The following is a 72,089-nucleotide window of genomic DNA, read 5'->3' as shown; positions in this document are numbered from 1 at the left end:
TTTATTTATTTATTTTTATCTTTTGGATTACTTTTTCGTATTTAAAGTTTTCAGACATGAAAGTCAGAAAATTTGGTTGCTTTATTATCTCACCAAAAATGCATAAAGAAAAAAAAAGCAAGCATTTAATTAAACGTTAAAAATCGAAAGAAAAGAACACGTCATATCACTTAAGTGTTACTTTTCTGATTGTTTAGAAATTTACTTCATGAGTATAGCTTCCGTCACTGATTTCAAAATGTGTGAAAGTTTACACAGAATTCCTCGGTAGTAGAATTTTTAACAGTTTTTTTTTTTTTTCGCAAAGGATTTAATTGTTTCCGCTTGGGTATTTTCCCTTCCGTCTCTCTCTCTCTCTCTGCTCTTTTTATTTATTTATTTTTTTTTTTTTTATTCGTTTCCAGTTTCGTTTCGTGTGTGCAGTTTACTCCACGTGTCATTGCGAAGCGGCGTAGTAAGCGTAGTGTGATTGTGACGTCACACACCCGCTCTCCTTGAATCGAGCGAGAAAGAATTCATTTCCGAAATTTCGTCATCCTTGCCTCGTGACTGAGTCAGAACTGTTTACTTTCTTTCACGTGGCGGTGCAATGAGTATGATGTTTCAATAGTCTCTGTGTCTTAATTCGCGCCGTTAACATTAGGATGCCGTTCGACAAATCGGATTTGAATGCGCGCAGGTGGTTAGCGCAGGTTTCAAAAGGGGAAGAAAAAAATCACAGAAATTTTCCGAAACAAATACTCAGGTGAAAACTATGCGGTCGCTAGACGAAATATCTTTTCGTGTTGTCAGAAACAGTTGTCGATAGTAATAGATATTTTTATCTCTACTAATAATAAAACGGATTGTATTTGTATGTGTGTGTTCACTTTCTATTAACCCCATTTAATAGCATACATAGGTATACTTCCGAAAGTGGGAATGTGCGCTTCATAGCAGGTTTTCTGTTTTGTAATTTCAATTAATTAAAAATTAGGAGAATTTCTACATTTTCCCGGGATAATTAGAAAATATTATTGTACAAAATTAATTTTTAAACCCTTTAAACATTTACGGTATCCAGTTAGGTTCGGGGCGGATTTTCAAAAAAAAAATTAATGTTTATATGATGATTTTTATTAATATAAAGATAAAATGATGAATAAAATTGAAATTATATATATATATATATATATATATATATATATATATATATATATATATATATATATATATATATATATATATATGCAGAGAGAGAGAGAGAGAGAGATTTTGAAGAAAAGGCATATTTTGATGTAAATTTTAGCATTTATTTACAAAAACTAGAAGTGTTCTAAAAAAAAATTTTTTTTACTGGTTTTCATTTTTTTTTTTTTTTTGTATTTGTTACACGTGTAACATATCTTAGAGTGTTACTAACAATTATCTAAGAATTATATTTAAAAATAAAATTTTTGTTTATAATATATGAAATTATCTTTGAAATTTTGGAATTTTTTTCAACAATATTTTTTTAAACAATCATAAATCCACTTCTTGAGCATTCAACATCATATCCATAGTTCATTACATTCTGCATGACCTAACGAGCATTAATTATAAATTCATTAAGATATTTTGATTATTTTTCGAAATATGACAATACTCGTGCAGTAGAATTGTGAAAAAACTCGTTCTTCAGAAAACGCGTTTAAACTTCTTAAATGCTTATAAATCAGCATCACTTAACAATAGTTTGCTATAACTTAGCTTCTAAGTGACATAGTGCCGAATTAAAGATATCGCTGGAAACAGAAACGAGCCTAGTTTTTGAAACTGCAAAAATAAATAAATAAAAATTCGGATTTTTATCCAAATTTATATTTTTAACCTAGTCGGATACCTTAAGCTAACTAATTTAATTGTTACTCAATTTTTTCCCACCAATTTTAGTAATTTTTTCAAAATAACTCTTTGCAACTAACTATGTTTAATAACTAACTAACTTCAACAATATATTTTAGAAAACTTAACTAACTTTCAACAATATATTTTAATGTGAACAACAATGAAATTATAACTATTTTTCACTGTTTCACCACACATTTTATAGTGTGTTTTTCAACCAAAATTAAAAGCAAAAAAGAAAATAAAACCTTCTTATTATTTACAGTTTACGTGAAAAAGAAGAAAAAAATTATCACTAAAATCAACAAGCAGTTTGAAACAAACTACTCTGACAATTATGTTTTTGATGACATACTGACGTCATGGGACTCGATTTCATTTTGGAAGATTCATATACACTGCACAGTAGAGATAATCGCAAAAAACTATAAAATTTCACTTTTTTAATACCTGTCACAATTTGTTACTTAAAAATAGTTTGTTGGAAGTATCAGAATATCAAATTATGAATCAGAGACTTAATTGAAATTAAACACAGCTGATACTCCTGACACACAAGTTTAATCCAGCGAAGAAGGCCAGCAAAAAATAATTTCAATGAAATCAATTCACGACCTTTTGCGAGTTTCCTCGGTTTAATTTTTAAATCCATTGTGCATCTAGCAACAACAACAACAAAAAAAAATGATGTGTCACAACATATCGGAAGTATGTACATTTAGATGAAAAATGACAAGATTTGTTTCGCTTCCCATGATACGGTGACGTCAGTGAATCGACAGTTTGGATAATAAAAAAGTGAAAATATTAAAACCGTACGTGTGTATTTGGAACATAAATCAAAAAGTATAAAAAAATGTTCTATCTGTCAGCTTATGAGAAATGAAAATTTCAGGAAGGTGTTAGGAGGGGTGCTTTTTCTGCATTTATTGTTGCAGAATATTCTTTTCTTAGAAATATGGCAATTTTGGCAGCTGTTTCCTTTTCTTTAATTTCATAATTTTAAATACAATACAACTTGTCTGGAATTTTTTTAAATCTTTTTTTTATTTTCTTATTTTGAAAAGTTACTTTTATCAAAGTAGTATATAATTGATTTAATATTAATAAACGATTTTATAGCGCAAACAACTATTTAATATAAACTTTATAATTACAATTACGAATAGGATTCGCCTAGAAAAATTATTTTTTCATAATTTTTCTACTTGGTTTTTAGTATTTTATTTGCATTGATGGGGCGACAACATTAAAAACAGCCAAATTACGTGAATATGAATAGGATTTACTGTGAAAGTTTAGTCTTCATATTCCACGTTTTGCTTTTTTTATAAATCTTTTTTTATTGAATTTTTTGCAGTTAAAAATTACTTTTTTAAATAATTCTGCTTTATGAAACATTTCAACATCGAGCCCCAGCGACCATTTATTATTGTAACAAATAATTTCATTATTCATAACATTACGAAAATACATAATAATTGTTATGTATGCAATCTTTTAATTCAGTTTTAATAATAATTTTTTTAAAAATGTACGGTATGTTTTATATTTAAAAAAATATAAACTTGTAGTTTTATGCTTGGAAAAATGATTATTTCTTGATCATTTTTCTACTTGTTTTTAACATTTCATTTGCATTGAAATGTAAAAGCATTAAAAGCGGCCATATTATATCAACATGTATAAAATTTACTATGAAAGTTTACATCTTATGTTCCACGTTTCACTTTTGCTATAAATCTGTCCTGAATTTTTTACAGTTAAAAAATTAATGAACTGTCTAAATATTAATAACTTTTTTAACGAAATATTTTAATATCGAGTCAGAGCGGCAATTTCTTATTATAACAAATATTTTCATTGTTTATTACATTACAAAAATAAATAATAAATTTTATGCACACAGATTTTTAATTCGCTTTTAACTATGAATTTTTTACAAAAAACGTGTAATACCTTTTAAATTAAAAAAAAACACAAAAACTTGTAAATCCCGTCGAATTGCTTTAAGATCTAAAAATCGCAAAAAGCTATTAGCAATTAAAAAACTTTGAAGACTTTAATTATTGTACAATGAACAACACTCAATAAGCAAAAAAGAATCTTCGATTAATATTTACAAAACGATTAACTACTCAAACTTCCTTAATAGTTGATGCAAAACACACTTCCTTCTATTATTTCCTCGTTCTCAGCTTGTGAGGAGACTTTTGAATGCCACGTACTACGTTGGGATTTAAAACTTGTCTCAGAATACAGTATAGAATTTCGATGAAATAATAATTGTATATATCATTCCATTTTTTTATTTCTTTCTCGAATATATATATGTGGCTTTATATAGAATATAAAACACAAGAAAAAGAATGATAAATAAAATAGTTTCATAAATTTCAGACAATTAATTTTTAAAAATGAATAAAATTTCAGATTGATTTACAATTCTATATCAACTGTATTGATGCAATTGTAATGACATTTTTTTTTTAAATGTTGACTTTCTTGTCTGAAATTTTTGCAAGTTTTAACTAAGATTTTGCTTGTTTCATCTGCCTTTGTATTATTTTTACAAATACATAAGTATATTTTAACAATATATGCGTATATGCGAATGTATTGTTACAGAATTTTCTTTTGGGGTTTACTATAAAAGTGCTTCAGCCCCTGAATGTATCAGGAAGAAGAAGTGAGAGAAAATTTCAAACCCTCCAAGACCATGACAACTCCTTTACCCTTCCCCTTCAAAAGACCTCTATATGCAATATTTCTGGCAGTGGTAAAGTTCCGACTAGGTCTGCTGCTGAAAACCGTTTTCATTAACTAAGTCTCCAAATGAATAAATTTATAAAAAATACTATTATTTTTTATTAAACTATAAAGTATAAATAATTATTTCTTTATAATATATTGGAATATTAATTATCATTAACTAGTTATGTGAGATACCACTTCCTGTAAAATAGTAAATTTTGAAATTATATTTGTTTGAAATTTATTAGTTTTAAAAGCATTCATAATAATTATTTTATTATTATTAGGGAAATCTTTGGTTACTTTTTTTCAAGAATTTTACTATTTTAATCACTTTTTCATGATAAATAGATTACAAAAGTGAAAAATTAAACATATATAATTTCAAAAAAGTTAATAAAATAAAAAGGATTCGCCTAAAATATATCATCAATACATTAAAATGTGTGGAAATAAAAAAACTTGGTTGATCATTTTTTAAAAGATGGACTGCATAATATGCACTGCCTAGCTTCAAAGAATTTTATGTAAAATCTGTTCGGTGAAAGTCCATCTGTCCGAATATAAGTTAACACGATAATTACAAAATTCGGTACACATATTTAGCATCTATAGTATAGACACATGTCACATTTTGAGCCAAATCCAACGAGAGATTATACGTCTGTCTGTCTGTACTTTCAGAAACATGTATGCACGATAACTCAGAACCGCAGTTCGTATCAAAATTTGATATGCGATCTTGTGACTACAAGTGTAGTTCTGGGCCAAATTTTTGTTTAAATCTGTTGAGAAAAATGAATCTAAAACATTAATTTGATTTTTGGATAATATTAACTCAACCTAGGGATTAATCGCCAAATTACTCGCCAAGGATTTCGATAGATTCAGAAAGAATGCTTAAATCAAGCCAAAGGTTAATATTTTGTAACTATTGCACACTAATGCCATGTAAATCGCTATCTGGCATGACATGTTTATTAGAGAGTAAGAGAGAAAATTTTGTTAAGACCAACACTCTGATTGAGATTCACAGATAAACATAATTTCAAAAATTATTTTTCGAACTTTAGGAGATATAGAATGTGAAGACTCTTTTAAAGTCTCGAGGCCGAATTTTTTGGTGATTATAATATTCTCTTTGTATTCTCCATGTACATGAAATTAAAATAACGAAAGTGGTTTCCTCCACATTTTCACGCATGTTTTTTAATAAAAATCTTATTTCCGACCCGCTGCATAAAATTGTGGACTGTGGATCTTTGGTACGCCCGCGAATGCCTTTACATGGCATTTGTAATCAACATTTGTGAAATATAGACCTTCGATCTGAATCTAGCATATCTATTGAACTTGTCACGCAAATATGTATTTTAACTGTCTTTTTTTTTTTTTTTTTGAATTCAAAATGTGACACGGAACTAGTTAAAATCAGTCACATGATCACATATCTAATTTCATTGATTTAAAGTCATTGTATTTGTGAGTTACTGCGTTTACATATATGCGAAAGTACTGTCAGACAGACGATCAACCTTTTGATAGATTTGGTACAAAATTTAATACAAATTGATATTTTGGATGCTTAACCTTTATAACAAAATAATTTCGATCTCTTTCTTTACATTTTGTAGTTATTGAGTTCAATTGTACTCGAAACACCTGACGGAACAGACTTCCTCTACATGTATTTCGCTCAAAGTTTGACAGAAATATAAAAATTTGGTCTTAAATCCATATACCAAATTTCATTGCTCTAGCTCAAAGCGTTTCTGAATTGACGCATTCTCCAACAAAAAAACCACAATGCCAAAAATATACTTTCCGAACTGATAGTATATAAACCGTCAAAATTCGCCAAATTCTCAATTATAATACTTTTTATATATTTCGCATACGAGAAATAAAAAAGGTGGCATCATAGCTCTGATATAGAGGGTATGCAATTAAATTTTTAAAGATACATGAATGCATGAATCGTATGACTATAACAGCACATCATTTGACAGAAGCTCGCATAGATACTTTTATTTTGTTTTTGTTCTTGGTATTTTTACTATTTTATTTGTCGAAACCTTGACCATAGTTTAATAAAACCTCTGGTTTAGACTGAAATATCAATGATTGATAATCAATTTCTTCGAATCTTCGATTGTGACGTGCGAAAGTATCAACAGAAAAACACAAATCAATAATCTTTTACTGCTGACATTTCCTGGAGTTAAAAAATCAGAAAAACATTTTCGATCGGCAGTACCTTATTTTTAAAAACAAGAAAAAAAATACATTATATATTTTCTTCTACGACAGTATCAGAAGACTCTAAATGATCTTCGACTTTCATCAGTAAAAACTGCTGTATTATTGAATTTTTTCCATGCCCATTATCGAATAACGAATCTTTTTCATGCTCTAAAGAAGTAAAAGCAGGTGATGAATCGTGCTTATTTTTTACTGCTTCAAATTACGAAAAATAAAGAAATCGTCGTCTTTAAAGTTTTAAGAAATTCAACAGTTCTTAGAAAAAGATGACTCTGAAACTAAAAAAAATGCAAATAAAGCAGAAGTCTTTCAGACCGATAAAATTGCATATATACATCAATTCTTGAAATATTTCCTTGACTGCGCGTGGAAAAAGTGTTATTGGGATTAAAACTGAGATTCAAAGATATGATAATTTTCAAAATGTTATTCAGATTTCGAAAACAAATTTAACAGCTGTTCTTGAAAGTTATTATACGCCGCGGATAAAATGCTTTTCATTAGAATTATCCTGATAGTAATAATTGCGCATTTGTATTGTTTTGTGGGTTATTCACATTGTTTAAAACTATTACAGCCTTTAATTTTTTTGTGATATAATTTTTTATCATAGTTTATCTGATTAATCGTACGCAGTTTTGATTCTTTTTATTAAAATAGCATCAGAATGTTCTTCATCAACATTGAATGCAAAGGAATAAATAAAAAAAAACTTTTTTACTATCTATAAATGCAATTTTATATAAATTTATTCATTTCTTTCGACACTGAAAGGAAACATTTTTTTTTGTCTAATTTCTACAAAAATATCCCGAATTAAAGTCTTTTTTATTATGTTTCCTTGAATTAGTAAGCAATAAAATCAATTACTACTCATTTGATAAATATGAAATGAGTCCTGCCAATTCAAATTTGCAATTTCTTACGCTCTTGCATTTTCTGTTACAATTGATTCCATAAGAACAATTCTTAACAATTTAAATCATAATTTCTTTTTTTATAACGCTATTCTAAATAACACCAAAATTTTACTCAAATCTTTTGGCGTTTCTATCAATTATTAACTTTATATAATTTATTCAAAAATCGTTTTCTATTATTTAAAATCACTCGTATGTATTAAAATTATAAGAGTATGTTTAATTTAAATTATATTGACGTTTATTTGAATCTTCGACGGGTTGAGTTTATTTTCATTTATTAAATTAAAGCAATGGAACAGAACAGCAATTAACATAAAAACAATAACATATTATCCGATAATATCATAAAGTTTTTCCAGCTTAAGCTAGGAAGAAAGTATACAAGAATAGTTCAAAAAGAATCTGGAAAACGAATTCGAAGGTGGGGATGTGGGGTTGCGTTTCATTTTAAGGATAAAGCCTTTCTCAAGGAACAAGATTCCAATAAAGAATTAACTTCGAGTTTCCAATCGTATATAGAGAAGTACAAAGCTTCATTAAAGACAGACGATACTTCCGGAATAACAGCTGTCGAAGGATTTCTAGTCATGGTAATGACATTCTAAACAAACTCCAACTAGTTTTAGTTATAATATCATGTCTACTAATTTGTTTGTTTATTTAATTTTTTTAAAAAAAGGCGGGGCTGTGATTTCTTTCATTCTTTACTTTCTCAGACTCGAATCATCATCGAATATCACACTGCAAGCATCAAAAAAAAAAAAAATCTTTTTAACGATGTTGATGTTGACAGAAACGAAGCTTCTTTCTACATGTGGGTTCCGCGTATCATTACAGAGCTTGAACTCGTTTCATTACATTACGATTAAGCGTAATGTCAACAATTACTTTACGTTTACTTTTTTCCCATCAATGAGAAAACAGCATTTTTTGATGATACTATCATTAAAGAAGTTTTTTTTTATACGTCATAAAAAGTAATCGAAAAAGGTTTAATAAAATAAAGAAGAAAAAAACATAGTCTAAATGTAAACTAAGGTTTGAAGAAACATTTATCGGTACTAGTGATGTATATTTCTGTGATTTCTCGTCATATCTGTTTGAAAAATAAAAATTTGTTTCTTTCTTCTAGAAAGGACTCGTAACAAACTTCGGTGATAAATAAACAAGAAAAGAATTATTCCTATAGTGCAGAACTTCATTTATCTTTAAGATGATTACCGAAAAGAAGAATGTAATATATATATTTAAAAAGTATTTCCTACAAAAAAGTATGTACGTCCCAGAATTGATGTTCTTATAATATCCAATGAAAATATGTCTCCTTATTAAATTGTTATGGTCTAATAACTAATAATAATAAAGTAATTAATAATAATAACTAACTAATAATAATAATAACTAATATAATAAAATTAACATTTTCTTAAATATAAGACATACGGAATTTTTGTTTTGTAAAGGAATGACAAAAGGATTTTTGGAATAACCTGACTAAAAAATGCATATACATTCGCCCATTAACGAATAAATTATTTGAAAAGAAATTAACAACTGATAATTAAGAATAAAAACATTTGATTATTTATTTGAGTTTTATCAAATTTCGTTTTTTATTTTCTCTTATACGTAGTATAGAGAAAGTAAATCATCGAGAAATTAGAACTTTAATATTTTGAAGAATCTCCATGTTTAGACCTCCTTGAGTTCAAAAATCACATTTTTTGGAAAATGTCCGTCTGTCTGTGGCAAAGATAACTCAAAAACACTGTGAGATAGATGGTTCAAATTTAGTATACTGTTTTTACACCAAATTTGCTGATTTCTATCAAATTTTGAGTAAAATCTGTTCAAAAGAAGTCCATCTGTCCGGCGTGTCGAATATAATTTAACACGATAATTATAAAATGAAGAGAGCTAGATAGATAAAATTCAGTGCTCAGATTTAATATCTATAGTGTAGGTAGGCATCTATCGAATTCTGAATCAAATCCAACTATGAATTGACTCTCTGTCGGTTTGTACTTTCAGAAACATGTAAACACGCTAATTCAAAAATGCAATGATTTAAATACATAAAATTGGGTATCGGATTTTATGACTACAAATGCAGTTTTATGTCTCATTTTTGTTTCAATCGATTGATAAAAACGTATCTAAATTCAACGATGCATCAACGAAATTCAGCCACATTTATGCAAAATGATCATGGAAAATTTCGACAAAAGAGTGCGAATGTGCCAGCAAAGCTGTGGAGGCCATTTGCCCCATATGTTATTCTATACAGTACCCTATCCTTCGTACTTTACGATTCAATAAAAATATAACAATTTAAAGAAAAAAAACTGTTTTTTTTTTTATTTAATTTAAATTTTGGGTTAACACGTTGTTCTATCGTGTAACATTCCATTTTTACTAACCCTAAACTATCAGCTGTCAAATGGTTTTTTTAATAGGGTGCAAAAATTTAACTGCTCAAATAGTGTCAAATTCAAATCTTGCGTTAATTTTGGGACACCTTTTATAAAATTTTAAAAAACAATTATTTCTGAAAATATTAAAAAATGATCCACATAAATTAAATTCGTCAGTTAACAGTTTTGTTCCTTAAATAAAAATACATCGAAAAAGATTCATTGAAATTTTCTTGCTATTTGAAGAGACATTAAGCTTGAATTAGTTGAACGTTCAAAAACGTAATTAATTAACTACACTATGAACACTCTAACTAATGGTTACAGTGCTCACTTTGAGTGTAATTATACTCAAATGTTCTTAAAACTTTCTTCCAGAACGGAAATTAACTTATTTCTTCCTTTCTTTTATTTTCTTCGAATTTTTGAAACTATGTGAAAAACCCTTTAAGCTGATTACGAATCTATATTAATAACAGCATTTTTCTCACTGAAAACGCCATTTAAATAATAGTATCAAGGATGTGAGAATTATTACTTTTTATTTCAAAAAAATCAGCTTTGCGTTGATTTAAAAGTGAGGTTTTCTTTCTGAAAAGATATTATTCCAATTTCCAACAATTGAAAATGGAACAAGCAATCATAAGAAGTAATTTGTTAGTAACTCAGTTCTGGGAAAATATGCAAATATAGATTGACATAAATATTAATAAGCTGTTGACTTTTTCTCATCTTATGCATTGTTCTCACGAAGCTTATGAAATAGTTTTAAATTAAAATTTTGTTTCTACAAAGTAGGACAGTGAAACACTTAAAAAAAATTAATATCTGTAAAACATAATAAAAATAACCGTTGATTCCAAGAAGCTTCTTCATAACAATTTATCTCTAATTCTCAACTGCCAAAATAAAAATATTGAGTTTATTTATTGTATGTGCTTTAACCTTGTATGGTTGAAAACTGAAAAAAAATATAGCAAATATTTGCTCGGAATAAATTAAGAAACTTTGTTTATTAGCTGTTTCGATGAATGGACTGAAAAATAAAATTTTCATTTTTGTTTAATAATTTTGCTGGTTAATAAATGCAATTAGTCATATTAATTTGTATCCGTTGACACTTTTCAGAAAACTTAAACCCCCCAGCTTCTTAAAAAGCGAATTAACATAAATATTTTTAATGTGTTATACATTATGACAAAAGATTCAGGTACCACATCCTGTTGCACAATATTATACAATACAGTGTCATATTACATTATATCATTTAATATTCAAAAGTATTATAAAATATTGTTTAATATTATAAATCATTGTACCATATATGTGTACTACTAGGGGGATGAGACAGATGCAGTAAATCAGTTTAAAGGCGCAAAAGAATTTTTTAAAAACGATAGGTAAAAAACTGGAGATAATGCTCTACTCTAGACATTCTTTTTTATTTCTTCAAAATGGCACTTATTGAATTCAGCTTCAGATAGTGGAAAATTTCAGATTAGACAGACTAAAATTTGGCGAAAATTCCGGCAACGGGAAGTCTGTCTATCTGTTCATCTGTATGAATGAAATGAACTAGATGAATGAAATTTAGCATCAAAATTTCAAATTTGCAATAATATTTATCCGTTTGCTAGTCGATTGTCTGTCTGGTTGTAGGTGTAGAAAGCACGATTACCAAAAATATCCAAGGACTAAGAGAAGGAATTCAAATTAAAAGAATATTATTCTAAAATCCATACTCAATTCTCTTTATTGTATTACAAAGTCAGAGGCAAATTTAGCCATATGGTGGCCCTAGACAATGTATCGCATGAAATTATATAAATTTATTTTCCAATTAAACACATTTTTGACTAATCAAAATGGTAAATAACTGCATGAATAGATACATTCAATTCTTTATTAATTTGTTTATTTTTAAGTATATCATGAAAAAAAATAAAAATAACTATAAAATTCTTGAAAAATTAACTATAATTATCAATTAATTTTTCCCTTGATACAAAACAATACTCTTTTTCTCATAATTTATCAAGTTATATTTGATTCATCTATTTGTATCCATTTTCGAGTTATTAAATTCTCAGATAGACAGACATTGTTTCAAAATTGTTCTTAGGGTCCAGGAAGGCTTTAAAATATTTAAATTCATAAATTTGAAATTCATTAGAATTTCTTGAGGATCATAAAATGTTTTCTGTCGAAGCTTCGTATACCAGAAATCATAGAAGTATATTTTGTATACAGCATGTAAATACTATAAACATTTACCTAAAAATTATAGCTAAATAAATTCAATAACTGTTTATAACGGAAATAATACGAAACAGAATCTGAAATAGAAATCCATTCATGCCAAATTCTGAATTTAAATTTTCTGGTACAAAACCATATTAACATTACATAATTTTTTTTCGAGAAATACTGATAAAAGCAGATATTTAAATCTAAATTATTCATCAACTAAGAGAAAATTTCTATATATCAGCAACAGAGAATGGCATCATCAACGGCAAACGTAAATAAAAGTAAGCAATTTAAAATGACCGTTGGTTCAGAACAATCTGTTGAATTAAAATCAAGTATAACCGAAATCCTTCTTGTTTACAAGAGTATTACGATGAAAATAAATACACGTAATGATATAGAATTTAATTCCAAATGAATTTCAAAAATGAACAATGTATGGCAAAGGAAAGATTACAGAACTCAGCTCTAAAAATCAAGGTATTGTTACCTTCGGACTTTTGAATAACTGCAAAAATGATTGAATCTCAAAATTGCCGATTTCTACGTCATATATTAAATAATTTTTGGGCGACGAAAGAATATTTGAATAAGAATTAAGAATACTTAAAACATAAGTGATGGTGGATTTACCATTGTATATGCTGGATAAAGACTTAAAAATAATGTCTAGTCATCAAGGTTAATTTTTCTTTTTGCAATTTTTTGCTAAATCTGGTAATTTTGAGAATTTTTACTGTAACCTTAAAAGGCATTTGTTACCGTTTCATGAAGCAATGCAAGATGACTAACTTTTGGTGAATTTCTTGGACGAATGTCGAAGTTTGGGTGTGCTTGGCGAGAAACCAGACACTAATCCAAAATTTTATCTGCATTGGAATTAATATTCGTATCAGATTACTATATAATCAAAAATTCAATGCAAACTAAGGTAAGAATTTTTATTTGCAAAACCATAATTTATGAAGTGGCTGAAATCAATTTTAAAATGTCCTTTCATAACGCCAGTGATACTAAGTCGTTAATGTCAAAAGTAGAATGCATTGTTTCCCTTATTTGGTAATATAACTGCTCAGCTGGATTGCTAGAGTTGCGACACATTGGCGACCATGTTAAGAGGTACTTTAAAATAGATTTCAATCACATTTTTTAAATTAATAATATGAATGAATTCTTCTAAAGATGTAATTTTAAACACAATTTGCAATAATTATTTCTGCTGTTCTCATGAGCATTTAAATCAAGTGAATTTGATCCAGTGAGGGATTTTAGGATGAGTGCGATGAGACTTGAAGATAAAATTGGAAGAATTTTTTTTTTCATTTGCTTTAGGCACTTAATTTCTTTTATTTACTTTCGGTTTTCACTTTTTTTTTGTTGCTATATTTTTAATTGTGTGCGTGAGTGTTTGTGTGTGTGTGCTTGCTTGCATGTGTGTGTGTAAGTATGCATGTGCGTGTGTGTGTGTGTGTGTGTGCGTCATACAAAAGATTAGATCAATATTTTCTGTTGTATAAAAATTGTCTTTGGCTTTGTTTTTAAGTCACTATGTGATGCTACAGATATTTGATATTTCATTGCATTTTTTATACATTAGGTAATTTAATTTTCTGTGAAACTCAAATACCATTTTACAAAATTAATATCATTTTTTAAGTTGTTTAAACATTTCGGAATGAATATTTATGCGTGCGAATTTAGGTACTAAAATTAATAATTAATAGTTGTTAATTAAATAATCAATAATTGTTATTTTAATCAAAGGCAAAGAAATTCAAAACTAATCGTTACTTTTCTGCAGCTGATTTTTATCGATTAATCAAATGATTCTCATAAATGAAGCTTTCGGAAAAGTAAAGAAAATAAAGATAAAAATTATCGTTTGAAGAATAACAGTTTCCCAAAAGTTCAGACAGAATAAATTGCAACAGCAAATTAAAATAGAATGATTTGTGAAATTGTTCCTAGAAAAAGAATAAAGAAATTCTGAGAAATTTATTTCGTGTCGTAAGAGATATGAATAACCAGTATCTGAAAACCAATTTTTTAACGAAAGCTAATAAATACGAACAAAATGAAGAACTAATTATTGGCATTTTTTATTATTTAAGAAGGCAACCAAAATTTCACTTGCAATCAACATGTAACAGACATAATAACATGGTGAATTATCAAGATTCCCCAACATTTTTTCAAGGTTTTCTATGAATCATTATCTTCAGGATAATTTAAATTCGCGATTTCCTTGATTTGCAAGGTCATTCATTCAAAGTTATTCAATTCAAAATCAAGTACATTTAAAATTAAAGAACATTATTCTTAAGAATTTTTTTCCAAGTATTCAAACTCACTTACTTATCAGTACAGATATAAAATTTTAACAGTAGGTTAACTACTTCATAAGTCATCAATTTTGGCAGGCTTTGAATTAGAATACTTATATTATTATTTTTTTATATTATATGTATTTTTTATCATTTTGTTTAAAATTTATTTTTAAATTAAATTTAATTTTATAAGCTTGCGATATTCAAACCAACTATTTCGAAGATGGTTCACGATGAATTTTTTTACTTTTTCGTATACATCGTATAGAGAAACTATAGTAATCGTCAAAAAATTCGTGACGATTTTGACGAATATCCACGTTTTAGACCACACTGAGTTCGAAAGAAACATTTTTGATCCGTCTGTCTGTCTGTGACAAAGAAAACTCAAAAACGCTTTAATTTAAATGAATGAATTTTGGCATACGATCTTTATACCAAATTCGAGTATTTCTGACAAATTTTGAGCAAAATTCGCTCAGAGGTAGTCTGTCTCTCTTGCTGTTGGAATATAATTAAACATGAATATCTACAAAACGAAGACAGCTTGATAGATAAAATTCGATACACAGAATTAAAATCTGTAGACTAGATAATTTTAAATTTTGAGTTAAATCCAACAAGGAATTGACCATCCGTCGGTCTGTACTTACTTTCGGAAACATATAAACGTGATAACTCAAAGATGCAATAACTTAAATATATCAAATTTGTAATTGGATTTTGTGACTATACTTGTAGTTTTGCGTCAAAATTTGATCTCAATCGACTGGGAAAAAATGCGTCCAAAAACTGAATTCGATTTTCGGATACTATTCACCGCAAGCCAGGGAATGATTGCCAAATAATTCGTCACGGATGACACGATAGATTCAACGAAAAGGATCTATTCACGCCAAAGGTTAATATTTAGTAACTATTGTATGCCAGTGCCATGCAAGGCTTTCTCTGGGATAACATCTTAAGAGTATGATAGATGTATGGGAAAAACGCGTCCAAAAACTGAATTCGATTTCCCGCTACTATTCACCGCAAGCCAGGGAATGATTGCCAAATAATTCGGCATGGATGACACGATAGATTCAACGAAAAGGATCTATTCACTCCAAAGGTTAATATTTAGTAACTATTGTACGCCAGTGCCATGCAAGGCTTTCTCTGGGATAACACTTTAAGAGTATGCGAGAAAGTTTTGGAGAGACCATTCCCACTGGTTTGTTATATCAATTTCTCAGAAATTTATTACTAAAAGTTACTTATCTAAATAAATTTTATTTCTATAAATTGAATTTAAATCAAGAAAGAATATTTGGGTTTGTAAGGTGCGGGAGCAAAATTTGTATTTCTAAAGGCTCCTAAAAAACGTTTTAAGTTCTTATATACAACAGTACTAGATTAGGTATAATATTTTAGGACAATAAGGTAGAGTTCCAAATCACTAATAAAACCTAAAATTTAATTTACATATAAAAAATTTATTATTTTCATAGATAAAGAAAGGGAGACATCAGATATAAAGAGAGTTGATTTTAATACATAGTGAACAAAAAAGAAAGAAATCTAAGAAGTAAAAAATTGATAGCGAAGACTTTAATATAGAATAGCAGACAAGTGCTTCAAGAACGATATTAAATAAAATTGCTGCTCTGATTGAATCCAATGATTCAATGGGGCCGACATTAACGTCCTTCGGATTAAGTTAAGAAAATAGGAGATGTCACAAATGTAATGGATATAATGGCTTCAATTCCGAGAGTGAGTGAATTGTGGTAAAATGAAATAAAACATACGCAGATGTACAGGAAAAGATGTTTAAGAATTCTACAGACGATAATTTAATACTTAAAATAGGAATAAAAAATTATCAATATAGAAATAAAACTATTCATTAGAGTAGGAAATATTTTCTAAAGATGAGGTAATCATAAAGATCTTTAACCAGTTTGTATGATTAATTTTTTTTTAATTAATTTATTCTTGCTGAAGAAAACAAGGAAAATAATCTATGTCATTTCTGGTATAGAATTGCCAGAAATACTTGATTAAAGTACACAAATAATTTGATTTGAACAGTTTGAATTATGTACGCAGAACTTAATTTTAATTAAATTATTTTCCAGCTCTTGTTCTAACTAATGCGTTTGCAAATCTTTCAGAATCCAAACAGAAGCACGGCATTTTGAGAAATAGCTGTTTTCACAAAATATTGCTAAAAAATTTTTAATAGTGTATTTTTTAAAAAATAATTATTGTATTAGAAATAATTTATTGTATAATAAATTCGAACTCATCTAATTTTGAATTAGCCAATTACAAACATATTTTGAAATGACAAATTCGAAATCTTTGAAATTACAGAAGAATTTCATAATTTTTGAAGTTGGTTTTTCAGTGCGTAATTGCGTCCAGTTAAATGCAGTAATTTCTATGTTTTTTTTAATTTCTATATTTTTTATAGAATTAAAATATCTCTCTAAAATGCACGTTAAAACTTTTCATAATAACAAATGGCGTTTTCGATTACTGCTAAAATTGTGCAGTCTATGCTATTATTTGAAAACTAAATTATATTTAAATGATTCATCTTGCCATTGATAGAATATGCACTAATTATATAATAATGTACAAAAAATTGTATATTCTATTTTTAAAAAATATAGCATTTTCTTTTGGAAATTCAATCAATGACTAGAAGCTTCACTCTTAACAGTTCATTGAGTCGTTTATATTCCTTTCTTGCTGACAAAGCCCCTAAAAAAGGAGTCAGAATGTGCAAATATAGCATTCATGATGATGACGCCATTTTTAAAATTTAAATCAGGAAAAATTTTTACTTCTTCATTTCTCTTGTGTATTCTTCTACGGAAATTGAAACAAATTTATTGCTTATTGCTAAGCTTCTTTTTAAAGAAAAGCTAATTCTTAATGACATAAATTATTTGTAAAATATTGATCTTTGGAATGAAAATTATAAATAACATTATGATTAACATCAATCAGCTTACATAAGAAGTGAAAGAATACCCTCCGAGAGAACAGCTAAAAATCATTCCGTAAAAATTTATCGTTCTAAAAATTCAGTAAACGCTTTATGATATGTTCCAGTTAAAAAATAATTTAATCAAATTCAGTAACATGAATGATAAGGCAAATACTGTCTATTATCTATGGATTCAGACATTTTTAGAAAGACATCTGATTTTGGATAAAAATGAGATGTAGGTTGCTTTTTGGGTGCAATTAGCACAAATTGTAGTTGTCAAAATAGATATATTCTACGTACTTTTTTAGTTAGTAAAGTTTATTTATTTTCAGATAACATAATTAATTTATTTTCATTGCAGGAATTCGAAAATGATACTAAAATTGAATTCGCATTGAGATATCTGGTATTGGAAAACAACATTAAACTTTCGCGTGAATGTTAGTCTACCAAATAGTTAATGCTATTAATGGTCTAGAAAAACGAATAGAAAAAACCTTATTAGTGAAGCATATTGTATACCTCCATAGTGTTATACTATATTCTGAATACCGCTTAGTATCATTAAGAATTGTACCGTAGTTGATAACTCAGGATACTGTGCGGCATTCAGAATATATAACAATATCGTTAAGATGTCATATCTCTTCTGTTTACAGAAGGAGATTTCAAATTACCGGAATTCTCTAATCTGAATTAAATTTGGCTTAAGAATCTGCCAAGAATCGTTCCTTATTAGCCCAAGATATTCTACGATATCTCCACGATGTTTTTCAATATTCTAAATTCTGGCCAATATCGTGAAGATATCGTAACAACGTTGTTAGGTATTTTGTGTGGATAGAGTTTGAAGACTCCAAATCTTTTGATTTTTATTTAGATAAATGTTCTTATATTGCAGAATATCTCAATTAACACGAAATGCTGAATGATATTTTGACGATGTTGTCTGACATTCTGATGGCTTACAATATAGTGAAGATTTCGTAAAGACATTATTGGACATAATGTGATTTGTGTCAATAGAGATATAATGATGAGAGTTAAAGAGAAGTCAAAGATTGCAATTTACAATTAAAACAGCTATTTTTAAGTTAAAAAAGAAATGTAATATCAATACTCTAAAAAAGGGATTACTGAAGACTAAACACCCGGATAACGTTTAACAAAAAACTGTACTCTGCAAATTTTATCTCGAAAAATAACTGTTAATAGTTTTGATAGAATCTTCCAGAAAACTTTGGTACTGCAAGTTACAAAAATAAATAAGTAAAATAATATAAAGAATAAAGAAATGAAAAAAGGTAGAAACCAAATTAAGGAAAATTACTGTTTTATATCTTATACATGACAATAAATATTGATTATTAATATATTTTTCATTTTCATTGTAAATGCATAAACTCCTCCCAAAAAGAAATTGATGGGAAAGCAATGAGTTACTTTTTATTATTTGGAAACTAAATTTCGAAAGTGAAAATTAAACGTTACTTTGAAGTTTTAATGTCAAAATGTAACAATCAAATTCTAACTGAAGGAAAAAGCAGCAACAATAAACGTTTTCAACAAATAAAAAAGTAAATAAAGAAATAAATTCAGACTATTAACTTATTTTCATTGATTGATTACATAACACAACTCAGAGGTATCCGACAGCGCCCATTTTTCAATTTCGAACGTTTCTATAATTCTAAATGAAAAATTGGTAAAGCTCAGATTAAGCAAAATAACTTTTAATGTTTTATTTTTTCTTTTAAAGCCGACGACTATGCTGCCGTGTTTAAATTTAGCTCCTACAATATCTAATTAGTTTTTGTTTCTATTTCTCCAGTTACGGATACACTCTAGTTCTCCAATAGACGCTTCTGTTATTTATTAATATTTGAACTTGACCTGTCTTGTATGAAAATAAAAGAGAAAAAAATGAGATCAGTTATATCAGTGAAGAAAATCTGTGCGTTGACATGAAATGTGAGAATATATATCGTAATACTTTTTCGAATTTGTTGAGTAATGCAAAGTCTGGAAATAAAATAAATGAATAAAAATAATAAATCCAAAGTACAGCTACAGATCTGCCTTCTGGAAATAACCGCAGCAGACGAAACCGAGCAGTTTGATTTCACTAGTGTGGCAACTCTCTTCACTCACAGACCAGCGGTGGGGCTGGGAGTCCGAAATGGTTCTTCTGTTTTATACTCTTTATGGATTTGCCATATTTTTCTTTGGTGGATGGTGTTTTGTGTGGCTTCTACACATTATTGCAATCCTAAACGGGTAAGTTTTAAAGTTCTACATTTTCTATTTAAAGAATTCATATTGCACCGAGAGGTGCAACCTCCCATGTTTATCTGGCAGTGAAGCACGCCGCCGGTCCACGGTTGATCGTACCGGTGTGAAAGAAGGGAGCGTTACTGGCTTAAATTGTTAATTACAGAAATAATTAAAGAATACAAATTTTCCCATACATTATGCTGGAGAACTTGTTCCGGAAAAAATTCAATTACAGTATGTATTGTGCATTGGAAAAATAATAAATTATCAACGAATGGAAATATGTGATCTAGCGGCGGGGGATCCGCTGTATCAGGTTTTGGCTACGGATGAGGCATTTAGGCTTAGCAAAGTGGGCGAGGCTCTGTCAAGCGCGCTTTGAGTGCATGTGTACTGAACTTAAAATACCGAAAACCTATTAAAGTGTAAATGAAAATAGTTAAAGGATGAGTGGAAAGGGTGCTAAAAATGTGAAAAGCGTAATGTAGTTGTGAAACTTGTCTTGCACATTGAGGCAGTGATTTGTTGATAAATTTAATCCGATCCGTCAGTTGGAGAGGGGTATGCAGATTGTTTACCTTCCGATGTTTTTCGTTTTCTGATTGATTGCGGGCCGTGCTGTAATTGAATTACATAAATCCTTACACCATATAAAATGCATTTTTTTAAAAAGTTATTTAAATATTACTATTAAACTTTTATGCATAATAATATTGAAAGTTTTTGTACCTAGATTTTTTTCATCGATTTTAATTTCCTAGTCACTGAAAAACTAGTGTTTACGATTCTAAGAATTTTTATTAATTAAACAATGAATATAAAATTAAATTTCAGTCAGACAGTAGAGATTTCGAAATAAGTTTTATTTAAATTCTAACTGTTTAGATTCGATCTCGCAATTCGTTTACGAAAGTGTTTATCATATTTAAATTTGGTTGAGTCTTAAGGACATTATTAGATAGCTTATTATTTATTTTTGCTGATTATTATTTAAAATATTATTAGTGGATATTTTATTATATTTTTCAATTATTTTCATAAAGACAAGCATTACATTAATAAAAATAAGCATTTTTTTTAACTACCAGTTTTTATTTTGTTTGTAATACTTATTTTATCTGATTGATGATTTAATATTTAGTGAATTATAAATTTTAGTTTATAGTTAATTTATAGCTTTTGTGTGATTACTTTATAAGAAATTTGAATAGTAACATAGTCCTTTTTTTTTTATCATTGTATTACCACTTTTTAAACAGTGATATATTGAATACTACTCTAGAATAGAATGATTATCTAGATTTTAAGTCTTCTGGTTAAAAAAAAAAGTCTACTGAAATTTTTTAGTGATGATAATTTGCCAAATGCATTTTATTTATATTTTTTCTAACTTTGAATTTTTAGTTTTTTTGTAAATATATGTCATCAGTATATAGCTTAAAATAATCAGGTCAAAATTTAAAAAAAGGAATGGATTTAAATGTTTTGTTGCTTTGAAATAGAAAATTCATAAATGTTAATATATCATTAAGATACAACATATGCTGTGTCAATAATATATATATATATATATAATGTTGGACACATGCGAGTCATTTTGTAAAAATTTGAATCGCATTTAATTGCATTCCAACAATATATAAATTCTTTGATTATAGACAACATTTGCTCATAGTGGAAAGTGAGCTCTTAATTTTTTTCATATTTCTTGGAATTTTGATCAGTTTATAATTTAAATAAGTTGATAATTGATTTTATTATATTATATTGAATTTTAGTAAGGCATGTAAAAAGTAAATAAAGCATCTTTCCATGTATTTGAAAACCTTTCGTTTTTGCATGTTATTAAGTATTGATATTCTGGTCACCTTTTCTATTTTCAAGTAATTCATTAGTTTTTGCTAGCCTATTGAAGAATCTGATTAGAACATTATATTGATTTTAATTTCTAATGTTATTAATTTATAATTTAATTCCTAAATAATATTGTTGAAAGTTTAATTCCCTTATTATAGAATTAGAATTTTCAGATTTTTATATTCAAATTTACTAACTAGGTAAACAGCGATTTTTGCTTTATTAGTAGATAATATATATTTTCATATATGTTATGTTGATTATATTTTAATAGTAAAGAGATAAATTTGGTAGTTTTCATTGTAGCAATTAACATATTGGCTATTTTCCTTTCTTATTCATAATAAACAATTTAAATTATATCTGAATGAGCTGGTACATTTAAAAGCATTACAGTTTTATTTTTTAAAAAATGTAAGCTCCATATGACTAATTTATTTCCACTTAAGATTTTACATATTTTCAATTAAAAAAGATATTTAGTAAAACATTATGCTTTTTATTAGAATATATAATTTATCATAGTACGTACGTATACTTAACTTTTTCCCAATTTTCCTTTAAGATGTTTTTTAACTAGTTTGAATTTGTGAAAGTGTGATTATTCCTATCCCTAAATAAAGAGCTGATATGGTTAAATTCCATTTTTTATTTAAATCATGGTCTTTCATTTTTATATTTAATTAAGTATACCATCAGTAATAAAATATGTCAATATTTCACTAATTATATTTTATGGTTGTAAAGAATAAATTTAAAGATACAAATTCACATGCTTGTTATATTTTTTAGAAACTTTTTCTTTTAGTTATTTTTCTATTAAGTTTTATTCTGAATGTTAGAGTAAAATGTGTTTTAATTATGTCAAAATAAAAATATTTTAAAATGTAAAAGAAATTTATAATTGCTATTCTTTCTTCCAAGTGCGATCCTTTTATCTTGGGAAATATTTAAGTATTCTTTGAAATACTGAAGTATTTATATTGCAATAAAAATTTATTTCCATATCAGAATAAGAAAACAAGTTAACATGTTAATTATTCATTATCATTAACTAAGGACTTTTGGCCATTAAAATATTTAAAAATATTCTGTAAACATTACAATTATTTTGCTTAAATTAAGTACACGAAAACATTTTTTTTTTAATACTTGGATTGTAGTACAACAAATGTGTGAAAAATTGTAAAAACATACTTATACTTGTTATTGTATTATAAAAATCTGTTCATAATAAACATTTTGCTAATATTCAAACTAGTTTCATTGCATTAATTTTCTATCCTTATATAATCAATACAAATATTAGAGTATATATTGCTACTTATCTGTCTAATGAAGGGTTAAAAAGTATTTGAAATGTTTTGTATTTTTCATTATAGTCTCCCCCCCCCCCCAATTTTATGATTTTTTGCTTCGATCATTGTAAATTATTTAACAATCCAGTGTTTCAAAAATTCAATGTTAATTCAATGGATTTTAAAATTAAAACAGGATTTTACTTCCATTTTTTTCATTCCTTGGTACTGCATATAAATTTTCTGTATTGAAATCTAAAGTAATTTATCTCACTATAACTAAAGAATTTTTTTAAGATTTAAAAAAAAAATTGCTTGAAATGCATACATTAATGCTAATTGCATGAAAATGTGCAGCAGAATTTGGGGGCTTTTGAAAAGCATTTTAGAAGCTATGGTTTAATTTTATTTCAATACTAACTTACTTTGGTATCCAGCTGGTTTGTCAGAGATATTAGTTATCTTCAATTTCAGTTAAATTGTATACATACATCTTCATGTCCATGATTCTTTCTAATTGTCGTATATTAAAGTTATATTAATAGTCTTGCATTATTTATTGTGTATATATATAGTATGGAACTATTTTATTAGAGTCAAATCAATAACATCACTGCTATTAAATAGATAATCATTGCCTAATTCATCTATTTTTATTTTTATTTTTTTTTTTTTTTCTTTTCCTGTACTGTCATTTCACTTTATTTTTCATACAAATCATCAAATATTAAACAAAATCTTTCGATGGCTTTCAACAATTGGAAAAAAAATTATGTGATCAAATATTTAATGAAACACTGAAATCACTTTGAATTTCTGAGTAACAATGTGTTTGAAATTGTTTTAAAAATTGCCAAATTTCAGAAAAAGATTTACATAATTAAGTTTTTATCATTAAAACAACAAGTTTCAAATGGTGTAAAAATAGTTTTTATGCAATAGTATTTTCAGAAATATGGGAAAAAAGTCAAGATTCAACTTACATTTCAATTAAAAATTTTTTAAAAAAAATTATTTGGTGATGCACATTCTGACCTTCCAAACTACATATGCTCAAAGTGTGGTAGCCTTAAATCAAATTGTCTGGCCTGAAAGTGTTAACGGATACTTTCATTTTTATTATTAGAGGAGATGACATGTATTGTAATAATTTATTTTAAAGGATTTTAAATCTTTTAATACTAAGAAAAATATATGTATTAGTGCTTTACAGAGCAGATTAATTGATCTATAGCTATTAAATTTGTTACATAATTTGAAGTGTGAAAATATTTTATCTCTAGCAATTTTTAAAAATTGATTTTAGTGATTTTTTCCTTTGCAGCTTCCTTTCTTTGGCATTTTTAACTGTGCTAATTTGTTATGCAGCTTCTTCCCCCTGAATTTTGACAATTTTTAAAATGTTTTTTTAAATAATTTTCAATGATGGATCGCATTGTTACAATTTAAGTAAAATTGTTTTCATTGTTAATTAATATTGCAGTGCTTTCTATATAATTTATGAAATTACATTCCTGTTAAATTTAGTATACTAATATCCAGACATTAATGTTTTGAATGGCTTTGTGAATGCATTAGTATTAACTTCATTAGAAAAATTTATGCGCATAATAAACATAAGAGAATTATAAGCATCCAGTTTTTTTGGGGAGACTTGATTGAAATCAAATAACATATTTTTGGCAAACTGGCCAGTCACCAACAGCATCTAATATGTTATAAAGAAAATGAAGACGGGACAGTTGAAGTAGATATTTTTTTCTAAATGAAGCTTTAAGTTTTTATATTAGCTGTATCTGTGATAATTAAGAATTAATTTTTTATTGCCATCATCTGGCTGTTCATTTTATTGCCTTATGCTATTCTTCTCGGGTACAATATATAAACTAATTGCTAATAAACTGAAATTCGCTGATAGTTGAAAAGAGATCATTAACCTTGTAATTATTTAAAAAGAAGGAAAAGCCTTTCTGTAGTCTGTAATTTAAGGATAAAAAAGAAAGTAAATAAATAACCTCTTGATATAATGGATGCTTGGATTTTTCATTTAATTCTTAAACTGGTTGAATTTTTTTAACCAGTAAATTTCAAAACTATTGTTCTTCAGAAGATAAGTATTTTCTTGAAGAACTTTCATACCATTGTGTGACACTTTATACAATATTTTCCTAAACCTTATTTATGAGCTCTTTGACCATTTTAGAACAGACACTTTGAATTGTTTGATATAAAAAATGAGTTCTGAAAAATTTTGTTTTATTATCACACAATGTGGTGGTAGAACATTCTGACAGTTGAATATCATTGATTCATAGTACTTGTATTTTTTAAGTTGTGTACTGTTGATTTTTTTTTTCCCTCTTTATGCATCCATTTTTGAGTGTGTGGCTAAAATTTTTCTTTTAAAATTCTGTTGTCAAAAATTAAATAGTTTTATTTTATATGCCTGTGTAAAGCAGCTGTATAATAAATTAAACTTCTGTTTACACTTACTTAATATCCATTGTTATTGTTTTCTGGTGTTATTTTTGAATCCAGATTTGAATCATTAATTACCTGTTAAAGACAGAATACGAGTCTAGTTGATTTAAGTGGGAAAATGTATTCTTTAACATCTTTTTGCCATAATTTAACTAATGAAATTCTCATCTTTTAATAAACAAAATTGCCACTTTTGATTAACTTTTTATTACCTCTTGTAAATTTTTTAAAAACATATTTTGTTATTTTCAGCATTGATATATAGTTTACATTATTCTGTATTCATAATCTCGATGTATTTGTTGCATAATGCTATTGATGGATTAAATGTCTGTTTTATTATTTCTTAAACATCTTTCCCTGGTTGAAATGGATTGCTTTTAGTAAATAAAAATATAGAATTTTTTTATGTTTAATCGGTTATGTTTTAACACTTTTATTTTTTGCATTGTTGTATATCTAATTTAGTTGATATTGAGAACTAAGAAAATAAATATTAGAATTCATATGAAATATTCATTCAATGATATACATCCACCATTATTATATTCTGAATGATTATATACATTTCTTCATTCATAGATGTATGAAAAGTATAATTAAAGTTTTTCTTATAAAACCCAAAGAATTAAAAAGGTTTATAATAATATATGCTTTTTAAATAATAGAATGTGTTTATATATAAACTGTCATGAAATATTTTTAGTAGTATTGTGAGCACATTTAATACACAAGTTATTGTGTTGTATGCGCTACACAAGTTATTGTATCTGCTCTAGAGTCCAGTTGATCATCCCCCCCCCCTACCTATTGTGTTATCTACAAGTTAAGTAAATTATAGATACATGACTAAGACTATATTTGTAGTATTTTATGAATAATCTTTTTTTTTTTCCAGTAAGCTAAAACTACATAAAAAACCCCAGTTACCTTCTCCAGAAGTTCCATTGCCAGGAGTCTCCATATTGAAGCCTTTAACTGGTGTGGACCAAAATCTATACAGCAATTTGGAATCTTTTTTTACAATGAATTATCCCAAGGTAAAATACATGCAACATTTTTTTTTAAATATAAAATTAAAGCAATTGAACTAAGCTATTTATTTGCAAAGGGTATAGTAATTGTTTATATGATTATTGAAGTTTGGTTAATCAGGCACTGGTTTTATAAGGCTTATTAAGCTTCTTTTTTCTGTAATTAATAAAAGTTATATGTAAATGATAGTGATATCTGAAAATATGTGGATTTCTGTTTCTAATGTCAGTTTTGGTATAATTTAAAAAACATCTTTACATATATCTTTAATGATGCTGTAATGCTAAATTTATATAAAATTAATATTCTGATTAATTTCATATTGGCACCAGCATTAAGATGTGCCTTTTTTTAATTGAGTGTTTTAGTAAAATTGTCTAAATTTATGTTTTGATATGAAATATCCCAATATTTCAGACTCTTGAAGGATTAGGGTTTTTGAAGATAATTCTGGTAATTGTGACTTTTTATGGCTCACAAGTTTCTTCAGCAAGCCATCTATAGATATATTGATAAGATTATTGCATTGTGTCTTATGGACCTGGCGATCTTGCCTGAAAACACCTAACCTGACACCAAGCAAAACTTAGGACTGTTATAAGAACACAATCATAATGCTAAAAAATTAACACATTAAAAGCTGGTAATGGATCAAACTGCTTAAACCTTTAATTAACTAGTGGTGCTAAATCTCCTGTATAAGCCAAAGGAAGCATTTTGTTTCAGAGCAACCATGCCAAATAAGTGTTTGAAACTTACTTTTAATTCTCTTAGCATGGGAAGCAAGTATTAGAGATTCAAATGTGTTTTAACTTTGATGTTTTTGCAATGATCAGTACTGTTTTGCCCTTTTTAATATAATAATAGTGATTAACTTGAACTACCTCTCCATAATTTATTAATTTATCATGGGTTTTTTTAATGCAAAGTATTATAAAAATCTAAGGGATAAATTTTTTTTAAAAAAAAAAATTCATCTGTTTAATTTGATGTTGCAGAGATATTTAAAACATCTTAAAAATCATCTTCAAGGTACAATTTTAAATTACTGTTTTCAAATAAGTTTTAAGTACTGCAACTGTCATCATGCTCTTGCTTCAAAATTTAAAAACAGTTTCTTATTTGGCTTTGAATTTCAGTATGACATCATTCGATTAATACTTTAATATGATAATTTAATATTTAATGCTATAATTTCTGCTGTATTTATAAAAATTTCATTTAATGTATTTATAATTTATATTTAGTGTTTTTTGGAAAATATATTACTGTTTTTTGAACTTCTATTCATACAGATTAAAATAAATATACATTGCATGATTTAAAACTTAATTTCCTTTTTATCCTTTCTAGTTTGAACTACTGTTTTGTATAGAAGACGAAAGTGATCCTTCCATCATGCTTGTGAAAAAATTAATCGAGAAGCATCCAGAAATTGATGCTAGTGTGTTTATAGGTAAGTACACACAAATCATATGATTTGCTTACATTTATTTTTACCGTGCTGCTCCCATTTCTAAAATTCTGAGTAAATTTCTAATCTAATCATGCTATATTTAACTTTTGTTTTTGAATTCAATTTTTTATGATTTGTCCTTATAATTAATTTTGCCGACTGCTTTGGTATTTTGATATAATCATTTTTGATGCACGAATATTTTTTTTGATAGCACCTTGTCCTGAGAAATTTCTTTAATTATATTGACTTAAAATCCTAATATGAAAAAAACTTCTACTTATGCATTGATTCTTATGGGAGGTCATAAAATTTCATATTTCATTCCAAATTGTTTTACATGGAAATCTTTTTAAATTGATATACTATACCTTTGTATTGTTGATATTTTTCTTGTTCTTCTTTTTATAAATTACTTTAAAAAAATGTATGTGATTTAAAAAAGAATCATGAAAATTAAATAGGAAATCCAGAACTTAGTTTAGAGTGATAGATTGGTGTTGAATCCATTTCTTCTATAGTTCTGCATCTTTTAGTCTTTAAATTACGTTCTTCAAGATAAATACCTTTCAGATGGTAACACATGGCTTCTTGGATTATTTTTTATAAAATTGTCATTAGATTTTCTAAACATTGAATCATAGTTTTTAAAATGATGGCTATTTTACTTATCAGATTTTGAAAATTTGAAACAAATTTTAATTTGTGGAACTATAAAATTATTGGTTTAGCATTTTTTTTTCTGTAATTTTTAACTATTTTAAAATACAAATACCCTTTTTGCTGATTTAGAAGAATTATCTGTCCATTAATTGAACTTCAGAAATTTCTTGTTCTAAATTGCTACATGCTGAGTACTCCATATTGCTTCTAGGTGATAGTTAAGTGGAGCTTGGATTAATAAGCATGAATTTCTTTGTCTACTTGAGAAATGTCATTACACCATCTGTAGAAAAATGTATTCGTTTTTACTTGGTAGCGAAAATTAAAATCCAATCACTTTTTAAGTTGAGATCCTCCCCTTGAGTTATAGGTTTATCTTCTTCTGGGATTTTAAATTTTAACCTTTCATATTTGTAGAAAAATTATGTCAACAAATGTGGTCGATCTTCAGCTCAACATCATTCATTTGTTGACAGATTATTAGGGAATTAAAATTAAATTTCTATTAAATTCTGATACAAAACAAATGAAATCTGAAGCAACAAGCTTTCACGTAATTTAGTTATATTTTACTAGGGAACATTTTATTGTTTGATTTGATGTTCATTTATCTTGACTAATGATTAATTTTCTCGCTTAAAAGGCTTCTTTTAAATTTGTATTCCTTTTTGCTTTTTTTCTTGACATCTGTTATTTTCTTTTATACAAATTTTTTCTGTGTTATAGGTGGCCGGCGCAGCTGGTCAGATACTTCAGGTAGTAATCATTATATTTTTAAAACATGCACAAGCCATCTTGGGTGAAATTGATATTTTTCATCCTTTCTCTTCTCAGTGAAGCACAAATTTATAGAGTAATTCAATTTGAAGCGAAGTGGCCAATTAATAAATTTGGAGTAACTATTTCATTAGGCACTTTTAAATATCAGATTTCTTACTGTCAGTAGACTTCTATAATGGTAAAAATTTAATCTTTCATGCCTTTCCCATTTTTTAGCTTTTAAACATTTGGTTATAATTTGATCAATCGGTAATTGATCGTCTGTGAATCGAAAATTGTTTTTTTTTTTTTAATCCTTTTTTCTCCATTTTTGTGAATTTTAAAAACAGACATGTAGAAATTAAAAATTTTATTGGGCAAATTAAAGTTTTAATATTTCCATCTCTAATAAAATTTAGTACAAAACAGATTTTGCATTCTTTTAAAAATTATGCATAGTTATAGATTAATATTCAAAGATTTATTTAAAGAACTTTCCAGAGATAATTAAAATATCTTGCTCTCTTTATTGCTATTCAATGTTCAAATTTTGAAACAATTTATATTTTCAAAACATTTGAACATGTAGAATATCTTTAAGGTTAAATAAGAATACATAAAGAAAAGGCATCTTCCGAATAATAAATCTTAACTAATCATTGTTAGTTATTGACATTCATTTATCAGCTGATATTTTCCATACACTTGTTTTGCCTAAATACTAAATTTATTTTATCATTTTGTTACTTAGATTTAAATACTTATTGCTTTTACATATATGTTCATATATGCATATGAAATTATATATGTAAAAAAGATCTTTTATCTTAATTGGAGTCGAAAGTATAGTTTCAAACAATGTTTATGTAAATGGTACACCAAAAGCTAAATTAGTTTTCTAATTATCTTATCAATTTAACAAGTAAATTTATTTATTAAAATCAAAATATAATGCTGGGTTTGATTTCCTAATTCTATTTTTATTGAAAGCTAGAACATTTTAATAAATATACGTTTAAATTAATTTCAACAAAAAAAAAAGAAAGAAATAAAAATGAAAGGAAGAAAAGTTTGTATTTAATTCCAAATGTCAGTCATCTTTTCGGAACAACCTAATATTGAATTAAAGTTTTAGAACTAATATGTGTTAAGCCTTTCAAAAATTTTGATTTCATTTTTTTTTTTTTTTTTTTTTTTTTAACTGGTTCACTTTTTTTTTTTAAACTAGTTCACCAGTTAATAGATCAGAATATTGCCATAGTATGTTAGTTAAGTTACCTAATATTTTGTCAAGTAAAAGAGAAATATATATATATATATAATATCCATGTTTCAATCAAGAGGGGGGTATGAATTTATTTTTCATATTTAAAAGGGTTTAATCTTTTTCTCATTTTTAATGACTTATGTGCCTGGAGTGTTGGTTACATTTCGTTTCAGTTTAATTGTCCTTGAAATATGTGCTTTATGGGATGCATTAAATTTATTTGTTGTACTTTTAATATTTATTACAAAATTTTTGATTATGGTTATTGAAAATATAAGTGATGGATCTCAATTAGCAAAAGAAAGAAAAAAAGAAAACTAAAAGAAATTTCCTTATAAATCTTTTTTATTTTGTATAGTAAAAATGAATTTACCAACTAATTTTTTTAATTTACCAAAAATAATTAATGAAATTATATCTACCTTGAACAGTACTCTAAAGTCAAAATTTAAATTATAAAGTTATACATAATTTAAAAAGGCATAAAAAATTTTAAGTGTATAGATCCATCCATTGTTTATATTGGTCAGCTAGATAAAATGTTGGAAACAGTAAAATGGAAGTACTGGGCATAGATTGTATTGGGTTTTCTTGTTCTTAATGTGAAATTATATATAGATTCTTAAGAGAATAATAAATTGATTTGAAAGATAAAATGGGGAAAAAATATATAATCAAATCACGTATGAAAATTCTGACGATTACAAATTATTTATTTACGAATAATACCTCTACCATATTGTTATAAGAAGTTATTGCTACTATTATAAGAAGTGAATAGTTGTTTGAATATAAATATATTTTAAATTTAATGTTTAAATAAATAACTTCTTGTTCTACATCTTCGACAACAAGAAAGTATGGGGGGGGGAAACAATGATCTTTAATTTTAATGCTGTACTCATATACAACAGAAAGTACTGTATTTGTGTGGGCTTATATTCAATGGATTTAACAGACTGGATGTAAAAGTGTCCTTAAAATCAAAAGGCTAGTAAAATACAAATTGTGTATAAAAAAAATATTTAAAATAATTTTTTATATTTGAAAATCTGTTTAATTTAAATAGAATATGTAATGTATTTATCCTTTATTAATAACGAAAAAAAAAAAAAAACTACCTTATGACTGTTTATTGGAAGGGTGAGAAATGTTAGTTCAATTCTGCCCATTCATTAAGCAGTTATCGGTATTGTTAATTATTCGTTATTATGCAACCGCTTAAAATTAAAGAGGAAGCAATACATTAATATTGAACCAATTGCATTTAAAAATTAATTTTAAGTAAAATACGAACATGACATATTTTCATGAATTTTATCATTCTTGCGATTATTTTTTATATAATAATTCTGCAATATTAATATTTCTAGCACATTTTTTAATAAATTTATTCATTTTATTTTTCAATTAATCATACTTTTTTACTCTTTGGTGTTTGTTTGCCACATTTCATTGTTTTATTAACTTCAGCTTTAAAAAAATAAATTAGAATTTTGTAAATCATATTTATAGGGAAAAGCGATTTATTGGCACATTCTGTCACAATATAAAGGGTGTATAGTTAAGTTGTTGGTGTTTGTTCTGATTGTAAGAATCTCTGATGAATGAATCTAATAAATTTTATTCTTTTTAGGAGGTGATAAAGTAGGCGTGAACCCAAAGATAAATAACATGAATCCAGGTTATGAAGCAGCCAAGTATGATCTTATTCTAGTCTCAGACAGTGGAATCAGAAGTAAGTTGTGTCTTTCAGTCTTTATGCAAGCTTTAAAAAGAAATGTTTTATCTTTCCTATTTGATACACAGTTTACATCTAATCCTAATATTGTCACTGATGACCTATAAGTGATTGTCATTGATATGAGATTTATAGAAATATCTGGATTTTTACAGTAGCAAACGTGTTTTCTTCCATATTAATTACTGAAACTGCAATCATTACTGAAAAGTTAACTTACAAAAAAGAAAAAGAAAAAGCTTTATACGATTATGTTTTAAGGAAATTTTATATGTATATATACCTATATTTAAATAAGTATTTATCTTTGATAGCTAATGAAGAAAATATATTGATTTCAATTACTTTTCTACGTAATGTTCTTGCCTTTTTTTTTTTTTTTTTTAACTTGCATGTTTAGTTTTTGTTTCATAATTTGCAGCACAAATTCATTACCTAGTTATCAGTCGCATTTTAATTATGTACCTAGAATTATCATTTACAAGGTTTAATGTAATTTTTTTGTTTTCCTTGTAATTCTAATCCAATTTAGTTTTTAAGCTTGATAAAAGGTGCATTTTTTAAAAATTATTTTTCTTCAGAATTCAAATTTTGCACTAATACTTAATATAAAATATACTTTTACCTAATTATAGAAAGATTTTTTAATTTCTATGTATTTCTTAATCAATTTATTTTTATGGGGATCCTGTTAATGGATTTATTTCTTATAGTGAAAGAAGATACTCTGCTAGAGATGGTCTGCGCCATGACAGAAAATGTAGCTCTTGTCCATCAGATGCCATTCACATGTGATAGAGGCAACTTTCCTTCTGTTATGGAGAAGGTAAAACTTTTGTTTGAATCTTATGGAAAAGTGGCATTTGAACTTAAATATGCTCTTTGTTATATTAGTGTAAAATAATGAGTTTGCCATTTAATTTAAAATTGATCAATGTTAAATTCAGTTATTGCTGATTATTTCATTTGTTTGTCATTCTCAAAGAAAATTGAGAAATATTTTGGCTTCCCCCCCCCCAATAATTTTTTTTTTAATATAATCAAATTTCTGAAATGTAACTTTTGATATTCCAATATAGATCTGTATTTATAATTATTTGTGCAATTATATAACAGAAAATGTGGGGAAAATGGTATTACATATACAGTTGAATGCTTTCAAATTAAGAAATTATTTGTTAAATTGTTCTCTGTTTCATTCAACCCATTTTATTGTTACTTTTCATTATTTATAATGTATCAATTTTGTAAACATTTATAGCAGATTTTTTATTTCTGGACAAAATATTGATCTCAGTGTTTATTTAACTTTCATACTTAATCTCTGTGAAATGCACAAATATTTTAGTTTGATTTTAATTTATCTGAAGAATAATTTTTATTCATATTGTCTATTAATTATTACTCATGTCTTGACTGGTTTTTACCCTGTGTCTTATTTTTCAGGTGTATTTTGGTACATCACATGCCAGAATCTACCTTGCTGCTGATTTGTTCAGAATAAATTGCCCAACAGGCATGTCAGCATTAATGAGAAAAAAGCTACTAGATGAAGTTGGTGGCATCAAAGCTTTTGGCCAGTATTTAGCAGAAGACTTCTTTTTTGCCAAATCCTTCACAGATAGGTAAGCTTTTTTTTTTTTTTTTTTGTATGTGTGTAAAAAAAATGAATGCAAATCTTGATTCTTTTAATGAAGAAATTTGTTTAGGTGATATCTATTTTCTATGTTTTGAGGTCTAAAAAATGTTCTGATTTTTGGGTAGCCATAAAAATTTTTGATTTGTCACACAGCAATATAACTGTTGGAAGTGGGTTTAGTATCAATAAGGATATGCTTGTTGGAACTCAGAGAAAAATTCTTTGATTGTTCTAAGGATTAGGATTGATCTATATGATGCCATAGAGATGTCTTAAATGTTTTACCTCAAGAGATTTGCTGCCATATGCGACATTAGTGCATGCAAGGTATTTTGGAGCTTTGGAAAAGCAGAAAAAGTTCAAGACAAAGAATGCAACAAATGTAAATTAAATTCTTGCACAAGACATTAAAAAAATGAAATTAATGACTGAAAAATCTATAAATAGATACTCAGAATACATGAATTGACAAAAAAAAGCTTGTAATGCTTTCTGTTAAGTCACCATTAAATGATTTCTATCATGATCAGAATAACATTATTTTGTTTCACCCAAGTCCTTGATTTTGCATACTTTTAAATTACAGAACATGAGATGAGGGATCACTACCCCCCCCCCCCCTTAACATGTGACTTTATCTTGAAAAATTCTAAACAGTAAAAAAAAAAAAGTTTTTTTAGTTTATACATAAATATAATTTAATATATTATTTCAAGTGATGTTGAATCGTTGCTTATTTCCCTTTGTTTTTCCCGTTGAAATGTATTACCTCAGGGTATAACAATTTCATTGTGAGAATTACAATAGAATATATAGTACTGTAATTAGGAAGCATGTAAATAGCACATAAGTGCTATTTACATGCTTCCTAATTACACTTCATATACATACAGCAAAAACATAAGGATTTTTTTTTCCAAATTCAAGTGGTAACCCTGTGTCATATGTACCATTAGTCAGATTTTGAAATTGATAAAAAAGCTTCTAACTCTATTTGAAATATTTTATATATATTTCATGATTGGGTGTTTATAAAGTGTCTATGTTTTAGGAAGCTAATAGAAAAAGATTTCTTTCCTTAATATCAGTACTAACAATTCTCCCCCGCCCCCCCATGTATACCCTTAAGTATGTTTCTGAAGATGAAATATTTTCACTAAGTGATTAAATGTTTTGTGTCCATCCAAATGAAAATATATAAACAAGGTATGAATAATTTTCTGTATGTCAGTTTAATTTCATTTTACTTGTGTTTTCAGGGGCTGGTCTATTCGAATCAGTTCTCAACCTGCCTGGCAAAATTCTGGCATTTGTGAAATAACAAATTTTAATAATCGTATATCAAGGTATGTTTTATTTCGAACAATCTTCAATAGAATGTATATGTAACGAAATATATTAGTGTGGGCGACATTTCTATTCTTTTTGCTTCTTATACTTTTGTTTTGCTGGTTCTAAACAATATTCGATTATTTATACAGATGACATTGGATATTTTAAACAAAGAGCTACTATATTATTAAATTGTTTCTTTTTAAATATCTTTTTACTGAAATTGTTTGATTTGTTTGTAAAGCTGCGTAGATTAATTTTCTATTTTCTTCTAATGCGAAACATTCTCATGGAATTTGCAAAATGTCATTTTAAATAATGTTGACAATAAATGACTTCATAACTTTTAAATGATGTTGAATAAATTACTTCTTGTATTTTGATTAATATTGTAATGAGAATGATGGAGGGATTTTTGCAAATGAAAAGATTATATGATTGGTAAAATTTAATATTCATGAAACTATAGAATATTAAAAAACAGAACACTTTTATTAAATTTTTTTATAGAAAGTTAAATTTTGGTGTGTATATATGTATAAAATTGGAGTATGGCATTCTTTTGCTTTTTAAAAAATGTTACACAAGGCCAACTGTTGTGATGAAATAGGAGTCTAACTTACTCAGGAAGATCATGTGATTTGCCAATGATCAATGTGATTTGCCAATGTCATCAACTGTTTATGTTATAGATAATTATTGTGTACAATAATTGGCTTTGTGCAAATGCTATTTCACTTTAAGATTTTTAAGAGCATACAAAAATAAAAATGAACTAAACACTTAAAAGCTAAGAAATGTCTAAACTACTTCATAAGAGTGTTGATTGGAAATGATGCAACTGGTTTTAGAATTCATTGACTTTCAAATAATCTTGATTATTAATTTACTATATCTGTTATTTTCAATTCCTTATATAAGTGCTTATATTGGAAAATCATGCCGAATTTGTTAATTGTCATTTGGCAACAAATACATGTTAAGATTTTTTGTATGCTTGAAAAGTTAAAAAATTTGTAACAATGCTATTTGGATAATATTAAAAGCAGATTTGATTAAAAATTGAGCAGCTTTGATTAAAAAAGGAAATCATCAAAAACGAGAAATTATTTCAAATGAGTCCTGAAGAATCTTTTGTATAAAGATCCAGTAGAAGGGAAGAAATAGATTATATGCTGTTTAATTTGCAGAATGAAGTTTCTGAACTACATGATATAAAATAATATTTTTATATGATAATATGTTATTCATCTAAGTTGATTGGTATGACTAAATTAATCCTTTTAATACTTATCTTCTTATGTGATTATTTCATCATTATTAATATGTTGATCAGTTTCGATGAAATACATCTTATAAAAGGGCTGAATCCAAAGAATATTTTTGAATCTCTACTAATAATGGGAAAATTTATATGTGTGAATGTTATACTGGAAGTGCTAATCGAGATCTACCAAGTATATGCCACAGATATAATTTGAAGAGTGAAAATATACTTTTCTGTGTGGGTTTTTCAAAAAATTTAATTAATCTTGCCAAAATTTTGGTATTTTTCATATTTTTTCCAAAAATATGATTTTTGTCCAAAAATGATTTTTATGTCTTTAATATTAAAGTAAATCTCTTTAAGGATAGTAAGGTGATGTCATTTGTTTTGATACTATTTGTTCATATGCGCAATGAATTGAACAGATAAAGGGTTATTAAAATGTCACAGCTTTGATTTTTTTTCCCCACAATTAGATGCTTAAAAAATGTTTTCTTGGAGAAATTGTTAAGTTTTGTATGTCAAATTACAAATACAATATTTCTGGTGATGCAGCTGGTTGTGAAAGCTGCTGATAGTAAAATAAATAAGCAACTGATATTGAATCTTAAATGTATTCTGAACCAGAGAAATGGAATAGTTTCTTGATCAAATTTAAAATTTAAAAATAGATTATTACAGACATTTTTTTTCTTTTTTTACATGCTACACTATAATTTTTAGAATTATAATATGAAATAAAAATATTCCAGCCAAAAGTTAGAAAAACATCATAAATATGTAAAATATTCATATTGCAAATAAAATTGAGGAAAGTTGTTTTATTACATAGGTGGGCAAAGCTGAGGTTTGCCATGGTACCCTACACTATTGTCTTGGAACCATTGTCTGAGTGCATGGTGCTAGGTGCATGTGCAGCCTGGGCACTCAATGTTTTATTCCAGTGGGATGTCTTTGTTGTGTACCTGGTCCACATTCTGGCGTGGCTTATACTGGACTGGATCCTGCTCAATGTCATACAAGTAAATATTTTTATGATATTCTAAGTTTATTTTTGTGTATGTGTTAAATTTGTATAGAAATTTATTTATTACTTATTCATTGACTTATTTTTTCCCTTTGTTTTTAACCTTAGACTTTATATTAATATTTATAGATTGTATGCTATCTGTAAATTACATAATGAAAAAATTATTCAGAGCATTCTAGAATGCAAACTGTTGGGCTTAGAGTTATCATATTTGACACATTGGGTAGTAGGTACCAACTAAGAAAAGATGTTTCAGTTTTTTAAATTAATCTAGAATCCATTGAAATGTTAGCATTTTCCCACTATAATCTTGGACTATATTGTACAAAATCTATTTTTACATTGTTTAAAGGATTTTTGGATAAATTTTACTTTGATTCTTTTTTTGAGACTTTGTTTATGTATGTTATTGTTTTGCAGTAATGTTAAATACGCTTTTATGTGTTTGGGTATGCATCCTTATTACATGAAAGAAGAGTTTGAAAAATAGTAAGCGATGAATCTAACCAAAAATATCTTGATATATTACTAAAAACTAGAAATAAATCATTTTATAATTTATCTTATTTTTGCTAACTGTGATTTAATAGGTCTTTTAACATATGAAAATAATATATCTCAGTATCTTGAAAGAAGGTAGACTCATTAAGGAAATTTCTTATGGACACCATTAATAACTAAAAATATTAAACTTTATAATTTAGTTTCTTAAGTGTTAAAAATTTACAGGATAAATATTCAAAAACCAAGAATTTTGGTTTGGGGCCCAAATATGATGAATGTTTATAATTTCCAATGGACCACCCGTTTTTCTTTCTTTCTCGGAATTAGGAGTAAAGCTTTCAGTGTTTGTGCAAAAACCAGTTTATAAAATTAAAGTATAACCATGCATCAGAAGTCTCATTTATGTTAAAATTTCTTTGAAAGCTCAGCTTTTTTTTTTTAATTAAATATATTGAAAATGAATTATTGCATTTCATTTAGTGTTACGTATTCTTAAACGTTTTTATATTGTTCCTTTTGAAATAAATAAGTTTGATGTCTTGAAGTTATTAACCCTTCCTTTGTAATTGCTGAGAAATTCAATTCAAGTGCTCATAGCTCCTAGTGGGTTGAAAAATACTTTGTACAAATAATAATAATGAAAATTAGTTTTTTCTGATTAGTTAAGTGAATTTCTTTTCTTATTTGCCTCAATTAAAAAAAAATTATATATTGTTACTAACAAAAATAAAATTTCTAAGAGATTGAAACAATATAAACCTTTCTCTTTATTTCGTAATAAATTTAGTTTACATTGGTTTTTCAAATGTTTTTGATATTTTAAGTCCATTAAATTGAAAATAATTAACTCCAAATTATACGAGTTAAAACCGAAGTAGGCAAGTTATTGAAAACAAAATAAGGCGACAGAAAGGAAATTGAAAGTTAATAGAATGTCTTTTGTACATTTGTGTTGAAACTCTATTTCTAGCATCTTAGTATTTTTTGCTCTTTTTCAGAATAATACACTGCCATTCAGCAAGATGGATTTTGTTGTTGCCTGGACATTTCGTGAAATGGGCGCCTTCTACCATTTCTGTCTGGCGCTCTTTGATCCCAAAATTCAGTGGAGGACACGGACATTCTATTTAAGGTGGGGAGGACTAGCTGAAGAGGTCAGTCCGCACGTCTGAGTGTGTTGCCATAGTGAATAGTACATATTATTAAAAAAAACAGACATCCATATAAAAGTGAGTGAGCCAGGTACCTGATGCTGCAACAAACTGGCCACCCAACTGTGTTACCTTCATGCTGCTGGTCAGTGAAAATCGTGGCTTGTGTGTATAGAACAGAACAATTCTTTTGTACAAAGTTCCTTCACAGGAGTCCACCGTATTGTGATTTATTTTTACCTCCCCCAAGGGATTGCTCATTGCTCAACTAAACGTTCCCCCCTCCCGGGTACTACAAGAATTGGGTGGTGGATATATCAGATTCGATGGAGCATATTTGATGTATCCATCCACCTTGTGGACAGTCGCCCGCCGCTGGCCCTAGAAATTTGTAATCAGCTGCTACAAAATAAATACGGAAATTGTGATCTGCATGTTTTCTTTTTAATTTGTTTCAAATATAATTCCTGCATTATTTTTTTTAATGATCTGTTGTGTTAAATGATAAACAGTTGATGCAGGCATGTCACTCTTTTTTGCACTAAAACAAATATCTGTGACTGTGCTGAAATGTTCAGCTATTTTTCTATTTAAAAAATGTCTTTTCTTAAAAATTTATCTTTTTCTATTGTAATTTATCAAAGGAAATTTTAGTGAATACCTTTCTGTTTTTGTTGATTAATTACCACCATTCCAGAAATAAATTGACGATCCTGCTGATCTTGTATCCCCAGAAATGTTATTGTTCGGCGAAATGAATGTTCCTTCTGAAATACTTAGATTTACAATAGATCCTGAGAAATAAGTTGATTGTAATTTAAATGTTCTCTAACTATTTTTTGTTAAAATAGTCGTATATATTTTGAATTAACATTTCTGTTAGTGATGTAATTTTATTAAGAATGCTAATTATTCCTTTTTAATTTTTACCATTTAACTAAATTCTTATTGTAGTGACAGATACCTGCATTGAAAACTTTTTAACTAGAATCATTATTTTTTTGTATATTATTTGTATAAAAAAAGACTGTAATTTCCTCCTCTCGTCTGATTTGGTTGATTAAAATATATCTTTAAAATGTAATTATTTTTAAAACATAATTAATCAGGGGCATTATCTACCTTATTTGGTTTGGGTAATTTGTTTAAAAGTTTCTTTTAATCATAATTTTAAAGTTGATTAGTCTAAATATTTATCAAAATTATGGCCAGTTTCAAATTCAGCCATATTTACACTTTTCGTTGAATCTAAAACTCAATTATCAGTCACTCACTTAGTAAATATCAGTCATGTTGCATTTTGTTATAAATCATGTTCATAACTAAATGAGGTATTAATATTTTGTGCTTTCATTATTTAAAAATGAGCAAATAAAGCCCTTTGAGTCATTTTATTTCTATAAATTTTTATGTACATATATAAAAACATATATTATAGATTCAAGTCTTTTTTTCCCCCCTTATCTCCATCTTTGCTGTAAGTATGTGTGTTTTATGCTATAATAATCTGAAGATTTTAAATATATTTTGAAATCTGTCAGATGATTAAAAATAAGTAGTTCTTATTGTACAAATTTTACTGTGTATAAATGAAAAAAAAAAAAAAAAATGACGAAGGAAATATAAACTGAAAAACTTGCTATGACCCCTGTCTGGAATATTTTTATGTCTAACTACTTAAACTTGTATATTTTTTTTTGTGTGTAGAATTTCAGTTGTAAATTGATCTCTGTAAAATTTTTTTGTGATGTTGCCAACAAATTTGTTGTACATCTACTCTAAATTTAAGATACATTATTATGTTAAAAAAAAAATCAATAAGTTTTGTCTGCAGCTCAAAATATTAAGTGGTGGAGTTTTAAAAATCATTTGCAGGATTCATTTTTTAAAAAAATACTGTTAGAGGGGGAAAGAAAATTTTTCACTGGGCTAAAGATTGATTTCCTCTAGTATAATTTTTTAATGATTAATAATATGGTTTAAAATTAGGATTCTTCTGAAACAATTAATAATAATAATAATTCTAATTTTTATATATTTCATACATATTAATCTTAATTCTCCCCCCATCCCCCCTAAAAAACCAAATCTTGTTCTTAATTTTAACTAATTTTACTTCTTTTTTAATTGAAATTGTTCTTCAAATAAACACTGATATCATGTCTCTTTTTTAAGAATTCCTATGATTGTTTTATTTAATTTTATTGTCTATTAAATACAAGCATGTATTTCTTAATTCGTATAATTTCATTCCAAGAGTACTTTACATTTCAAGTGGCGAGGCGATCTTTTGCTTTATCAAAATATTCTTATTTTAGTAAGTTATTTTGTACACGAGCCACGTATGTCCAATTTCATAATCCATCTTCTAATTTGTGAGCTTGTGGTGAAAATTAGTTTCTGAAAATATTTATCCTTTATTCTGTTGTCAAAATATTAAATTTTCGTCATTTATAGTGTTGACTAACATCTTTATCAGTATATTTTTTGGGCAGACTTATAGGCATGGAACCACTTCTGGAGATTAAACTAATAATGCATATTCTTCATGTTAAAAGGACAAAATTGCTGTTATTATCTGTGTCAAAATAGCCATTGAACAACAGGAACGGGTCAATTTTTATAAATAAGTTCTTTTGGATAATTTCCTATAAACAGCTTCTATATTGTTAAATAGAATTAGTACAAGAATCTTATCCATGTAAATGCAACGAAAATAATTAATAATTCTTATCAAAATTTGATCTCATTCCCCCCCCCCCCCAAGTACTTAGAAAATAATATCAGAAAATTCATCCACATTAGAGTAATTTTATCATGCTTTGTAATATTTTATATTTTAAAGTTATCTTTGCTTATTATTAAATTTAAATACATTACTTGAAAATTCTTAAATTATTATTTTTAATCATTCAATCTGAATGAAATCTTGCATATTTGATAAAATATTGCCAGTACTTAGTTTAATTTTGAATGATTTTCTTAAAGAATAAATCTATTTTTTCAAAGTCAGTATTTTATTTTTAAATCAATTATAATTCTTTATTATGGATTTTAAATGATAATGCATTTTAATTTATTTTGTTGATTCATTGTATTTCCTTGGAAAGAATTTTAAAACATTTTTTTATGTATGATTTTTTGAATGTATTCTTTTTAATGTATTCAGACAGAAGTTTTATGTTTGTATCAGATTTATAGATATATCCTTAATTTAATGTAAAATCTTTATTTTTTTATTTTCTGTATAGAAAACATTACAGATGATTTACATCTGTTTTGAAATTCATTGTTCCTGATTCCCTCCATTGTTTTTGAAGCTAAAGAAAGTTTCTGCTTAACAATTTTTTTATTCCTAATAATTAAAAATGGATATTCTAAGTGTAGAAGCGGAAAATATCCTCAATAAAAGGCCCAAATTACCTTGGGAAGATCAAATACTATTGTAAATGTCGAATTTTTCTTGAAAAGTAAATGAACTTAATTTTTAAAAATGTATTTTAGTTGGAGGAATTTTGAAATCCAATTTTTTATATGGTCTTAGATTTCAGGAAAACTGGTGTCTCTTTTAGAGATGCATGCTACGAAGACAGAATCTTCATTAACATAATATTTATAAATCTCATTGTTGCCTAATTATAGCTATTAGAATATTAATTTTAAAAAATGTTCTTTATTATTATTATTTATTTTTTTTAATGTCTAAATTTATTTCCTCCACCATTTTTAAAATGAGATTCTTGATTCGTGAAGTTTAGAAATTCATAGTTAAATAAGTGTTTTGTCTGTGATTTTTCTTCCTAAAAATATTTGATTTGTTTTATTTGTCCCCCCCCCACCTCTTCCTTCTCTCAGTTGTATGTGGTTTGGATTTGTTAGTAACATGTATAAATATGTGAAATCTAAACTTTATATTGAATTAAATGAGAGATTATTTATTTTTTTGTGTGTTTTTTCCATTTAAATGTGCAGACTTTCAGACAAAGGGCCTCAATTAGACATTCCATTTGGTTTTGATGCTTGGCAAAGTTTTGTTTGGTATATTTAGTTGTGTTAGCTTTATATTTCCTATCTTCTGCCAATTAAAAGATTTTAATTATGAATTGGAATCTGTCATTTTAGATTATGTAATCTTTTTTTATGCTGCTAACTTTAATATTATAGAATTTTTCCCTTTGTTTTGAATTATTTGATGTTTTGCAAAAAATGTTGATGTAATAATGAATGCTTTTTGTGTGTGTTTTGACTCGTAAAATTGGAGGTAGAGTAAATTATATATCCTTCTCTTCTAACACCAAATAAAAATATTGATTTAAAAACTAAACTTGTCATCTTGTTAATGGTTCTAGTCATTAAAAGCTTAGTGGTAATACTACCTACTTTTGTTTCCATTTGATTTGTTTAGATATCATGTACTAGTCTGTTAAAACAAAAAATATGAAATTTTTTTGAAAATTAGTCTACATTATCTACCATACTAAGAAAAACTGTGCAAAATATTAGTTATTTTTCAAAATTCCATCAAATTAGTTTTTTGCTATCAATTTTTGAATATGTATTAACAATTTTTGCTGCAGTATTTGCTCTTTTACTCTACCTCATTTTTACATGAAAAATACTCTAGTTGCCTGTTTTTTGTGCAAACATGCTAATCAATTCCATGTTATGTTCACTGTGTATATATCGGAGGCCTTTCTGTTATTCCTGATGTAATGTGTTTTTATTTGCCGCTAAAACTTTCTGGAGTTGTGATATTAAAAAACCAATGCCTATAGGTTGATTTGATAATATGCTTGTACAAAGTGTAGTAAGAACATTTTTATGAAGTGATTTCTCGGGAGATGAATGTGCTTGGTCGTGTGTTTTCAGGTAGATGCCGAGATCACCTTCCTGTAATAAAATGTATAAAAAAATTTTTTGTGTTTATTTCCCAGAGTTCCTATTTACTGTAATTATATTTTTTAATTTGTTGTTACTCAAACATCTAATTTTTTATTAGTTCCCTGGCTATATTTAATGACAGCTCAATTTGATAATACAATAGACCTTCTATTACCGAACTCATTCAAACTTATCTTGGATAATTGAAAACTCGACTAAGAGGTAATTCCAGATAATTGAATATATTTATGCAATGATATTTTAAAATTAATTTGAATTTTAATTAATTTCCTAATTTTTATCTTAGTTTAGCCCTGTTAATTTCATTCTAAAATGTTCTCTTATTTTCTGATCCAAATCCCACTTTTTATTTAATTGTTTTTAACACGCACTCTAGAAAACTGATTTAAACACTCTCATTCTCTAAACGAAAGTATAAAAATCCCTAACATTTGCTTATACTTCCCAAAGACACCTAAAATTCGCTTTCCTAAGTCTAAACGTGATAAAGAAATCCCTATATCAAAATTTCATAATAAAATCACTGAAGGAATAAATTTTCTTCTCTTTTGCCCTTGTTTCGTGATGTAGACTGGCGCGCCGCCTTTTTTTTTTTTTTTTTTTTGTACGAAAATTATGAATAAAATTTTTTAAAAAGTCAAATAAATCAAAGTCAAAATTCCAAAAAATCCCTTTTCTGCCAAGCACTGTTAAAATATTTGTGCATATATATCCGAATGAAATCCGGAATTTCTAAATTTATTAAGTGCAAAAAAAAAAAGAAAGAAAATCTTTTGTATTGTTTCACAACTCAACTATTATGCTGAGATTAATTACAATGGTAATATTTTGATCAAGTGCAGAAACTTCTTGAACTTGGAGAGAGCAGGTAGTGAACGTTTAATTATTTTCATTAATAAAAATTTGTACAAACTTTTTTAGTCAAAAATCCTTTTTGAGAAATATTTTATTAATTTTTCAGTGAATACCTTAATATCTCACCAAATTCTTTCTATTCCTTCATTATTCTGTCTAATTACGCTCCTTCAATATCTATTAATTTTGGTTTCCGTATAGGAGAGATTTAACGATCGTTCGAATCTGAATACTTCCCGATTGTTGTAGATATTAGTGGCCCACCTCCATGGCAGGAGTCGCCTTTTAATTTTATAGATGATTTTATACACGTTCTGAAACCATCAACCTCAGACGTGATGTTTCAGAAATTTTTTTTATGACCGCAGACAACAGTACCGTTCTTTTCTGCCTCTTTATATAGACGGTGTCGAAATGTGGTAATCATGTCGATTCAGCAGCAGTTTTCCGAAATGCAGCAATATCCCAAAGACTTCACACATTCCGTTCTGTTTTTACATCCGAACTGTATGCAATATATCTAAGCCTTCTGAAAATTGCTACGTCACCTCCCTCTAAATTTATTATATATACTGATTCTAAAAGTATTATTGCAGCTCTTAAGAATGTATCATCGGAAGATCATACCTTGGTTCTAAATAGCTTGCACATGTATAATCTTTTTAAAAGTAATTTCGCAATTAAATTTTGGTGGAATCCTGGACATGTTGGTATTTGTGGAAATGAAAAAGCTCAAGCCTGATGAAAGAAAATTTTGTTCCATTACCCGATGCGTTACAAGCAATAAAAATAATTTTTGCAATCTATGTGGGAAAAATCTATACGAATAAACTATTTCAAATACAACCATCTGTCAAATGTTTCAAGAGTAAAATTCTGACTAGAAAGAAAGATGTCATTATCACGAGACTTCGAATAGGCCACACCTATTTGACCCAAAAACATCTTTTGCACTCTGATCATGCACCACTTTGTGATAAATGCAATTGTGTTCTGACGGTTAAGCATATTCTGTGTGAATGTCAAAAATTTAGTTCACAAAAACAAGTTCATTTCGGCTCTACTGTTTTTAACTTAAATGCCATTTTTGGTGATACCTCTCTTTCAAATATTTTTGCCTTTTTAAAAGATATTCAAATTTTACATCAGATTTAATTGTATTTTTCTCTAAGAAAGCGTTAATTTTAACACGTCTAACTAATGTTTGGCACAGAATGATCAAATTTGGACCTTGTGCCATAAAACCAAACCAAATCAATACCTATTAATAAATGAATTTCTTAACTTATTCTTGAAGAAATGATATTGTCTATACCAAAACCTTTCTGATGATATTGAACATTCGATAATTTAAGCCTCTTTTAAAGCATAATTTCTTATATTTTAACTCCCCTTCTCCCCTAAATAAAAATGTTAAAAGAGTAAAAAAAAGAAAAAAAAACCCAAAAAGTTGTTTTTTATTCCTCTGATTAAATTCTTCAAATATACATTTAGGAATATGTATTACCTTGTGGATTTTAATCGGACTTTTCCAATATAATTCAGAATTTTTAAAATGTGATCGTAATCATTTCTGCTAAAAGGCCAAATTTTAAATTCTGATTTTTTTAATTGGAATTTTTTGATAACATTTTAATTTTTTAAAATTTGTTATCAAAAGTCTTGCCTACATTATTTTTATAAGTTTTGATAATAGAATTAATTCATGGAATCTTTTGTGAATTCCCTGTTAAATAGAATATTATAGATGTAAATTTTCAAGGTAAAAATTTCTATAAATAAGAATGTCTGGGTTTTTCATATGTAGTCTTTGTGAAATATTCAATGTAGAAATGTTTGTTGAAGCTGCATTTTAAGTGTAAAGTGCTACACTGTTATTAGATAATACGAGTCTACATTGGAAATATTTTAGATAGAAAATTACTTTTATCAGATTTTAAATCAGCAATATATGTTTAATTTTACTAAAATTAATAATCAAGAAAACAACTCCTTACAAAGTTTTTTTTTTTTTTTTCACCTTTTACAAAGTATTTTTATTTTCTCGTATAGGAGAGCAAATTTTATTTTTTCAAAAATCTGTTAAGTTCTCAAATAATGCCGGAGCATTAATTTAAAAATAAAATAAGCAATGAATCTTTTTATTATCACTTTTAGGGAACAAGCTAGTCGCCTTGGTTCGCCGAGAATATTGGTTGTGTTTACTTTTAATTAAATCTCATAATATTAATAATCATTATCGTAATATTAATGATGCTTTCAAAAATTAATTTTATCAAATTACGGCGGACATCAAAACCGTGTTATTTTTATTAACATTACATATGTCCCTATTCATTGAATATATGAAGTTCCCTAATAGATTCAAATCCCACGTCATCAGATGATTGTAAAAACGTAACTATCCAGTTCATATATCTTCCGATGTAAATTACACATATATTAAACGGAATTCTTCTTAGCTTTGAACAATGGAAGAAAATCACGTGATTCAGTTTTGATTAAACAATGAAAGCGATTTGGATTTCAGGGCAGCAATGTAATCTATTGTTAGAAATCAAATAAAAATATTTTTAGACTGTTGCAAAATTCAGCAAAAGAATTCGCACACCTTTCAAATTGATAACATTAAAGATACGATTTTTTGGACTTTAAAATGGAGTAAAAATAATTTTTGTGCTGTAATATTTTTGCAAGTTATCGTGAGCAAACATCAAAATCTAATTTATTTTTTAATAAACTAAAATTATATTTAAGATCCTCTTAAAAATACTCTTGAGATGCACATTCCCACTCTCCAAGATATGTCTTGATCAAATTTGCTAGCTCTAGGTCAAATTATCTTAACTGTACTCTGCCAACAAACAGGCGAGGCCGCGGTGGCCTCGCCTGTTTGGTAAGGTCTCGGCTTCGGAGCGGAAGGGTTTCAGGTTCGAGGTCCGATTTCACCGAAGAATCGTCGTGTAAGTGGGTCTGATGCACGTTAAATCGTCGGAGCCAAGCGTCACCCCGCTGGCTTGGTATGGAAGTTTGGAGAGGGGGCTGCCAGCTCAAGTATCGTCCTCGTCATCTGACCGAGGATCAAAATTACGAGGTCCGTCCCAAAATAACTCTTGTGTTGCTTTAAAACGGGACGTTGATATAGCCAAACCAAGCCAACAAACAGGCACACATTTGTTGGTAGTAGAGAAAAGAAAAAGCATCATAATCCTAAAAAGTTTTATATCAAAATTTTGATGAATTTTTGACTTTTTAGACTGATGGATATGATTTTTTTTTAAAAAATATGTTTGAATGCATATGTGAAAACTGAAAACATGACAAGATTGATAGAATGATTTTCATCATGAGGTACTTGGTCTGCAATGCAAGAGACGATTAAATAAAGATAGACTTCATAAATAAAAATTTGAATTTGCATATTTGGTTTCTCTATTAAAGAGGTGTGGGTGACCGCTTTTATTGGTGGTAATATACGAATATATCTTTTCTCCGCTAATATGGAACTCAGTTTGGATTGATACCCGGTTTTGTTGCATCAAATACAGATTGTATATGATACTTTTGTACCTAATAAAGCCGATTACCAATTCCTTTAGAATGAAGCCAGATACTCGGCGAATATTAATTCTGGCATTTGTGCAGCAAATGGTAGCGAATACTAATACGAATATGATTCAAAATTCGGATTTCACTTCTTCAGAAGAGGTTGTAACGGATTGAGTGAGGATCGAACTTGGGACCTTGTGATTCGTAGCCGAGTAACATGACCACAATACAAAAGTAATTGCCCGTGTATCGTAGCTGTTAACTGACTTATAAGCTTTCACCAGAAGGTATTGATGACAATGTGCCGATGGTTTTGGTTTTGACTCTAGTGGACAGGTGAATGAACAAAGGAAAGGAATTTGCTTTGTTCATATAATTAGTATAGAAGAAGACGGGGATTCTTAAATTATAGGTGCACCGTTACGTGCTGTAAACAGCAGTAATGGTTGGAAATGAAATATATTCAGTTGAGTAAAACATTACACCTGCTCAATACGTCGCCGAGGCAGATCGACGAACTAGGCTATATTGACTTAATACTTTGTAACAGATTGACATAGTGCTGTTATCTGATCGAAAACGAATGAGGTCGAAAAAATTACCAGTCGGTAACATTTTAGCTCAAAAAGTGATACCGAGTCCCTAATACTCAACAGCTTTATTTAACTGACACTTTTGCGAACCTGGCACAAAGTATCAGATTGATGCACTAGTGTTAACCAATCGTAAATCGGAGGATGTGATATGAGAGCATCCGTTTCTGCTTGTTTCTTACGTTTGCCAACTTGGGGCCGATGCAGTAAGGAGTAGGTTATGTGATGACGTAACAGCATTTACAACAAAATCATAGATCTGCATCAATTTTTAAAATAAATTCGTCGATATACATGATCTATATTGATCTACATCATATTTTTTGGCAAGTTCGTTGATATACTTGACCTAAATTAAAACTTTTCGGGGGAAATTCGACCTCGAGATTTTGATGATGTTCCTCATTTCCGATATTCTTGCGTCTGAAGAGAAAATGTATCGAATTATATACATTTGTCTGTGAACATGGTAATTCCAAAACCTAACAAGATAGACGAATGAAATTCAGTGTGTGGTCTTTCCAATCAAACCGTATAGAAGGCATTTGTATGTATTTACAAAAATTCCATATCAAATCTTTGCAGTCACGTATTCAGACTTGATGAAGACATAAATTATTTGAGAAATAGGGTTCTAAAAAGAAATACTCCATCTAGATAGAACATTTAGTATGTATGACACTTGCCCATTCCAACATTTTTTTTTTTTTTTTGCATGGCCCCAAGAAACTGTGGCTTTAAACTATGATTTGTATAACTTAAATATAAATCCGGCACTGAATTTTAGGCACTATCAACCAAGAATATAGCTTCAAAATGCATGCTTTTCTTCTCTATTTGCAGCTAGCCTCATATCACTATAGCAGTCGGCCACAACAAATCCTGTCGATACTGCTACGTTCAGTGGTGGCGGGGTGGTCGGCTGTACGCAAGAAGAAGAAGCCTCATATCACTCAATATTGTACAAGCGAAGAAGAAAGGAGAACAATCTGAAAGTTCTGTCTGAAAAAAAAAAACGATTATCCTTTCAGGAATGATTCATTATATGCGGAGAAGTAAAGAAAATATTTAGTGATACATAATAAACAAGAAATCCAGTTATTCTCGATATTATTTTGAGTTACTTGCATTTGCAGACCAACTGCTCTGCCATGGATATTGATTGGGTCTAATTTCAATTGAGTTTCTTATGTTTTAGCATCATATTGTGATAGACATTAAAGTTATGTTATTATAACAGCCTTACAACTGCTCTGTTTATTGCGTAAACGAACATTCCTAGTATTCAGTCAAGTCCTAGTATTCAGTAATGCCCTTAAAATGCTAACTGTCCAGATAATCTATCTATTAATTGCACATTGTTTTTTGAGGTACTTCTTCTTGTGTACAGCCGACCTCCACTTAACGAAGCAGTATCGACAACATTTTTTCTTTTGGGTACTGTACTTTATTTTATTATTCCTCGTACAAAATGCGTAGGTAATAAATATAATAGCCCCCCCCCCCTTCTTTACTTTTCAACAATGGAAGGAAGTCGGTTGACTTAATATTTGATAAATCAGTAAAAATGGTTTAAATTTAATTGCAGCAATGAAGTGTATTTTTGAAAGTAAATGAAAAAAAAATATATTTTAAAAAGTTACCAAAGTCGAGAAAAAAAAATTGAAAGTTGATTAACTGGACTGTTAAAATTTGTTGAAGAAAATGCAGAGTTTGTAGGAAGTAAATTCTTTGTTTTGCTGTAAATCAAAGAAATATCATATACAAATGTTTTCTACCATCTATTCTGTATTCACTCTAAAGAGAAACATTTGACATCACAATGCTGATGTCATATTCTCTGTTATTTAGAAGACGCCCTTTCAACGGGACATTTTACCAGTTACCGAATAACCCTTCCTATATCATTGCCGAAATACACATACATATCCAAGGTAAACCTCGAGGTCATCGACTTCAGTAAGCGTTTCAAACTTTATTGGTTATTGGAGGGCATGAGACATCCTTGAGCAAATTTCACCAAGGGAATCCTCTAGAATTTCCCATTAAAATTACAAATGAAAGCTATCCCAACAATAACCGGAGCTTTGAACTGAACCTAAAGCTTCCCACCTGTTAATGTGAGAACAGCAATTTGTTTGGTATTTCCTTGATGAACGGATTCCTTTTCAAATACAGAGCTGCTTAATGAGCTTGCGGATGTCCGTTTCCAACAACGGAAAGTGAAAACAATCCGAAAAAGGGTTCCTTTCCCTTATCCAGGTTTGTGGGTTAAAGTTCAGTGGTGAGTTGCTTTTTTTGCTGTTAATTGGCTTTGTTTGGAGTTGCATTTCCGAGGTTCGCTGTTTGGTTAAAACTGCGTGGTACTTGGTGATGAGACACCAGTTACATTGGATTTATCTTTGGGGATGAACGCAACTTTTGTGAGTATTTTGTAAATTTATTTCTGATTTAGAATTTTTGTATATGAGCACATAGTGATGTAAAATACAAAGAGCTAGAAAGTTTTAAAAATACGGTTTCTTAAATAGAATTAGATATTTAAAGAAATAAATCATTAGATGACGTCTATTCTAACTATCATATGCAATATTCATCGTCTTTTTTTTTAATTCTATGTATTTCTTTTCTTGCATTAGATTTTATAATTAAAATTTCACAAATATCATTGTCGTTTTATAGTAAAGAACACATATAAATCCTAATGAATTAATTAGAAATATTGTTGAAAGTATGCTTATTTGAAAGTTACTGACTTGACTGTATTTCAGCCACTGTATCACTATAAGAAGATAGGGAGTTAGAAAAAATTGTCACGTTGATTTGAAGCAATTTGTTTATCAAATCAATTTTCTATATTTTTATAGAAAAGACAACACTATTTCGATGGTGGGTTAATCGTGTAGCCATTTGGCTACTCGTTCTTTATTTCCGTTTGTAAGCTTCATATGACTGTTCCAAAGAATAAGAATGAGTGTTTGAAAATCCTTTTTTAAATGCTTTTTGACAAAAATTTGTAGAAAAGACCGATATATGGCAATAGCGACACTAGAATAAGTCAGCCATCTAACTCTCCGACCCGCCACGAAGGCACACGGATTTAAACCATAAGAACTGAATGACAGGACCGCCGCAACAGCAACATTGGCGGGAACTGTGGTTGAGTCCTAAGGGCCGTCACTGGCCACGGTACAACCGTCCCTGAAGGAAGTACGTCCCGTCGTCGATGGGAGGAGTCATGTCTCCCACCTATTAGTGTACCCTCCAGGGTGGCGAGATCCAACCACCATGCTGGAACCATCTCATCCTCATTTCGAGGTGCCCCCCGGGGAGTGCAGCACTAGAATAAGATTTAAACTGGAAGCTTGGAACAATATCAAGATAGTTGCTGTATGAATAGTTCTACCATTAAAAGTACTATCAAAATATTTTTTGTATTCTAAGAAATATATTGGTAAAAAGGATTTTTATTTTCAATAATTGTTATAATGTGATTTATGCTACTGGGATATTATTTAATTAATTATGTAACCATTTGGCACATTTAAATTTTTTAAAAACTTCAGGGAAAAATGTAATTGGAAATGTTTTAATAATTTCCCTAAATTATATGCTGACATGCAAATATATACATATTTTCGAAAAAGAATCAAAAGTCACGCATTCTAGTGTTAAATCGTAATTTGATGGAGAAACAGCAAATACATTGGGTAAAAAAACACATTTCAGTTATAAATTGAAACTCTTTTTTTTTGGGGGGGGGGGGAGTGGATTTCATGATTTATCTATGATATGTTAGTAAACATGTTATTTATTTATTCCAGTTACTTTTCTCAGTATTTATTTGTATAATATCATTAACCACGCTCAAAAATGCTAGGCTAACTTAATTACAATTAAATTACAACCGAATTTATATTATGTTCCTTTCTATCGTAGCTAAATTTCTCAAAGAGATAGATTTTCTCACAGAATCCTTTTATTTAAGAATTAACAACTAATCTTCAATTACTGTTCCTAAAGAAGCAACGGCCATATTATAAAATCTTGGCTCCGAATTCAGAAAAACGTGGATTAAAAATCAAATGCTGGAAATTTTTTATACATATAGGCCTACAAGTGAATCTTCTGTCACGGCTTATCGTGCTTTTAAGTTATTCATCTATTATATTCATCAACTTGTTTCTGTAGATATTCTTCAGATAGTTTCATAACGCTTTCAAGATTTCTATAACCAATAGTCAAATTTATTTTCCTTCTAAGCTATTCTTGCAAGAGAAAGTCTGAGATAAATCTCTTTGAAGAATAGCCATCAAGCTACAATTACTATTTCTAGGGACATGATGGGTTCATTGTATAAACTTGGTTTCAAATTCAGAGAATGGTTGATTCAAAATAAAATACCTAAAATATTTTATATATTTGGACCTACATGTGAATGTTCTGTTACGATTTATCTTTCCAGCTATTCAACCATGATCTTTTCCAATTCTGTTGCAAGAGTTATTCAAAGCGCAACTACTTTCAAATCGTTTAAAATTCTTTCTAGATTTCTAAAACTCATAACCAAGTTTATTTCCCTTTTCAGCTATTCTTTTAGAAGGAAGTCTGAGATAAAAGTCTTGCAAGAACAGCCATTAAGCTATAGTTGCTATTTCTAGGGAACGTGGTGGTCTCATTGCACGAATTCGGTTTCGAATTCAGAATTGTCTTAAAATAAAATTCCGAAAATTTCCTAATACATATGGTTCTAATATGTGTATATCTTCTGTTTTGGCCTATGATCTTTTCCAGCTATATATCTATTATCTTTTTTCAATTTATATGAGGTGATATAAAAAGCTAATTTATCTTTGATGATAATGATGTCGTGTATGCTTTACCGCGGAAAGGGGGTGCAGTAGCTTCTGAGGGTAAAGACCCCAGAGCACCCGAGGGCAGAAGTCTGACTTCTAGCTCATGAAACTCACACACATTCGCTTGTACAACCCCTTTTTACAGGGGGGCACATTCACCTCACAGATAGAATACAGATGAAGAACAACCATGCCTAGACCGGGATTCGAACCCAGGACGCCCAGATCACGAGGAAGACGCGCTACCCCTATGCCAGGATGCCGACTGATCTATCTTTAGATCATTTAAAACGCTTTCGAGATTTCTATAACCAATAACTAATTCTATTCCCCATTTCAACAATTCAGGAATAAGGAAACCTGAGGCAAGCCTTCAGCACGAATGGGCAAAAAAAATATAGCCATTAGTTTGCTTTCCAGGCAGAAGATACAAAATAATTTTCAAGTAACGAAATGGTCACTTTTCGCTGTTAGGGATTAATCAATTCCCTATTTCAAAGACATATAAATCTTCTCCACTAACACTAGACTATCCAACCGTAAACACCAATAAACAGAGCATTAGAGTAAATCTCTGAATTCTCCCATTCCGCATAATTTCATTTAATCCCTTAATCGTCGTCTCATACAAAATTTAAGCTTTGGATTATTGCTCCTCAAACTTTTAAGCTGAAAATAAATCAATCAAAGACGCTGTTATTCGATGTAGAAACTACATAATACATTAATATTCAAAAGATTCTTAACTGAATCAGTGAAACAAAATATTTCGAAACGGAAGGCATTATATATTAGTTATGGAACAAATATAATATTATTATAATAAAAATAATAATGTACTAATATAATAAAAATAATAATATACTAATATAATAATAAAAGTACTAATATAATAATAAAAGTATTAATATAATAATAAAAGTACTAATATAATAATAATAAAAAAAGCAGCGGAGAAGTTAATCGAATTGTGAAGTACTCAGAAAGAAATATGTACATTTTATTGGGCTAATTCTACTTCATTAATAAATAGTTTTCAAACAAGAATCATCTTGATAGAACTTGTGGTGAAATGCTTATAAGCCAGATAACTGCCACGAAACACGAGTAATTACTTTTGTCTTGTGGTTTTGTTACTCGGCTGCGAACCACAAGGTCCCAGGTTTTATCCTTGCTCATTACAATCCGCTACATTGGTGACCTCGGACGATGAACCTTCAACCTTCGTACAGTTGTTGTGGCGCCATCTACCCACAGCAACCCAAAATCTTCAGATTCACTTGACGCAACAGTAACCACTCACACGCTCACCATAGCGCTTGGCGCTACTCAAATGCTCAAATGGGTACGAGCGCATTAGACTCAACAGCTAATACATCACCACTCAACAGCCATATCGTTCGTCTCACCTCCGACTCACTGGAAGGAGAGTACTGTGGTAAAATGCTTATAAGCCAGATAACAGCTACGAACCATGAGTAATTATTTTTGACTTGTTGTCTTGCTACTCGGCTGCAAACCACAAGGTCCCAGGTTCTATCCTCACCCGTAACAAACCGCCACAAATTCTTGAATCCACCCAAAACTATTAATATTGTTATTTTGAAAGCACATTTCTCAATGTATATGATAGAATTATGCATAAATGTCGAGACATATGAAATTGAATTAAAATGTAAATGTAATTATAAAAATTGCTTATTTTTCGATTTCCTGTGATGACGTGGAATTTTTTTTTTAAGTGCCATGACACACAGTTTGGGAAATGCTGTCTTAAATTACAGGTTTTCTTGCTAGAATCTTGATGCCATTTAGTGTGAAAAATCACAGATAAAAAATTAAAAACACTAAGAATTTGAGCTCAAAAACAGATTTAAGTATTTTGCGGTTCAAAACAATGAACTTCATATGGTCCCTCTTTTCATTCTTGGCCATTCAGGTTTTACATTTAAACATATTATTAAAACGTTAACGACTTATTTTAGGTTATTTAATCTTATTTTATGAAAGTGACAATGCAGTGGTTTTTATTTATTTGTTATCATTCTAAACTATCTGGTGTCCATGTTTCCATACAATATTATTGCAACGGAGATTGGGTGTTATAAATATTCTTATATCTAAGTGAATGCAATAAGACATATGGGAATCATATGAACCAGTTTTACTTGATTCAATTAAACTCGATTAATATTATCCTAGTATTTTATATTCGGATAATTTTAATTTGTATTTTTCCAAATTTATTTATTTGGCAACTAAGTGAACAGTCTTATAATCTGATTGCTTGTGATCTTCTCTCAACATTTAATGAGAATGTTTTCTACGGGTTAGCCGGTTTTAGGATAATAATCGAAGAACGATTTTATACGTTCGAGTCGTTAAGAAGAGACTCGGGATTATTTTCTACGATCTAGACGATTGAAAAGTTAAAATAATTATATAATTTTTCATTATGTGAATTTATGTTATGTTATTATTATTATCTATATACTAATCTCTTTGGTGACAAGGTAGTTCCTTGGAAATTATGCTTATCTTCATTTTTAATTAGTTTATATTGCTAATTTACACATAGTTTCATATTATGATTATTCTAAGAAAATATTTTTAAGCATTTAATTATGACTGATATTAAAGTCATATTATTTTATTAAATTAAGAAGAAAGTTTTAATTAGAAGTTAACTAATTTTTTTAAAATTTGTGTTCATTTTTTTTTTTTTTTTTTTTTTTTGTCTACCACTCCAATTGCAAGATATGTTATAATGTATATTTCAGTTTACGTATTGTTTTTTTTTTCTTTTTTTGTAATGCCAAGCAAAAGATCTGGTAATTTAGAGTTGTTTAAGCAAGGAAAAAAAGATGCCGACAGTGTGAAATCATTCGTTTGCTTACTATGTCTCGGCAAACAGAGTCTAATGCAAAGTGTCATTTCAAAGAGCTTGGCAACGATGATCGGCTTCCAGGAAGTGAATGAAAACGTAGGGTGAACACTTTCAATAGACGTACGGCCATCAGAAAGCTAGTTCAATGAAATCCGAGGGTTTCCATGAGAAGGATCGCTCGTGAAATGGAAATAAGAGACCGATCAATGCCAGGAATGGCAAAAACAGAATTCGGAGTAAAGCCTTACAAGTTTTAAAAAGTTCAGCTTCTCACTGAAGAAAACAAACTCGTGCGGCTCCAAAGATGCCGAACGCTTTCGAGACGGGCCGCAAATCAACACGGGAGAGATTCCTTTTCACTAATGAGAAGCTCTGCTTCCAACAAGCTCTGAATCCAAGATTCCAACAAGCTCTTAACACCTAAAAGTATAGGATCTACTCTGTAGACGAACGCTCCAAGCAATTGTTGAACATCGCCAACATCCAAAGTCGGTCGTGGAATTTGTGCAAGTGGCAAAACACCTCTGGTGTTTGTGGATGAGGGTGTTAAAATAAATCAAAAACTGTACGGGGGGGGGGACATTCTAAAAGCTGTTATATTTCCGTGGGCCAAAACGCACTTCGGCAATGTAAATTGGACGTTTCAACAAGACTCTGCATCAGCTCACAAGTCTAAAAAGACAAAAGAGTGGTGCAAGGTGCATTTTCCGGTAGTGATACAATCTGGAGAGTGGACACAATACTCGCCAAATCTCAATCCCATGATTACAGTGTTTGCTCCATTTGGGAGTCTAGGGCTTGCACTAAACTACACAAAATTTTAGACATTCTAAAGAAATGGCTTCGGTGAGAATGGGATAGATTAAAGGTAGAAGACTTGCGGATCATTGCTGAAAATTTCAATAAGTGTTTGCACCTCTGCATCACTGCAAAACTGGGTCATTTTCAAACCAATTAAATTCATTTATTAGTAAAAGTCTACTCTTATTATTATTTGTTAATAATTCAAATTTGTTAATTGTTAATTTGTTGTTAATTCAATTCAGATTTGTTAATTGTTAATTTGTTGTTAATTCAATTCAAATTTGTTAATTGTTAATTTGTTGTTAATTCAATTCAAATTTGTTAATTGTTAATTTGTTGTTAATTCAATTCAAATTGGTTAATTGTTAATTTGTTGTTAATTCAATTCAAATTTGTTAATAATAAATTCAAAACTATGCCGTAGTCCTTGTCAAGTTTTTCTCCATCAATACGGAAAGAATCACCTGCTCGAATCACCTGAATATCATTGCGAAATCCCTTCCTCATTAGTTAAATGTATTTGATTAAATATCCATGGGGCGCGCTTTGTTCATTAGAGACGTTGACCCAGTTGGGTTTGGGAAACAGGCAGATTTTCTAAGAATATTCAAAGGATATTCGGAGATAGATTTTGTTTAATAGTTATCAGCTAAGTAAAGACCCTTTTTTCTTTCTTTTTTTTTTTCGTATAACAATTTAATAAAGTGAGCTTACGTCGCGTTTTTGAAGGGGTGAAAAGTTCTTCTTATCTTCGAAAGAGAAACTCGGGCATTCTTGTGTTCTGAGGTACTTGAACAAAAATAATCTTAGGAAAGAGAGGGTCAATGGTAAATAAATAAAATACAAGTTGCTGAAATACGTAAAAATCAATCACTGTTAAGTTATAACATCAGTTACTGTATAAGTCAAAAAATTAATCTCATACTATTTCCACTGTACCACATCACCTCCATAGGTACTTCTCCTTTCCTCCTTGCTGATGGGGACCAGTTTCCTGCAGGAAGTATCCGATACGGACCCACCTGCTAAGCCGAAAAGCGAAGCCAGTACTTATCTCTCTAACCATCCGTTGCTGACCGGTGCGACGGCTGTCAGAGAAACTGGCTGCAACAACCAGCGTCCACCCAGAGGTCAACAGCCCTATCAGGATGAGGATGATGGGATTGTGGACGGTTTTCCTTTCGGCAGGCCCCGTAGGAGGCCCCAGAATCCTACGGATGGATCCTATGACGAAGAATGCCAAGTCCGATTCGGATTGCATTATTCGAGTTGCTTCTCCAAATACAAAGACTTTGATGATAAGTTGTAAGTTGTATCGACGAATTATTAATGAAATTTTCAATCATTTTATTTAAAAATTAGTTTTAGGTATATGTTGGATGTATTTGTAATTTTAATTTTAATTGTATTTATTTTATTAGTTCTGTTCTCGTGTAAACACACGTTTGCTCTGTGTTGTTTCTGTGTTTTTTTTATTATTATCATTTAAATGTATGACATTGCATCTGGCAACCAATTTAATTTTCAATTTGTATTATGTTCTTGGCAACGGCTGTTATGTGGTTATTTTTGGCTTGAGCCGCACTCTGCTGCAGGCGTACTATAACACTTTATTCTAAATGTGAAATTAAACGTGTTTGTATCTTTAGAAGCTTTTCAATTTGATCTGTAACGATCAGTATACATATTTGAAATAGAAAGACTGACTTATAATTTTTAGTTAGGTAATATTTGCAGTTCACATTATAGTTTATCCAGTAATTAAAAATAAACCCTCTTAAATAAATAACGTTAAAAGCAGGGCTCAGTAGATGCACATCAGAGCTCTTATTTGAAGAAATGATTTTTTAAAACTATTATTTTTATCAATTATAATTTATAGTAATATTATAATTTTAAATTTACTCCTTTTTTTTAAATTTATGGTGCAATAAATGTCGTGCAGAAAATAAGTTATTTTTTCAGTAGTATACAAAGTGATTTTGCCTAAAAAAAACACCAATTGCATTTTTTTTGTGTGTGTGTGTGTAAATGTATACTACTGAAACAATTTTAAAATTTAGTATCTGAATTCCTAGTTCTTAATTATCAATTATTTAATTAGAAAAATAACCAATACAACATTTATTAAATGCAAAAATTGTGATTAAAAATGTACAAAATTATGTACATACGTGATGTTTTCAAAGAGCCCCGAACAAATTTAATCTGCTCTTAACAATCAATTAAAGCCATGTTATTTACATATGTTGTGTTTATTGTGCGAAGAGCGATCTCATGACAGTATGGCGCTATTAAATTGAATGTGAGCTATTAAAGCATATATAGGCACTATTAAAACGTAAATGTGCAATTCATTAGTTTTATAGTTTTCTTGACATTCTTCCCTTGTTTTTTTCTTTTAATTCTTCTTGTAAACTACGCAGATATTAAACAAAATCCTTCATTTTTCAGCTTTCAACAATGGAAGAAATGCACGCGATCAAAAATTTGATGAAACAATAAAAACGAATCAAAAATTGTTGAAAATTAGGTTAAAAATATTCAAAAATTGTTGAAATTCAACAAAAATGTGCAGGTCTGTTGTTATCATTAAAAAGACAATTTTTTGAATTCCGAAATAGAGTAAAAACTATTTTTATGTGATAATAATTAAGAAAATAACAGTGAAAAAACATAAAAATTATTTTTAGTTTTTAATTGCCTAGATTTTTTTTATTAAAATTCTTTAAAAAAATATCTTTGATGTATACAGTCTCACCATCAAAAATATGTGTGTTTTCAAAGTTAGCAGCTGTAAGTCGAATAATTTTGCTTGTAAGAACCAATGCACTTAAACCCTCACAAATCTCGTCTATTCTTCTTTATTATTAGTAGAGGTGGAAATAAGTGACTTATAAATTTTTTCCCTGCTGGGTCATAGAATTTCTTGCTTGCATATGCATAGAATTTGATATCTATACATCCCAAAAATTTTGTTCGGGAAAATATCGGCAACTAATGAAAATTAAACCTCATATGATTTGTAATTAACTATCTGTAAATTTTTCTTTTTATTTATTTCAGTTGAGTGTTTTATTCTTTTAGAGTTATAAGAACAAAGATCAACTCGTCAATTGTTAATTTGTCCAATCTTCAAAACTATAAAGTAGAGATTTTTGCATTTTTAATATTCGTTGCAAGAAAATGGGAATTAGCTATATTATATGTACTAAAACAGTAAGGAAAGAATTTTGGAGATTTACTAAATTACTGTTAGGGCAAAAGGGAAATATTGCTATCTTTAATGGTAACTACAAACTTTGGAAGATTATAATTTAATGACACAATACTTTCATTTTTCTTGTGATATATATATATATATATATAATCTTTTGTCGAAACTTATTAATCGCTTAGAATTTTTTCGAAAGTATTTTTATGTAACTAATAGATGGCGCCACTACCCATCTAAGCTTTAATTAAATTATTTGGTAATGTATAATAAATAATAATAATAATTGTTGGATCCCTTTCCTAGAATATTTTTAAGAAAAGGATTAAATATTTCAGACATCATTACATTCACCAAAACTTCCAATATTTGATTTTTAGCCTTTAGTAATTTTCAATTATTAACAGTTTTTTCATTAGTTTTAATTATTGTCCTATAGATGGCGCCACAACACCTATCTAATATATAAAATTCTCGTGTCACAGTTTTCGTTGCCATACTCCTCCGTAACGGCTTGACCGATTTTGATGAAATTTTTTGTGCTTATCCGGTATCTATGAGAATCGGCCAACATCTATTTTTCATCCCCCTAAATGTTAGGGGTAGTCCATTATTAATTAAAAACTAACTTTCCCGCCAAAAAAATCTTTCATTTTTCCCAACGCCAACTTTTCCGCCAAAAAAATCTTCCATTTTCTCCATCGCCAAATAAGTAAGGCATCAGTTGTTTTTTTCTCCCAACAGTAATTAGGCTAGGGTTAACATTTTTCGACGGATTATTTCAAACGATTCTGTTTATTTTCTTAATGTTTTATGCATTTAAAATTAAACATTGTTAATTAATCCATGTTTCACATTCATTCTGAAGTACTTTTGAATTAAAATAACACAGAATAAAGGAAATTAAAAATGTCTAATCTGCATAGCGTTACCCCAACTGGCGTAGAAAAATTTACGCATTTGCGTTGACGTAACTGGCGAAGAAAATCCACGCATGCGCATTGTTCTGATTGTTGGCATGACAACCAACGGACGATTTAAATTATTTTTAGGTTAGTTGCATGCTTTTGTAAGTAAAATGTATTTATGTTAGTTATATATTTTTTGTATATGCTTATAGTTTTAAGTACATCGTTTTTTAAGTAGATTTTTTTAAACCTGTTTTCGACCGATTATTTTAAACGATTCATTTTATTTTCTTAGTGTTTGATGCATTTAAAATTAAACATTGTTAATGAATCGATCTGTTCATGATGAATCTGAGAAATTTTTGTTGACAAATTCTTGAGATATTACATAAATTAAGAAAGATATTCTTTAGTGACCATAAAGTTTAAACGCGCAGTGACTCTATTATCAGTAATCATATTATTAAAAAAAATGCTTTGTTTCAGTAAATAATATTATATTAATTGCAGATTAATCATTTACACTGTAATTTAAAGCATAATTTCTACGAGGGGTAACAGAAAATTAGAGAGATATATATCACGCAATAACTGAAGGCCTTTATAATATTATGAGTGAATTATATGACTATCAAAATTTGAAGTTTTAAAATATTTTGCTGAAGAATCTATTAAAGTTGGAATTGCGTAAAATGTTTAATGGTACGACCGAAGTTTTATCCCCTGCTTGGCGAAATTTTTAAAAATCGCAAACAACGGCCTTGCGAAATGTTCAAAAGCAAAGAAGCAGATGTTCAATTATAGTGCATAATAAAGATTGCCAGCTTTGGTGCGTTATCGCAACTTGGCGAAGAAGGGGGTTAAACTCCGGTTAAACCTATTTAATTATTAAAATTTAAACGAACATTAAGATTGGCGAACCGGCTGGTCGCCAAAGGCGGCTAGTATGATAATAAAAATTGCTAATTTTTAAATATTTCATGTGGCGCCCTAATAATGAGAACATTAACGGCTTCTTCATCTCGAGTGTAAAGATAGAATTTTAGTTTGATTTTAAAAAAATATTCTTCTTCAAAAACACATTTGCTTTCAGTCAATATATTTTTAAAACTTACATTCTACTAAGAGTTTTATTCTAGCTATTATACTATCATTTTAATGAATCATTTTGAAAATGTGTTAAACAATGTTAAGTCTGGAGATCTAGAAGGCAATCAGTCGGATTTTCAGTTTTAATTAAACATCTAATAATGCTTTCTATTTAAATTGTAAAAGAATTTTTTTATTATTATTATTTCAATATTTGGAGAGCGATTAATTGTACTAGCTCTGAAATTCATTTACTTGAAAAGAGGCTTAATTTTTCTTTAATTTTTTCAAGTTCTGATTTAGCAAATATTGTTCTTACATTCTAAATCATTAGCTATTTATATTTTCAGCTCGGGTACTGCGTATTTTGGAATCTCAATTTAATAGCTACTTCATTTCCGTTTGATAGTTCACGTTCTATAACTCATTTCTCATTTTCTCATTATTTCTATTATTTCTCATTTCATTTCAGCGACGAATTGCAACACCACGTTCAGTCCCTCCCTCGAGGCCAAGGCGGTGGAAATGCAAGTCCTTGTAGCACACTTCAGCTTCTAGCCAAAGTGTAAGTATTTACAACGTAAAGCGGATTTAGGCATTTTGTGACACAAGGCCATATACGTAAAGAAGATCCTCTTTTAATAAGATGGTCTGTTTAATTTCATATTTCAGCACATTTTGAACATATTAATAATTTATCATAGGATATTATGTTTTTATTAATTTAATGAATGTGTTTTTCTTTTTATTTATCTATTATGACACCAGACGCTCAGTTATCTAAGTTTGTGCACAATATTATTGAAGCATATTTCGGTTTAATAAATACTGCAATAACTAAAGGAAACATAAAGAACTCTGGCCGATTATGATGAAGTATTAATATTATTTTAATTCATTTATTTATTTCGTTTTCAGAATTTGCCGGGGTTTTGTGCAAACTTATTTATTTGCCAATTAGAAAAATATAGTTTTTTAATCAACCAGCTTGCGGCGTCTTCGGGGATTAGCGGCCTTAGGCAATTGCCTATTCCGCGTAATTGAAAATCCGTTGTTTCCCTTATTCTCTGTAATACCGCTCTAATATAATTTAAAACAGGGACGTACATTAAGCGTTCCAAGCTTTTACATTACAAGTAAATTCATGATTTTTAAAAAGAAATTTATTTAAAATGAACTAATTTTAATGCAGTTTTTACCATTATCTTCATATACAAATGTTTCATTCTTTTCTGATGAAATATGGTGCCAATTTTTGACCACTGGATTAGGTTCCAATACCGTATACTTTTCTTACATATGTGGACTAATTTCAATTTTTTTATGTTGATATTTCATAGAAATTAAATGATGTTAAGTTATTTCAAATCTTTAATGAAGCCCTTCAAATATTTTAACATAATATTTAGGAGCTGGATATTTTATATTAATTGAGACTTATGAAACCTGTTATACAAAAATCTTTCAAAACATTATAAAGAGCAGAGAATTGAGTCTTGGAAATGATGAATTTACCAAGTTGTTTCTTTTTGAGTGACGAGTGCTTCTTAACAAAATGGATGTCCAAATTTTTAATTTGATTTTTAAAATTAATTCTATTACAAATTAATCAAAATGTCAAGGTTTCTCTAAAACAAGTTCGAAGCATATTATTTCATAGAATTCGTTGTTTACATCAGTCTAAAATTCAAAAATTTAGCCCTTATGTGATACCGATTTTATCCACGTAACTTATTTCAAATTCTTAAGTATGTTTTATATTAATGCATTGTTTTTTGTTACTGCATTTGTCTACAAGCGCTTAGTAGAAAATCATATATATTGTTATGATTATGATTGATCCATTATATTGAATTTTGATTAAAAATATTAAACTTATTTTTTTTGTGTAAATATTTTCGTTTTCTGTTATGTATGTTTTAAAAAATATTGTAAAGACAGTTGAATCAACCCATAAACATTATAATGCTACAATGTTTCAACCCTTTATTTACCGACGATACTTTAAAGTAGTATTTAAATCCGACTGATATCTTCACAATATGACTATTTTTTCTAACAGTATACACGAAGGACGTATTTCCAATAGAAAGCAGTAGGTATCAACTAAAAATAACATTGAAAATCTTTTATTTTTAATTTAATTAATTAAATTATTTTAGTTAATTATAAAAAAATTATCTTATTCCTGGGTTTATTCTGTATCAAAAATTAACTAATGATTCAAAAATAAATTTGAAAAATTGATGATAAATTAATTCGATAAATAAAGGGTTAAATTAAAAGCTCGAATAACTTAAATTTTTTAATCAAATTGTTTCAACAGATATTCTGGAATAGAACAAAATATTACACAGTTGCCTAATTCGCTTTTCCTTATTAACAAAGAGAATCGAATCCAAAAATTGAAATAACACAAAAATTGAAATTAGTCTTATTGATATGATGAGTGGAATTGAAAATATTTCTCTCTAACTAGGCCATTCTCTAAAAGTCGGACCATAAACGAACGACATCAACACTTTGATGCCATCGGAAGAAAATTAGTAACTAATATAGTTCGTGACAAACAAATGTATCATATTTTAATATATATTTTCAGTAAAAGTTTTCAATTTCAGTCTTCCCAACATCACTTTATTTGCGACTTACTTCTCTATTGACTCAGACGACATCTGCTATTAAGTGCGTCAGCTGCCGTGTTGCCGAACACTGGATGTTAAACTTTGTAGAATCAGCTTGCGATTGCATTCAATGATCGTGCGTATGAAGCTCTTTGCCTAATGACCATTCATAGAGTTCTTATCATGTGATGGCGCTCCACTTTTAAGAGGTCCCGTTAACGTAAGCAGCCGTTTTTAAGTGTCTACTATTTTGAACGATATTGCTTTCCAGTAAGTTTATTTTAAAGTAGTGGAAAAAGAATTTAAGTGGATTGATTCATAAAATAAGTGAGTTCTGTGTGAATCATTTTCTTGTACGAGAAAAAGAATGTAGTAATGGATTTATTCGAGGCCAAGGTCTAGTTTTTTTAGTGGATTTGTAGAATGTCTTTTACGATAGAGTAAATTACGTAACTTCAGTTCATAAATGATAATTTTGCAGTCCTCAGCTTTTTAATATCTAGGAGCCAATTTTCCACAACAAATTTGCAAGGCTTTTATACATTTACAATTTTTACCTCCTCCATTACATAGAATTTTAATTAGAATAGAAGCTGTCTTACTTGCATACTTATAAATTTCGAGAAGTAGGGTTTATAAATCTACTTTTTCTTAATTCAGTTTAGAAATTTATTTTATTTCAAAATTTTGCTTATTTTCACGTGCTTTCTTTTATTCTATATCTCTCTTAGAGTTAAATTGGAATCTAACAATACTGAAAGGCCCTAAACAATCGTTGAACGAAACTACGGTGGATTCCCTAAACACCTGGATATCACTGCGGAGTTCCCTACTCCTTTCATTAAGTGTGATTGATTGAATATCTGAATGGCGTGTTTTGTTTATTAGAGCTGCTCACCCTGATGGATTTGGGATACAGGGAGCATACATTTGTGAATAAACATTAATTATGCAGGATCCTCTGTTGAATACCAAACATTAAAAAATACGAGCTAATTTTATGACTTTTAGAGGGGGGGGGTAGGGAATTTTTCTTATTTTTGAAAGAGTATCTAGATCTTTTCAATATTCATCCAGTATGTGGGCATCCAGTATTCCAATCGTAGGAACTAGAGGGATAATTTAGCTTAGTTTAAGAATACAATTTAATTATAGTTTATTTGCACCATTTAGTTATTTCCGATTTGAAACAATATGAGAGGTATTTTGGGTTGGGGCTTTGACTTTTGACAAGCATGATAAGGCTGACAACAGAACTTTCCTCTACAAACATAACAAAACGTAACACACGATTGTGAAGGCATTAATTTGAATCAGACAATGTTGAATTAATCCTTTTCTGGGCTTTTTAATTGTAAAAAAGGGTTTTTTAAGGGTTTTTTTCTTTTACCATTTTAAGCAAAACGGTAAAAGAAAGTACAAATTTTAAATATTATCTAAATACTCTAGTTTGATATTAGTATTGTGAATATTTCAACCAAGTGCACGAAGAGTACCACTTTGATGTGAAGAAAGGAAACGAATCCTTGTGGTGGAATGAAGATGATTATGATTCGTATACAGTGGAAGCAAGAAGACGTATGTTTTCGGGAATATTTCTTTAATGATCACATTTCACACAAAACAAACACAAACATGAAGGACAAGACATTAACGCTCGCACATCTCACAGAACAGCATCACATCTCATTATAATTACAATCGCAATGCACTGTGGGATGCATACTTAATTAAGCACTGACATCTAATTACCAAAAGAGAAAATAGAGTAATGCAACTGCTACATCCCAAGAATAAGGTTTCAAAATTTAACGTTATTTGATTTTAATTTAAATACGTTCGAGTGTATGACTTCTTATAAATTAAATAGAAATATAAAATGAATTTAACGTGGTAACAAATACCATGAAGGCCTAGCATCAACCGGAAAGAGACCTTAAGCAATTGCCTGCTTTGGCTATTTATTAATCCAGCACTGACACCACGCTTCAGTTTTAATAGCTGGTACTGCGCCACAAGGTCACGGTGCTTCTTCCCTTAGGTTTGAATTGTTGTTAGCAAGAGTGAATTGATGATCACGTTTATCAAAATGCTGAGAAGGGTTGTTGACATCACTCATGATATTAATCTTGGGTCGTGGTTTTAATACAATTTAGTAAGATTTTTAGTTTTTTTAACTACTGACTTATATGTTTTATATTGGATTTCTCTGCTTGCAGAAAATCTTCCCCGATTTTTGATCGTTGTCATGGCAACCAGTACCTCTTGAGGACACCATACCATATGTATAATGTTAAAGGAGAGTTGAGGTACATAGTGCAAGATCCACCCCACCTAGAGCAATGCTATCTAGAAGCCACCTGCAGGTAAGTTTCAAAAACTGCATCTAAATATTATATTGTTACGAATCTTTAATATTGCTTATCGACGCAGTTACTTTCATAGCAAGGAAGTGAATTTTACAGATAGTTCTAATGGATGTTGAATGAATGCCGGGTCAATGATCATTGACTTTGGCGACAAACTTGGCCCTCATCTGCCAACTGCGTAATTGACAACAAAAATAAAGGTCCAGAAAATTCTGAAATTTTGGCTATATATCGATTAGGAGCAAATATACGATATACTTCTAGAACTTCTTTAGAGAAAAAGAATCGGATATATTTCTAAACGTTTTTCTTAAGAATGTCTATCATGAAAGTGAAAAAAGAAAAAGGATAGAAAGAGAGAGAGAGATGGAAAACCAATCTTTTTTTAATAATGACTTAAATTAATAAGATGCTAAAAACTACAGATAACCGCAATACGACAACAGACGTAATAGTATTTCTATGTAACTTAGGGCATCAAAAAGAGCTGCTCAATTGTAGTTAATTTCTACTTTAAATACAAAATGTCATTACAACAGAATATCATTTAAATGCCTTTAAATTCCGCTCATAAACACGTGTTCACTTTTACATATAACACGATTGTATAAGTCTATTGTACTGAGTATAATGGTACAGTTCATTTTTACTTTTTCGTATACGTAGTTATAGAAAAAGCATAACAATCGCCAAAAAATTCGAAGTTGAGATTTTGACGAATCTTCTCTTTTCAGACTCCCCTGAGTTCAAAAAGCCCACTTTTGGAAAATTTCGTCTGTGGAAAAGATGACCCAAAAACGCTTTGAGCTAGGCGGGTGAAATTTGGTGTATGGATTTAACACCAAATCTGTAGTAGATTTTGAGTAAAATCTGTTCAGAGGATATCCGTCTGTCCAGCTGTTCGAATATAAATTAACACAATAATTACTAAACGGAGAGAGCTAGATAGATCAAATTTGATACACAGATATAACATCTATAGTCAAGACAGTTTGTCAAATTTTGAGACAAATCCATTGAGGAGTTGACCATCTGTTGATTTGTATTTTCAGAAACATGTAAACGCGATAATTCAAAAATAAATAAATAATAATAATGACTTAAAACTATTAAATTTGGTATGTGATTGTGTGATTATACGTGCAGTTTTGCGTCAAATTTTTGTTTCAATCGGTTGGAAAATACACGTCTAAAATACAAATTCGATTTTTGGACACTCTTAACGCATGCCAGTGTTCAGTCGCCAAAACTCTCGCCAAGGATGACATGATAGATTCAGTAAATTTGCTATATTCACGCCAATAGTTAATATTACGCCAATGTCATGTAAGGCATTCTCTGGCATGGCAAATTTATTAGATAGCATGGATGAAAGCTTGGAGGCGAGCATTCTCGCTTGTTTCATCTTTGTTTTTATTTGGCTTATCAATAAATGAAGATTATTATAAAGTAAATTATATTAAAAGTTTTAAATCATCTTCCAGCATACCCAGTGACGTATGCAAGAACTACGGTTACGGAACAGGACGACGGGGAACAGCAGGCTGTGAATCTCGCCATTGCCACCACACTCTCCTGGCTTGGGACCCATCCTCCCCTGACGACGGCACATTCTTCGATATTTTCGAGTACTCTTGCTGCTGCAATTGTCATACGCCCATGCCGCAATCGACCCGGTCGCAGCTCGTCGGATGAACTGTGACAGATATTAGGAAATAACTGTTTCATCTCTATTATATTTATATTATATATGTGTGATAAATTATTGTTATGAAATGATTTATATATATATGGGTGTGTAAAATAAATAAATGAAGTCTATTTGCTGTTTCCATTTTAAGTATTCTTTTATTGAATATTCGGAATTAAAATTCGAAGAATATCGCATATATTCAAAATAATTGGCAAAACTAATGAGTTTCTCCCAACCCAATCCTTGTTCTGATTTTGCCCATTTTTATATCATTTGAAACTCATGATCCTTAGATATTTCATCAATGGTCAACTGCTCCACAGTTCCGTTTCCTAGGAAAACTTGAAAAATACTATTTTAAGGTGCATCCTTTATAAGAGAAAAATGGTAGAATTTACCTGCCCTAACCGATTTCCTTGATTTTTATTTCATATAAATACTTATAACTCCCTAGATATGTCATCCATTTTCGTCTGTTATTAATTACCGCCCCCCCCCCTCCTTATTTTCTGGAGAAATCTTAAAAACATTTTTTCACTGTGTATTCTCTATAAGAAAAACACCTTAACAAGATCCTCCAGCCCCAATTATAATACCGATTATGTCAATATTTATTTCATTTGAAATCTCCCGAAGTTAGACACACACGACCTAAGTCACACCATCTTGATCACTGTCATGACAGCAATGAAACGAAAACTAAGGTCAAGTGTAATGGCTATTAACGGCCATTATATTCCGAATAACGCACGCCCCATCATTCGCAGGAGGTAACTCAATCCTACACCATTACTGTGCCTATAAAGAAAGAGTAAAATCACATATCGGAAGTTCTTCATCCGGAAGTTTTATGGGGTGTATACGGTAGGGAATGACGTCATGATTCGTCCTCATGGGTGGCCCTCTGCATCCAACCTTCATTTTTGAGAAACACCGTAAAACAAAATCTTGGCACAGTCCTGACCTCTTCAACTAGATTGATTTCAACAAATAAATTTTCCAATTTGCATGCATGATTTAAACTTCAGAATATTCCATATTTATTAGGTAAGTATCATTTAAAATAATTTCATTTGGTCTGATTACATATAGTTAGACAGAGCTCATCGAATTACTAAACGCTATGGATATCATGATTGATTAGCCAGTTGTCAAAGGCGGCTAGTAAATTATAAAATAAATGCATTCACGAAATAAATAAATTTAAAAAATAATAAATGAATGCATGGAATCATTCTATTACAATTGCACAACTTTAAGTTAGTTATAAAAAGAGCGAGAAAGAGAACATTATAAACAATAGTTACTCTTTTTACTTTCTCGTATGCGAAGTATAGAGAAAGTATTGTAATCGTCAAAAAATTCCAACTCGAGATTTCGACGAATATCTACGTTTTAGACCATCCGGAGTTCGAAAAACACATTTGTGGAAAATGTCCATCTGTCTTCCTGTGATAAAGATAACTCAAAAACGATTTAAGCTAGACGGATTAAATTAGGAACACTGTATTTACACTAAAATTTTTGTGCATTTCTATCAAATTTTGAATAAAATCTGTTCAGAGGAAGTCTGGTCCGGCTGTTCGAATATAAGTTAACCCGATAATTACAAAACGAAAGATAAAATTCAGTAAAAAGATTCAACTTCTATAGTATAGCTCAAATTTTGAGCCAAATCCAACTGCGAGTTGCCTGTTTGTTGGTCTGTAACTTCAAAAATATGCAAACGAGACAGCTCAAAAACGAGTGATTTAACCCTAGAATGCATGACTTTTCATTTTTTTAACTAAAAAATACATGTGTGCTTGAATAGCTACTATAATTTAGGAAAATTATTTTAAAAATTTAATAATTATAATTATTTTTTCTGGTGGAATTTTAACAAAACAATTAAGATGGGCCAGTTGGTTACATTATGAATTCAACAATATCAAAGTGTCATAAATCATGTTATAAGAATTCTGCAATAAAAATAAAAGTTCTTCTTTACCAATATATTTTTACAATGGAAATAAAATATTTTGGTAATATTTTTCAATTTCTACTATTAGTTCACCCTCTCTCTCGCTATATATATTTATATATCTTGTTCAAATTTTCAATCGTAAATAAAATACATTTAATTCATCCACTGAAGTTCAAATACGTTTTTTTAAACTTGTAGTGGATGACACTTGATGTTAGTACAGTTTTTTTTCAAATATTAATTC

The 72,089-nt window shown here is 28.8% G+C and overlaps 2 protein-coding genes across 8 annotated transcripts; both read left to right on the top strand.

The window, feature by feature from the left end:
• The first annotated feature begins 19,892 nt into the window (after window positions 1-19,892).
• On the top strand, window positions 19,893-43,639 carry LOC129987935 (ceramide glucosyltransferase-like). 2 transcript variants are annotated; one of them, XM_056095942.1, is made up of 10 exons: window positions 19,894-20,059; window positions 26,591-26,732; window positions 28,081-28,183; window positions 29,573-29,602; window positions 32,509-32,610; window positions 33,327-33,439; window positions 34,060-34,238; window positions 35,512-35,598; window positions 37,684-37,873; window positions 39,384-43,639. In XM_056095942.1, the coding sequence occupies exons 1-10, from the start codon at window positions 19,962-19,964 to the stop codon at window positions 39,555-39,557; spliced, it is 1,218 nt and encodes a 405-aa protein (XP_055951917.1). In that variant the 5' UTR covers window positions 19,894-19,961; the 3' UTR covers window positions 39,558-43,639. The 2 variants fall into 2 exon arrangements, with proteins under 2 accessions (XP_055951918.1, XP_055951917.1); XM_056095943.1 differs by lacking the exon at window positions 29,573-29,602 and having other exon boundaries at window positions 19,893-20,059.
• Window positions 43,640-61,686: 18,047 nt separating this feature from the next.
• On the top strand, window positions 61,687-69,977 carry LOC129988944 (protein spaetzle 3-like). 6 transcript variants are annotated; one of them, XR_008785709.1, is made up of 5 exons: window positions 61,687-61,908; window positions 63,666-63,758; window positions 65,815-66,037; window positions 68,037-68,183; window positions 69,671-69,977. XR_008785709.1 is itself a non-coding variant. In XM_056097237.1 (3 exons), the coding sequence occupies exons 2-3, from the start codon at window positions 68,101-68,103 to the stop codon at window positions 69,879-69,881; spliced, it is 294 nt and encodes a 97-aa protein (XP_055953212.1). In that variant the 5' UTR covers window positions 66,027-66,144; window positions 68,037-68,100; the 3' UTR covers window positions 69,882-69,977. The 6 variants fall into 6 exon arrangements, 1 of the variants encoding a protein (XP_055953212.1); XR_008785706.1 differs by having other exon boundaries at window positions 61,687-62,248; XR_008785708.1 differs by having other exon boundaries at window positions 61,687-62,248; window positions 65,815-66,087.
• Window positions 69,978-72,089: the final 2,112 nt, after the last annotated feature.

The sequence above is a fragment of the Argiope bruennichi genome, chromosome 10 (genome assembly GCF_947563725.1).
Source record: "Argiope bruennichi chromosome 10, qqArgBrue1.1, whole genome shotgun sequence".
Classification (NCBI taxonomy): domain Eukaryota; kingdom Metazoa; phylum Arthropoda; class Arachnida; order Araneae; family Araneidae; genus Argiope; species Argiope bruennichi.
The sequence above is the reverse complement of the archived record's forward strand: the minus strand, read 5'-3'. Positions and strand labels throughout refer to the sequence as shown.

Bases quoted from the DNA above. Each gene is read 5' to 3' on its own strand.
- LOC129987935 (XM_056095942.1), top strand. From the start codon at position 19,962: ATGGTTCTTCTGTTTTATACTCTTTATGGATTTGCCATATTTTTCTTT. The intron at 28,184-29,572 runs GTAAGTACACAC...TCTGTGTTATAG, and splicing joins TGATGCTAGTGTGTTTATAG to GTGGCCGGCGCAGCTGGTCA. The intron at 32,611-33,326 runs GTAAGTTGTGTC...TATTTCTTATAG, and splicing joins CTCAGACAGTGGAATCAGAA to TGAAAGAAGATACTCTGCTA.
- LOC129988944 (XM_056097237.1), top strand. From the start codon at position 68,101: ATGTATAATGTTAAAGGAGAGTTGAGGTACATAGTGCAAGATCCACCC. The intron at 68,184-69,670 runs GTAAGTTTCAAA...ATCATCTTCCAG, and splicing joins TATCTAGAAGCCACCTGCAG to CATACCCAGTGACGTATGCA.